Source organism: Dama dama, chromosome 1 (assembly GCF_033118175.1).
Source record: "Dama dama isolate Ldn47 chromosome 1, ASM3311817v1, whole genome shotgun sequence".
Taxonomy (NCBI): domain Eukaryota; kingdom Metazoa; phylum Chordata; class Mammalia; order Artiodactyla; family Cervidae; genus Dama; species Dama dama.
In genome coordinates, this window is record NC_083681.1 from 29,452,163 (window position 1) to 29,524,050 (window position 71,888).

The 71,888-nt window shown below is 45.7% G+C and overlaps 2 protein-coding genes and 1 non-coding gene across 3 annotated transcripts; 2 read left to right on the plus strand and 1 right to left on the minus strand.

Annotated features, from left to right (window-relative positions):
* Nucleotides 1-2,813: 2,813 nt before the first annotated feature.
* On the plus strand, nucleotides 2,814-16,277 carry IL10RA (interleukin 10 receptor subunit alpha). Its single transcript, XM_061145115.1, has 7 exons — nucleotides 2,814-2,976; nucleotides 5,477-5,591; nucleotides 6,191-6,381; nucleotides 7,274-7,443; nucleotides 8,328-8,475; nucleotides 10,583-10,704; nucleotides 13,522-16,277. Exons 1-7 carry the CDS (start codon nucleotides 2,910-2,912, stop codon nucleotides 14,449-14,451), a joined length of 1,743 nt encoding a protein of 580 aa, XP_061001098.1. The 5' UTR covers nucleotides 2,814-2,909; the 3' UTR covers nucleotides 14,452-16,277.
* Nucleotides 16,278-24,176: 7,899 nt separating this feature from the next.
* On the minus strand, nucleotides 24,177-57,017 carry SMIM35 (small integral membrane protein 35; the record flags this gene model as incomplete). Its single annotated transcript, XM_061123203.1, has 5 exons — nucleotides 24,177-30,557; nucleotides 31,414-31,549; nucleotides 32,250-32,283; nucleotides 33,550-33,666; nucleotides 56,990-57,017. Coding segments are annotated over 4 exons (279 nt in total), but the record flags the coding sequence as incomplete, so codon positions are not given.
* On the plus strand, nucleotides 49,719-49,846 carry LOC133064933 (small nucleolar RNA SNORA40). Its single transcript, XR_009694776.1, has one exon. It is a non-coding gene; the product is annotated as a small nucleolar RNA SNORA40 (small nucleolar RNA).
* Nucleotides 57,018-71,888: the final 14,871 nt, after the last annotated feature.

A 71,888-nucleotide genomic window follows, 5' to 3' on the forward strand; every position in this document is an offset into this window, starting at 1 on the left:
GAATAGCAAAGACAGAGTGAAGAAGCCAGGCCAGGAAATAGTTCCCATCAATTCAACTCTACATTAGTTAAACCGCAGTCACATGTTCCACCTAATTGCAAGGCAAGCTAGGGGATTTAGTTGTCATGTGTATCCAGGAAGAGGAAATGGGATTGCTAACCATCTAGCCAGTCTCGGATACATTAAGTATTTAGCAGAAGGACTGATACACAGTAAGACCTCAGTACATAAAAGATACAATTATAATTACTTTCTATTGGTACTGATATGAATACTAGAAATCACTGAACCTCAGCTGGACTTTTCACAACATTGAGATTGAAAACTGAATACAAACCAGAATAAACACTGAATTTCTTAAAAGAAAACGATATGGCAATCATACATCTGACACAATTCCTGTTCTAGGTGCTTTCTTTGAGGCACCAGGATACACTGGAATAGTCTACATTCAACTGCTGACTCTGCCCCAAGCAAAACATTAAATTATGTCAGTTATGGTGGTTTCCTTTTTTTAAATTAAGGATGCTAATTTACCCACTTTACAGGATGCTTTTTAAAAATGCCACATTCCCTCTTACCTAAGCAAATACTTCCCTCTGTCTGAAAACTCTGTCTCTTCTTCACCCAGCCACCTCCTACTGATTCCTCAGGTCTCAATGTAGATGTCACCTCCTCCAAGAAGCCTTCCTTATCCTCAATCACAGTCGTGGTAGAGTGTCTGTTTCCTGTGTCCCCATGTGAGCTGTACTTCCCTTCCCAGAACACTTACCACAGCATGTTAAAAATCTCTGTTTACTTTCTGTCTCTAGCTGAGTGTTCATTTCTTGGGGGAAGGGACCTTGTTTTCATCACCATTTTATCCTCAGCCTCAACAATGTGCACGCACATAATATCCCCAGGCACATAATGATTTGCAGTAAATGTATGTTATAAGAATGCATTAAGAAAAAAAAGAATGAATTAAGAATCCTGATCCTTCTTAAACTGGTGAGGGGAGTATAGACTTGGAAACTCTTATAACTCAACACAAAACTAAAAGTAAAGACAAGTTTAGAAAGACACTGTATAGCATATGCCTCCTTATAAATGTCAATGGGAACTAATACGTCGTTTCAGACAGTAGCCACACCCTTGGGTCATGCCTTGGTACTTGTGAGCAACTGGCCATCTTTCAATATCTCAGTTGAGCAGCAGAGGATGCAAAAAATATCCTCATGCATTAAAAACTCTGGGACTCTTATCCTCTGTGCTGATGTGAAAGTGTGACAAGAGCTGTCCACTTAAGGTGACCTTGACTGACCATATGTCCTACTGGGCTTGCATATATCACTCTCCACTATCTATGTGGCTGGTGCATCCCTGACCTTCAATGACCACTATAAAAAAATGATGTCTTTCTAGTCCCAAGGTAGACCCTTAGATGCAGGACTGTACTTCCATGCTCCCCCCCTCACACACACACACACACACACACACACACACACACACACACAGTCTGAACCACAGAGGTGAAGCAGACAGTTTGTCCCCCATACTCTGATTATCTTCTATGCACCTGGAGCAAAGTCTCAGATGAGCCAATTGACAGAGATATGAGTGACTGACAATGTTTACCCAGTTCTCCCAGAGCACTGTTGTTCAGTCACCAAGTCGTGTCCGACTCTTTGTGACCCCATGGACTGTAGCATGCTAGGCTTCCCTGTCTATATCTCCTGGAATTTGCTCAAATTCATGCCCATTAAGTCAGTTATGCTACCAAATCAGGTTCTCATCCTCTGCTGCCCCCTTCTCCTTTGGCCTTCAATCTTTCCCAGCATCAGGGTCTTTTCCAATGAATCAGCTCTTCATATCAGGTGGCCAAAGGATCAGAGCTTCAGCTTCAGCATATTCAGGGTTGATTTCCTTTAGGATTGACTGGTTTGATCTCCTTGCTGTCCAAGAGACTCTCAAGTCTTCTTCAGCACCAAAGTTTGAAAGCATCAATTCTTCCACGCTTGGCCTTCTTTATGATCCAACTCTCACATCTGCACATGACTACTGGAAAAACCATAGCTTTGAGTATACAGACCTTTGTTAGCAAAATGATGTCTCTGCTTTTTAAAACAGTCTAGGTGTGTCATAGCTTTCCTTCCAAGGAGCAAGCATCTTTTAACTTCATGGCTGCAGTCACCGTCTGCAGTGATTTTGGAGTGTGTGGGGGTGGGGTGGGGGTGGTACATTGAGATTTCAGGCAGGTGAGGGAAACCAAAAAAGTCTGGAAGACGTCATGAGCACCCCTTCGAAAACATTAAGCAGGTAGGAGACTGCCTATTTTACTGTAAGTTTAGCTCAGAGCCCTACACCAAGGTACTTGGCAATGCCAAGGCTCACACACACCTGTCCTCTCACACATTCCCTGAGCACAATCTCCTTCCGCAACTCGTACCTCCGTAGAATTTGCTCTGACACCCTCACCCCACCCTCCGCGCCCACGGGCCAAGGCTGTCCCTCGCCTTGCCCCTGTGGGCAATCTACCCCCTTGCCCGAACCTGTGCCCCAAAACACACACCCCTCCATGCTACCCAGATTGCTTTCACTCGATTGCACTAGAGGCCCCGGAAGGTGAGGAAGGTGAGAGTTGACCAAACCCGGTCCCGGCCGGGAACAGCAAGACCCCGCCCTGGCGCTCCCCAGCTTCCTCTCCACGAGCTCGGGCAGTCGGCGCACTGGGCGGCAGGCTCGACTCCTTGACGCAGCGGCGTGTGGGCGGGGCGTCTAGAGGCCCCGCCCTTCTGACGTCAGCCTCTCGGGGCGTGAGCGGACTCGCCAGGCTGAGGTTTCAGTCGCAGCCGAGTAGAGCCGCTGCCGGAGGTGAGCTTCCCGGCTCCGGCTTTGGCCCCGGCACGGGAGAATGCGGTGCGCCCAGGATGCTGCCGCGCCAGATAGTGAAGCTGGCGGCGCTCCTCAGCCTGCTCCTCGGCTTCCGCGCGCACGGTAAGGATCTGGGTCTAGCCTCGCCTTCCGCGCCCATCCCGCTCCCTCTCCCACCGGTTGTCAACTGTGCATTAAAGTTCTGCCTCCCACGGAGAACCCCATCTGACTGACCGGCCCTCTGTGGAGAGAGCCGCCCATTATCTCCCCACCCTCCCCGAATCTCCTGCTTTCTGGCAAGCCTGAGTCTCAAGCTCACACGTTGTAGACGTCTAACAGGCTGAGATTGAGTGGGGTAGTGGGGAAGTGTGGATAGAGAAGTTAAATGACCACCCCCCACCCCCCCCCCCCGCTTCAACTCACTGCCCACCCACGTACCGGTGAGTCATAAATTCAGCCCTGACTCTTTTGTTGTTCTAGTTCAAATTATGGGACTGGTGGTCCCTCTGGGAAATTACTTTGATCTCAGTCTAACTACTTTCCCTTAGTTCTCCGATTAACCTGTTTCTTCCCCTGGGCCATGTCACCCCTCAACTCTTTTCCTCCACCATCACCTGTCACCCCCATCGTATCATCCGTTCTCCTCCTTTAGCCCCCAAAGCATTCCCACTGCCACCTGCCTTTTCCTCCCTTCTGTTACCCTTTAGCTCTCCTAACCCAGCCAGATGTCCTGGAAAGTTTCTGCAATTGAAAAGGCTAAATCCTGAAGGGAGAGAATGAAAGGGCGGGGAGTCCCAGGAACAGAGGCAGAGAGAGCAGGGAGACAGCCAGAATATGAAGTAAAACATGAGGTCACTGGTCACGTGATCGAGAGCTGAGCTGGGGATGTGCAGCCCAAACACCACAGAGACCCACTGTACTTTTCACTTTCCATATACTGTTCTGAAATTGAGAAACAGACTTGAGGATTGAAGACAGTATAAGAAAGCAAGCAAGATGTGCTTTCTAAGTGAGAACGACAGTCAGGAAAAAAAAAAAAAAAAAAGAAGCATTATTAGAGAGATGATGAGAAGTTGGAGAACCAGGGCAGCCTGGGAGTCGCTGTCAGATGCAGAGACATTAAGGGATTGGGGAGAGAAGAGGAACTGGGTGTTGGCATTGGCCTTGACATGCTTCATTGCACTTAAAGGGCAAATCTTCATTGCAAGACTCTTAAAGTAGTTGTATTTATCGCATTCTTACAAATGAGAAGATTTCTGCTAGGTTAAATGATTTGCCCAAGTCACACTAGCAAGTGCTGGTTTGCAGCTCTTGAAGTTAATTTTCTTTGATGAATGATGTGTGGAGGAGGGAGGGGAAGACAGGAGGTGGAGAGAGGCTTTGGTATTTAGTATCTTCCCTGGTGGCTCAGGTGGTAAAGAATCTGCCTGCAATGCAGGAGATGAGGGTTCAATCCGTGGGTCAGGAAGATCCCTTGGAGGAGGAAATGGCAACCCACTCCAGTATTCTTGCCTGGAGAATTCCATGGACAGAGGAACCTGGCAAGCTACAGTCCATGGGGTCTCAAAAAGTCTGACACAGCTGAGCAACTAACACACACATCTCACCTTGGAGCCAAGGGTGCCAGTTCTTTGTGGAAACGTCCTCAGCCCAGTCTAGGATCAGGACTGTTTGTTGTACTCAGGCTGAGCCTGGATATCTGGCTGCAGTAAAGCTCTCCTGGAAGCTGGGGAATGGGGCAACCACTCAACTTGGGCTTCTGTGAAGAGAAACAGGTAGATGCCAATGAGGAGGATATCTGTGTACCAAAGAACTCCAGAGAGGGGGGCCTTGGGTTAAGACCAGAACTGGGGCCAGAGTGGGAACCTGATGTGGGGATGGGAAGCAGACCTTGGGATGGGGCTGAAGCAGGCACAGGGATTGGGCACAGCCAGGGACCAGCTCATCTGAGAGCTCCTTGTGGGCAGAGATTAACCCTCTGCCCCTGCCTTCTTGCCTGGAATGCATCACACCCAGCTTGTCTCGTCTCACTTCTGCTTTTGATCCCAGATAGCACAGGATGGTGATTTAAGGACACATTAGCTCTGGGATAAGATCCATCTGGATTCAAGGGCCCATTCTACCCCTTACTATCCCCACTGACCTTGGGCAAGTCACTTAAAATCTCTGAACCTTCATTGCTTCTCTAGTAAACTTGGGATAATAGATGCCTACCTTGTATGACTACTGTGGTTATTAAATGAGACACAGTATATGTAAAGTACTTAGCTGAGTGCTCAATAAATGGGAGGTGTTAGAATGCTTAGGCTTCCCTGGGGGCTCAGTGGTAAAGAATCTGCCTGCAATGCAGGAGACTTAAGAGACATGAGTTCAATCCCTGGGTTGGGAAGATCCCCTGGAGGAGGGCATAGCAACCCACTCCAGTATTCTTGCCTAGAGAATCCCATGGACAAAGGAGCCTGGCAGGATACAGCCCATAGAGTCCCAAAGAGTCGGACACAACTGAAGCGACTTCGCAGGCAGGCAGAATGCTTGCAGCCATCTGCAGCAGCATCTCTTCCCCGGGGTGGGTCGGGGGAGGCTCTGCTACCTCTAGTACTGACACTCTCCTCTCTTTGGACAGAACTGCCCAGACCTCCTTCTGTGTGGTTTGAAGCAGAGTTTTTCCACCATGTCCTCTACTGGACACCCATCCCAAATCCGTCTGAAAGTACCTATTATGAAGTGGAGCTCCTGAGGTAAGCAAAAAGGAGGCTGGAGAAAGGAGTTAGATGAGTGAGGAAGTGGAAGACTGCATCCCCTTCCACCCCCCTAGCATAGGAAGATACCTGCCTTGTTACTGAAATGACACCAGGAGGGACCCTGGCACATATCCATCAGTTGACAAGTACTGATCAAGTCTCATGTGTGCCGAGCAGTATACTGGGAGCTTGGGATGAGAAAGCCAAGCCTTTACCCTCAAGACTTTTCCATCTTGTTGGAAAAACAGGAAAAGCATCCATAAGACAGTTGGAGAACAAGGAAGCCCCAAGGACTGCAGATGAAATTGAGAGAAGGAAGGAAGTGGGCTGTGTTGCAGAGAGTAGTAGCAAGTCTTCCTGAAGGAGTTGGCATTTGAGCTACTCATATTCCAATCTGAGAGTCTTCTGGACCACAGAGAAACTGACTCAGCCCCAGAACCAAGGGAGATCCCCTTGCAACTGGATGCCCAATACTAGAGGGAATACCCTGAGGGCTGTATTGTCATTCGAGCTCTCCCCTGGCCCTTGCTTCCCTCCTAAAGGAGGTAGGTTGAAGCACAAGTTCCTCTCCCCATGCCTACCCTGCTCTCTCGCAGGTATGGAGTAGAGCCCACCTCCTGGAAGCGCATCCTGAGCTGTGGCCAGATGCTAGTGATGTCCTGTGATGTCACCATGGAGACCCTGGACCTGTACCGCAGCAACGGTTACCGAGCCAGAGTCCGGACAGTGGACGGAAGCCAGCATTCCAACTGGACCTTTCCTGAAACCCGCTTCTCCGTGGATGAAGGTGCTTCTCCTCCCCTGGGCCTGGAGCATGGCTTTCAGGCTCCTTTCCAGCCAGAAACTCTAGTCTAGACCTTTGCTGTCTGTTCCCGTAGCTTGCCACATCCACCTGGCTTTCTAGTGAGGGATTTAGTTGCTCAAAGAAACCTGAGTCAGGGTTTGGAGAAAGTTTAGATGAAAATAGACAAGTTGTTCAAGATTTAAAAGGGAACTGAAGTTGTTTATCCTACAGAAGAGAAGTCTTGGGGTGAGTTGGAACACCTGAATCATGAAGGCCAGATTGGTATACTTGTAGGGTTCTGGGAGAAGAAGTGAATCCATAAGCACTCAGCATTGGGCCACAAGCAATAGGCAGAATTTGAATCTGGTCCTGCTGCCTTTAGGGAAGAACTCCCTGAGATCAGGGTGTGGGGCTTTGAAGCAGTGAAGTGCTACTAAAACCAAGTTGGGAGTTTCTCTCTGCAGAGAGTAGCGAAAAGGATAATAAGCCCCAAATGTGATAGGATTCTTTCATTCTGCAGATTGGGACTGACTATGCTCTTATGTGTATGGCAAGCCTGCTCTGCAGAAGTCAGAATGATGCTCTAGGAGGTCATTGTCTCCCAAATGCCTGTTCACAGGGCAGTACTTCACTAGCTGCAGAAACATGACTAAGGAGTGTGTTTAAAATAGATGTTGCCAGGGCCCCGCTTCCAAAATTCAGATGCACTGTCTTGAGTGGGTCCAGGCATCTGTTTTTAGCACTCTACCCCAGAAATTCCTTATGTGCTGCCAGGTTGGGAGACCTGTAATACAGGTTTTAGAGTGGGAAGAGCTTGACCTTGGAGGCCAGGGATGGATGGCATGCCCAGGCCCTCCCCGGCCCAGCGGCCTCATGGTTCTGTCTCCCCACCCAGTGACTCTGACGGTTGCCAGTGTGAAGCTGGAGATGCAAAACGGTAACATTGTTGGGGCCATCCAGCTCCCCAGGCCCAAGGTGGCCCCTGAAGGTGACACATATGAAAACATCTTCCACAACTTCCGGGAGTACCAGATTGAGGTTCGCAAGGTACCAGGACACTATGAGGTATGAGATTCTCCATGGTCAGGCTCCCCTGTCACCTGGGGCCCGAAGTGCCTTTTGTCCTCCCCTTGGGAACTTTACCTGCAGAGTCGAGGGAGGTTGAGTGGCAGAGGTGGGTGGGGAGGGAGGGTTGAGATGGCCTCAGTCCTCAAGTATGTGCTTCTGCCAGGTCGCAGGGAAGACAGTGCCTGCTAGGTGTCTGTGGGACATTGTATGACTACAGGGGTTGGGGGGGGGGGGCATTATATAGCTATGGTTTCCAAACCTCTTGTAGGTGGAGACTTTATTTTCTTTTATAGCTAGGGAAATGAGGCTCCAGGAGGCCCTCTAAGCACACTCCCATAAGGGAGAGACCTGGAACCACAAAATCCATCTTCTTACCTATCCACCACGGGCTTCCCAGGTGGTGCCCAGTCATAAATAACCCTCCTGCAGGAGATGTAGGAGACGCATGTTCGATCCCTGGTTGGGGAAGATCCCCTGGAGGAGGGCACCGCAAACCACTCCAATATTCTTGCCTGGAGAATCCCATGGATAGAGAAGCCTGGTGGCCTATAGTCCATGGGGTCACAAAGAGTCGGACATGACTAAATCAACTTAGAATGCATGCATGCATGCATCCGTTTCCATCACGGTTGACTCCAGCCCCTTCTGGGAAAGTCCTCAGTATCTATAAAACACTTCCTTTTCTCTTTTAGTGCAAAATAAATCATGGTAATCACAGAGATCTTGGGCTGCATTGATAAAGCAGGGTTTGTCAGCTTAGAAAAAGAACACTGAAGGAGGTTGACTTCCAGTGCTTTAGAGTATCTCTAAAGGCCCCTCTGGCTCTCATGTGCCATGGAACAAGGATATCATGTTTATTGCTCTGGTTGTTTTCATTTCAGTCCCATGGCAAGGTCAAAAATGAAAGCTTCAAACTCCCAGTGCCGAGAGGGGTGGGAGAGTTCTGTGTCAGGGTGAAACCGTCTGTCGGCTCCCGAGTGAACAAGGAGGTCTGGTCCAAGGAAGAGTGCATCTTGCTCACCTCGCAGTGTGAGTTGGCTGGGGCTGCTGTCCTGGGAGGAGGGAGGCAGGAGGGAAGGAGGCAAGGCTGCCGCCGAGGGGCACTGTGCTGGCCCTCACCCGCCAACACAGCCCTCCATCCTCACCCAGCCCCAGTGAAAGAGCTCCTGTTGTCCCGATTTTAGAGATACGGGAACTGAGGCTCAGTACCTGTAAGCGACTTCCAGGCTGTGGTCACTGTGCCAGGTCTCCTGGCTGTGCGGCTGCTTCCACTGGAGCCCAGCTAAGCTCCCAGGAGCCCTTCCCAGCCCCGCTCAGTCAGCTGTGATGGTTCCTGTTTGTCACAGTCCTCAGCTGAATGGAGCCGGGGACCCCAAGGGCTTCTCAGAACTTTCCCTGCCCTCCCCCCCCACCCCACCCCCCCCGACCCCAGAGGAAGCAGAACTGAGCTGGCTCTTCTCTGCAGTTACAAAAGTCAGCAGACACTGTTCCAGGCTCCCAACCAAGTGCTGGGTGGGGTGGGTGCGGGGGTGGCAGGCAAGGGAGTATGGGGTGTGAAGGTCATGGTTTTGCCTGCAACGATCTTACAGTCTGCCTAGGAAGACAGGGCCTGGCAAGAGGACGTTGCACCTAGCTACTTAGGACAGTGTATGTCGAGTGCCTAGTGGGTGATGTCACAGTCAGTGGGCTGGGAGAGTGCCTGGTCCAGTGGGGGCAGCATCCAACAATGACCACAGGGACTCCTTGCTTTTCTACAGCACATTTCAGTTTATGGCAGACACTTACAAGCTGGTTGTTATTTAAGCCTCACTCTCACTGAAGCAGAGCAAGGCACCATCTCTGTGCCAGGTGGCCTTACACACTTTTTCAGCATCTGCTCACTAATACAGAAATAGTTTTGTGTACAGGTCTGGGTTCAAATCTCAGCCTCACCACTTATGCAATATATCACCTTGGGCAACTTACTTAACCTCTCTGGGCCTCAGGGTGCTAGTCTATAAAAATAAGGACGGTAATAGTATTTACCTCTTAAGGTAAGACTAAGAATCAGATTACATAAGTATTGTAGTCCCCCCTTATTCCCAGGGCATATGTTCCAAGACCCCCAGTGGCGGCCCTGAAATCATGGATATATACCATTTTTTCTTGTACATACATACATATGACAGAGTTTAGCTTATCAATTAAATTAAAGAAAATTTTAAGTTAAGAGAATGTCCAAATTGCTAGTATCATTACTCTTGCACTTTGGGGTCATGATTGAGTAAGAAAAGGGTAACTTGGACAAAAACACTGAATACCACAACCGCCCATCTGAGGCAGCCCCTAAGTGACTTACAGGCAGGATCTCCTGGACAAAGGGAGGATTCGTGTCCCAGGTGGGACAGTGATAGAGTGGGACAGCATGAGATTTCAAGTTACTCAGAATGGCACATGATTCAACTTACCAATTATTGATTTCTGGAAATCGCCCATGTAATGTTTTTGGACCACAGGTAACTGAAACTGCAGATTGGGGCGGGGGGCTGTTTTAAAGGGCTTGGTAGATGATAAATGCTGTGTACTTCACAGCCACCTGTGAGGTAGGCACTATTATTGTGCCCATTTTGTAGATGGTAAAACTAAGGCTCAGAAAGACTGAGTAATTTGTCCACAGCCTCACAGCTAGTAAGTGGTAGACCTGGGATTAGAACCCAGGTCTGGCTGCTCCCAAAGCCGCCCTTCTTACCTGCTGTGCCAGCCTGCCAGAGCTGTGTCTGCTGTCATGTGAGTTCTGTGCAAAGACTGGCAGCAGAGCCCATGTATCTAGTGAGGGATCCTTCAGGGTGGAGGTTGGAAAGTCAGGCCGGGATTCCCAAGAATCCAGGGACTTCCCTAGTGGTACAGGGGTTTAGACTCCTCACTCCCAGTGCAGGGGAACTAGGTTCAATCCGTGGTCAGGAAACTAGGCTCTGCATGCCACAATTGAAAACAAAAATAAGAATGTAGTGGTGGCCTCCAGAGTTGTGGCCTTGAGGTAGCCTAAGTGGTTGAGAGGTGGTTACTTGGCCACTCACTGAGAGGCTCCTGAGAAGGGCTGTGGGGACCACCCCTCCACATCCCATGGCCTACAAGCCCATCTCTCTGGATCCTGCAGATTTCACAGTGACCAACCTCAGCATCTTTTTCACCTTCGTCCTGCTACTCTATGGAGCCTTGACCTTCTGTCTGACCTTCCAACTATATCTGCGGCGCCGGGGGAAGCTGCCTGCTGTCTTGGTGAGTCTTGCACAGAGGCCACCGCCCCATCCTTCCTTCCCAGCCCCACCTTCCCAGCTTCCCTAGGAGTCCTCCCAGGACTCCTAGAGGCAGGGCACACCCTCCCAGGCAGTCCATACCCTCAGCCCTGATGTTATCAGAGGCACCTTCATCAAGCACCATGGGGTCGGAGGGAGAACTTGAAAATGCCAAGCCCAGTACAGAGAATGTTGCCTTGTAGTGGCCCAGAAAACACAAAGTAATCCCAACCCGCCTCACGCCATTTTGTTACTATTTGCTAATAACTGGCCGCAGACCAGCCCCTGGGCATTAGTACCTCGGAGACAGGCAGTTACAAGACTCACTTAACAACAGAGGGAACTGAGGCAGAAAGAGATCATTACGTGCAAAGAGCCCCACAGCCAGCAAGAGTCAAGGCCAGAGGCCAGCCTTGCCCATCCCTACAGGCTGTGCTGAGTCCTCTGGAAGAGGAAGACAAGGGGCTGTGGTCAGGGTGGAGAGAGCGGCGTGGAGAGGATGCTGAGAGGAGGGCTTCCTGGAGGAAGCAGCATCTCCAGCCCTTCCTGGGAGGGGTGGGGGCGGGGGCGGGTCTCCTCTGACTGCACAGTGCTGACAGATGCTGATTTGTAGTCAGTCAGCCTCTGAAATTCAACTTGTCCCATTGAGCAGCGTCTCCAGACCTCAGTCCATCTCTGGCCTGGGATTCAGAGTGGACCAAAGGTGGTCCCCACAACTGACATTATTGGGATGGTCAAGGACTCAGCTAGAAGGGTGGGCTCTGTCAGGGAGACAGGAGCCCAGGGAAGCTCACAGATGGAAGGTAACCTTCCACAGGGTTCCCAGGATCTCTAGGGAAAATAAAGCAAGTGGCAAAGGCCCTCTGAAATGATCTTGAGTAAGAATTCCGGGATGGGCATGGAGCGGGGAGAAGTGGGGTGAAGCTGCCTGGTGAGCACACCATGGGGCCTGCCCTCAGGGATGGGTGACTGGAAAGCAGAGCAGTGGGAGAGGACCACTGGATAGAAGTGTCTTAGTTGAGCTTGAGGAGACATCTAGTAAGAGAGTGGGCAACGGAACTACAGTTACCAAGCATCTACAACACGCAAAGTGTTGTACGGAAAGCAACTGAGTAAGTGGGCCCAAGAGGCTTGATTAGGTCTGGAGGGACAGTCAGTGAATCAACTATTAACTTTAATGGAAACCAGTGAAATAGACATAGATGTAGATGCAAAAATGCCAAAGGAGATGACAAGCAGTCTGTAGTTTTTTTGTTCCTTCTGAACATTTGGATCAGAGAATTAAATCAACTATTAACTTTAATACAAACCTTGGCCTAGATGACACAGCTGATAAGAGGCAAAGCTGGAATCTGAACCCGGAAAGTCTGGCTCAGAATGTACATCCTTAGTAACCAAGCTATATGATATTAATAGGGATCCAACCAGTAAGAGTTGCATTAGAGTCATCATGTACAAAGGGGTCTGGATGTGCATCAGTGAGTCAATAAGTTAGTCTGTAAACCTTAGGAGTGCCTGCTGTGTGCCAGCTCAGTTTAAGCAGCTCTGGGAATAGAGTGGCCAATAAGGACAGATAACTCCCACCCTCAGGAGCTTGTGAATATTTTGTTGGGTGTAGGGAGTGAGCATATCTGTGTGTATACATGTGGGAGCACAGAAAACAAAAAATAACTCCAGAAACTAAGTGCTAGGAATGAATAAACAAGGTTGATAAGAAGAGGGGAGATCAGGAAAGCCTCTCTGAGGAGATGACATCTGAGCCAAGACCTGAATGATAAGAAGGATACAGTCATACAGAATGTTTGGGGAAGAGGATTCCAAGCAGGAGTAGCCTGTCCAAAGGCCTTGAGGCAGCACTGTCTGGAGCAGAAGGAACTCCAGTGCAACTGGGGCAGAAGAGCTAGGGGGAGAAGGGTTAAGTGACTTCCTGGGACTATTAGCAATTAATGGGGACTAAGCGACTTCACTTTCACTTTTCACTTTCATGCATTGGATAGGGAAATGGCAACCCACTCCAGTGTTCCTGCCTGGAGAATCCCGGGGACGGGGGAGCCTGGTGGGCTGCTGTCTATGGGGTCGCACAGAGTCGGACACGACTGAAGTGACTTAGCAGCAGCAGCAGGGCCTCCTCAACTGGTAGTTCTGTGCTTGTTCACTGACCCACACTGAAGCCAGGCTGTGTTTATGAGAGTCACACTCAGGGAGTGGAGAAATGATCTTGGTATCTCACCTCCAGCATTTTAAAAGATGAAATAAATAGCGTGGAATAGGATGGGACAGAATACAATAGATCACGATGCACAGGCAGTAACAATAAGTATTATTTTGTGAAATTGATTTCAGTATATGAATAATATATTTGTGCGCTATTTATATCTTATGTAACATTATTATGTAACATATTTCTTACTCAAGGTCCTACTGGGCGGGGGGAGGAGTCTGAAACACATTTCTAGATCTCAGTGGGTCCAGCCAGCTCTCAGGTTTGAAAAGCACTGCTGATGAAGCTGCCTGAGAATGTTCACCTTTTCTTGCAGCCTCCCATTCTGTCTGTCATTCTGTCTGAGCTCTGAAAACACAGGCTTCTTAGGTAGCTGGCCTGAGTCAAACTGAGATCTGCATGAGGAGGAAAACTCGATTCTGAAACAAAGCCAAAAGGACAGCAACCTGTCCTGCAGGCTCTGCCGCACCCCATCTGTTGGAGCAGTGTCTCCTGAACCCCTCGCCTCTCCTGGCTGCACTGGGGTGGGTTCCTGCCGGTGACCCTCCCGCCCCTCTCACTCTGTGCTCTCCTCTCCAGGTCTTCAAGAAGCCCAGTCCCTTCAGCCTCATCAGCCAGTTTTCCCACCCAGAGACCCAAGACACCATCCACACCCTGGACGAGGAGGCCTTCCCCAAGGTGACTCCGGAGCTGAGGAACTCAGACGTGCACGGCAGCACTGACAGTGGCTTCGACAGTGCCAAGCCGTCACTGCAGACTGATGAGCCCCAGTTCCTCCTCCCTGCCTCCGACCCCCAGGCCGGGGGGCCTCTGGAAAAGGGGATGCCCCAGGAGCTGGAGAACAGCTGCAGTAGTGGAGGCAGCAGCAACAGTGCAGACAGTGGGATCTGCTTGCCAGATCCCTGCCTATGTCCTGGTGCGGAGCCCAGCTGGGAGCTGCAGGTGGGGAGCGACAGCCGGGACCGGGAGGACAGTGGCATTGGCCTGGTGCAGAACTCTAGGGGACAGCCTGAGCATGCTCAGGGTAACTCAGCTTCGGGCCATGTGAGTCCCCTGGGACCTGAGGAGCCTTCGGAAGAAGACCCAGGGGCAGGGGCCTTCCAGGGCTACCTGAAACAGACGCAGTGTCCAGAGGAGAAGGCAGCCCAGGCAGGCGGCCTGGAAGAAGAGTCTTCCTCAACAGAGTGCCTTGACCCCCAGTTCAGGACGTGCCTGGATACTGAGGCGGGCTGGCCTCTACCAGCCCTAGCCAAGGGCTATGTGCAACAGGACCCCCCTGAAATGACTCTTGCTCCTTCACAGACCTCTGCAGGACAGTGGGACCGACCAACTGAGGACTGGTCACTCCTGGGCTTGACCAGCTGTGGCAACCTCGGCACATCTGACTGGAGCTTTGCCCATGATCTTGCACCTCTGGATTGTGTGCCGGCCCCAGGCGGTCTCCTGGGCAGTTTTGACTCAGACCTGGTCACCCTGCCACTGATCACCAGCCTGCAGTCAAATGAGTGAGGCAGGCTAAGGGCTTGCTTTTGATTTCAGCTGCACGCTGCCTGGACTCAGAGGATCCAGGGGCCAGAAGTGAAGCACAATTGCTGCAAGCCCAGCAGGCCCAGTAGGTGTCCAGGGCAGGAGGAAGCTAGACTAACACAGGATACATAGGTGGCATTGGCCTGCTCTGCAGACAGGGCCCCGCAGACTCTGGCAGAGCTGAGAAGAGCAGGGCAGAGACCTCCCCTCTCCTTGGAACACATCCTGTGCTTTAAAGGACTCTTTGCTCAGGGGGATCATGAGGCCACCAGGCTGAAGTCAGCTTAGTGAGCCAGGCCTCCCCGCTTAGGCCATCCATGTGTCAGGAGAGCCTCCAGCAGGATGGAGGGCTGGGAGGATGGAGGCATCAGGGCCACCAATGCAGGGGCCACTTCTAGGGGAGGAGGGAGGAAACAGGAGCCAAAGGGAGCTGAGATCCAAAAGGGGGCTTCTGACTCAGAACCCAGGGGATGTCTTGTATCCATCTGCAGACAGTACCCTCTTTCGAGCAAATAGAGCAGCAGCCCCCTGGGGCACTTGGAGTGGCCAGGTCACACACTGCCCTCATCCTGCTGCTCCCACCACCTTGCTGACAGAACCAGAGAAACCATGGGTGTTTGTCCTGGTCCAAACACAGCCCTTCAGTCACTCTCTGGGCTTGAACACCACCTTATCTGCCCAGGAAGGTCAGAGTTAGGACCTCCCCTTGTGTTGCTGCTGATGTCCAGCTACAGGACAGGGCACTGAGCTGGGACCTCTGTCCTCCCAGTGATCAGATGTGGTGAGCTTAGACCAGCCACTTCTCAGAATTGGACATCGCTCAGTCGTATCCGACTCTGTGCAACCCCATGGAGACTATAACCTGCCAGGCTCCTCTGTCCATGGGATTCTCCAAGCAAGAATATTAGACAGAGTAGTCATTCCCTTCTCCAGGGGATCTTCCCGACCCAGGGATCGAATCTGTGTCTCCTGCATGACAGGCAGATTCTTTACCATCTGAGCCACTTATCAAAGGGCCATGGTTATTCCATTTGTGAAATAAAGACTCAGTCTCATGCTGGGATGTTGGCCAACCTGGCTTCTGGGGTGACACCTCCAACCCCATGTGATGCTGGGCTGGGAGGAAGCAGTGTCCACACAGAGCTGAGGGCTGAGGGACAGCCCCACGCTGAGGGCTCATCCGTGTAACAGGAGTGGATGGCATTGTGCTGAGACAGTGACCAGACCCTGGGCCCAGGGAGGGGGCAGGTGTGGGCCCTGCTTCCTCACAGTCAGTTTGGGATCTGTCTGCACCTGTGAGGAGGGAAGCTGTATGCCCCCCAGGTCATCCTTGGCCCTGCCTTCTCCGTGGCACTCTTGGAATAAACATCAGGCCCAATGAATCCAGCCAGAACTCCTCCACTCTGCCAGGAAGCTCATAGATGCCAGTCCAATAATAATTCCCTCTAGAAATAGGTCTGAGGGAGGGTTTCTCAGCATTTCCTTGGAAGGTTTATTTATTTAGTTTATTTATTGAAAAGGCAGAGTGGTACAGGGAAAGAGTTCTGGGCATTTCGAGAGCCTAGGAGTTCTCATTCTGACTTCACTGTTCCTAGCCTTGTGACCTTGGAAAGTCACCTTTCCTCATCTATGAAACCAGAAAATGTTGCCTGACTTGTTTTGTTTATAAGGTTCCGCTGAGAACATGAGTGCGAATGTGGCTTGAAACACAAGGCCCTGTTAATGAGTTGATGTATGTTTTTTCTTCCAATAAATTGTTGGGATCACAGGAATCTCGGGAAACCAGTCAGATTTCTGATGACACAGTGGCTGGTAGAGGCGTGAAGTTATTGATGATCAAGGATGATAATGAATAGGATGTGTGACGTCAGTCAGATTTCGATGACACAGTGGCTGGTAGAAGTGTCAAGTTATTGATGATCAAGGATGAAAATGAATAAGATGTGTGATGCTCCTTTAAGGCAGCAAGACTGAGGACTCACACTCAAATCAGGTCTAATTCCTCATGTTACCATTTATTGCCTGTGACCTTGGGCAAATTCCTTACTAAGTCGCTGTTTCCTCATCTATAAAATGGGAATAATAATTCCTCATGGGGATGTTGGGAGGTTTAAATGAGATCATACATAAAGAGTTTAACCTGTACCAGGTGTGTGGTATTCCAGGCATAGGTAGCTGTCATTGACTTTGTTTTTATTTTTTTTAATTTTTAATTGGAGGATAATTGCTTTATGATGATGTGTTGGTTTCTGCTGTAGGTCATTGACTTTTAAAACTGTAAAAGGAAATGAACAGTTTTTCTTGGAAACTGGTGAAAATGACAGAGATTTTTAAAAATGTATATTAAATTATGACAAAATTGTTGAAAGAGAATGTAAGCAAAGATAATGAAGGAATTCCCTGGCAGTCCAGTGGTTAGGACCCTGAGCTTTCAGTGACAAGGGCCCAAGTTTGATCCCTGGTCAGGGAACCAAGATCCCATAAGTCACAGGGTGCCACCAAAAAAAAGAAAAAAGAATGGTAATATAGTATAATGTAAAGATTATGTAATATAATGAGAGATAATGAAAATGGATGTAAATGAAAGAGTATGCAGAGGTTCTTTGTTGTTGTAATTGTCCAGTCACTAAGTCATGTCCAACTCTTTGTGACCCGATGAACTGCAGCACGCCAGGCTTCCCTATCCTTCACTCTCTCCCAGAGTTTGCTCAAACTCAAGTCCATTGAGTTGGTGATGCCATCCAACCATCTCATACTCTGTCACCCCCTTCTCCTCCTACCCTCAATCTTTCCCAGCATCAGGGTCTTTTCCAGTGAGTCGGTTCTTTAGGAAGACTGAAAAGGAAACCGTGGGGACAGAGAACACTGTTTTGGATGTGAATTCTGACAACTTGAAAGGAGACCCCGATGGCCCCTCCCTTCCAAGAAGAGAGCAAACCCGGTGTCCCTGGAACCCTCCAAGTGCTCCCCCCAGCCTGGAAGTGTGTCCCAGAGGTACTTCTCATAAGTGCGGAAGCCATCTGCATTCAATTCTAAAAGCAGCCTCCTCCTTCCCCGAAAAGCCACATGTGGGTTTGAGGCTCTCCCCAAGCTCAGCCCAGCGGGTGGAGCAGACCCAGGGCTCGAGGCCTGAGTCTGGGTATGCTTTGCCCTTTGTCACATCCTGGATCCTCCAGGAGGTGGCCAGGGATACCGCGTCTCTGCTCCACTGTGTCGTCTCCAACCACACCTCTCCCCCTTTAATCTGAGAAACTAACCAGTTCTGGGGAAGCACTGATCCTATCGCCTTCACAGAACTTGACTTATCTCACACTGTTTGGGACCTGCTCAGACTTTTGCCCCAAAGATCTTCTTGTCAGATTGGTAAGAAGTGTGAGATTGGTCACTTTCTCCTGGAACTGAGTGTTGGAAATGGAAAGGCCCCTGGGGCAGGTTGGATGAGGGCTGGCCGAGACGTTGAATATGAAGATTCAGGAGAGAGGTGGTCTGAGGATGTGGAATGAGTGGGAATTTGGGCTGGATCTCCTCCCCTTTTCAGCTCAGACCACCCAGCACAGCCAGGGCCATGGGAGAATCTGACAGAGTTCCTCCAAACAGTGGTGAGATGCTGCCAGACTTCTCAGGAATTTGGAATAAAGTCCCCAAGAGACAGCCTGGTCTGTTCTGACACTGAGAAACCTCCTGTGAGGGCTTTTCCAAGCTGAGGAATGGGAGATTCTGCGTGTCTATGAGCTAATGGAACTTCCTCTTAGTAAGGAGAGGGGAAATGGGTCAACTCTACTGAAGAGGAAATTCTATTGAACTGTGCTTTCCTGAGTTTGTAAATAGCTATGGTCAAAGGGTCTCCCTTGTCTTCCCCAAAGATTTCCATTTCTCTCCACCCCATTCCCAATGCACACAGGGTCACAGAGCACACACGACTCCTGAGATAGTCCCACCCATTTCACCGAATGGAGCCCCCAGGGCAGCATGGGTTGCAGGGGAGGGGGGTGTGTCTCTGAGCCCCACCTGCGAACAGCAGAGAAGGGGGCGCTAACATGGTGCCCACCTGGGACAGTACGCTGGTAACCAAGCGAGGTAGTTCTAGCAGTTAGGGCTGATTTTATCAAGCCCCAATCTAGAGGACACTAGATACTTGGAACACATGACTCATCATTTCCTGTGGTGCTTATGGGCTTGGGGTTTCTTTTAAAGCAAATCCACAATTTAAACATTTGTATTAATCACTTATGATCATTTTTATTACTGATCCACCACATCTTTCCTCACTATCAGCTTGATCTTAACTCTGTTATCACTCCTATAAACATTCAGAAAGCGTGCTGGTAAACGCTGACAGGGTCCAGTAAACACTGACAAAAGAAGGGTTTGGTGCAGTGAAATTTGTGTTTCAGAAAGATAACCCTGGTCAGCCCCCAAGGCGTGAGTCAGAAGGGACGAGGAAGAAAGCTGAGAGAACTGGTTGGAGGCATTCTTTACCAGCATTTCATTTCTTCAAGAAGTATATTAGTAACCTCTTACTATGTGCCCAATGTGGTACTCAGCCCTGGGTCAAGAGTGGTGAACAAAAGATGCACAGCTTCATGGAGGGCACCTTCTGGTTATGAAGGTAATCACCAAGCTACTCAACAAGAAGTATATATTACTATAATCACTGAGAAGCGTCATGAAAAACACTACTATCCACACAGCAGATGAAGGCAAGAGGCAGAGAAACGGAACGGGAGATGTATTGGCTCAAGCTGCTACAACAAAATACTGTAGGCTGGGTGGCTTCAACAACACAAAATTATTTTCCATTGTGCTGGAGGCTGGGACATCCAAGACCAAGCTGTTGGCAGATTCAGTTCTTAGTGAAGGCTCTCTTCCTGACTTGCAGAGGAGGCTAAAGGTTCATGATGGGTGCTTCTCCTTCTCCTTACTGAGTGGGATGGGATGGAGGAGGGGTGGCGGAGAGCTCTGGTTTCTCTTCCTCTTCTTACAAGGACCCTTTTTTCCATTGTGAGGTCTCCATTCTCACAACCTCATCTAACCCTAAGCACATCCCAAAGGTTCTGCCTCCTAATACCAGCACTTCAGGGGTTAGGGCATCAACAGATGAATGGCAGGACCACAAACATTCATTCCACACCAGAGGCTTAAATCATAATCCAATCGAATGAGCAGGGACCGTGGGAATGGAAAAGAAGTGACAGATTTTAAAGACATTTTTGAAGGGAGAAATGGCAAGACTTGATGATTGGCTGGGGTGAGAGAAACAGGAACCAGAGGTATTGATACTAATCATACTTCAGCGTGGGCTTCCCTGGTGGCTCAGATGGTAAAGAATCCGCCTGCAATGCCGGAGACCTGGGTTTGATCCCTGGATTGGGAAGATCCCCTGGAGGAGAGCATGGCAACCCACTCCAGTATTCTTGCCTGGAGGCTCCCCATGGACAGAGGAGCCTGGAGGGCTACAGTCCTTGAGGTCGCAGAGTCGGACACGACTGTGTGACTAAGCACACATACTTCAATGTGGATGGTAAGAAAAGTGAAATGTGGCCATGGAAGGGAGATATGTGGGCAGGCAATAGAGGGGAGATGGTGAGTTCTGGAGTCGATATGACAAGTCAGCCAAGGGAAAGTTCCTCCAGCCGTTGGCAAGGAAGACCTGACACTGGATGAGGGCTCGGAGCTGAGGATTCGGATGTGAAAACTTTAGTGCTATGATATGCTTCGCTTGCGTCCATATCCAAAGGTGTGGAGAAGCCCATCAAGCCCCCCTGCAGTTAGAATACTCATCTGATGATCACTCACCTTGAGAAAACTGGGCTGCCTCCCTCCACTCTTAGTGACACCTGCACTCGGCACCTGACTTGCAGATCCCAGTGTCAGTGGTGCCATGTTGTTCCTTGGACCATGACAGCCCATCACAAGGGTGAAGTCAAGGGCTTTTAGTAAGTCAGCTGCTCTGTAGGGCTGGTTAGTTCTGGGGTAGACAGGAGGAGGGGCCTCATAAAGACTGGTACATGACTGCCAGAGGTCCGGGTGTGAGTGCCGCACTATATACCTCTACCTGTACAAAGAAGGAGGGGCTGATGGAGGGTAAGGCTTCATGATGGCCCTGGAGAGAACAGAAACGTTCTTTAGAATCCTGCTACCTAGTCACCCCAATGCTGCTGCTGCTGCTGCTGCTGCTGCTGCTGCTAAGTCGCTTCACTTGTGTCTGACTCTGTGTGACCCCATAGACGGCAGCCCACCAGGCTCCCCCGTCCCTGGGATTCTCCAGGCAAGAACACTGGAGTGGGTTGACATTTCCTTCTCCAATGCATGAAAGTGAAAAGTGAAAGTAGAGTGGCTCAGTTTTGTCCGACTCATAGCGACCCCATGGACTGCAGCCTACCAGGCTCCTTTATCCATGGGATTTTCCAGGCAAGAGTACTGGAGTGGGGTGCCATTGCCTTCTCCACACCCCAGTGCTAGCAGTATTCTTTGTCCTCCGCTTCCCATCCTCTACCTATCCCTCAGAACAGTTTCTCAAAGTATAACCTATATTTGAACCACCTGGGGCTACTTGTCTTCCTAAGCTTCTCTCCAAGGCTCCAATTTTCTAAGGCTAGTTCCCAGGGACCTGCTTAGATAGTAAGTTACAATAATCAAGTTTCAGGTGATTCACATACACACCAAAGTCTGAGAGTCACTCCTTTGGAGAACAGCTTGATGACTTGCTGCTTGTTCTATTAAACTCAACCCTTCTCTCCTCACTACTCCTAGAGGCTATCTCCCAGTCCATAAATTTAAATGCTATCTGGATGCTGATAACTTCCAAATGTCTGAGCAGGACTTCTTAATTCTACTGCCCCCTGAGCAGCTCCATTTAGATATCTAGCACGCATCTCAAAACTATGCCTAAAACAGGATTCACACACTCATTCCTCCCCAAGTCTTCCCCTCCAAATGGCACCATCATTTACCTCGTTGTTCATAACAAAAAATCAAGAGTCATTCCTTCACAACCTTCATCTGATCCACCAGGTAGATCCTAATCAGTTCTACCTTCCAAATAGGTGAATCCAACCGCTTATCACCACCCCACAGGATTATCCTGGTCAAATCCATTGTCTTGTCTCACCTGGACCACTGTTCATCCCTTCCTGCCCCTCTGTTTCCACTCCTGCTCCCTTAGTCTAATCCAGTGTAATTTGTACAGTATACTTAATCTAGTACAGTAACCTACATGATCTTCATAACATATGACTCAGGTCATGTTATTCCTCTGCTGGAAGCCCTCTCCTTTGATCTTGCCCCAAATGAGAGGTAAAGTCCAGATGAGCTGGTTTCTGCCCACTCTCCCGACATACCTCCTGCAGTCTCCCCCGCCCACTCTGCTTCAATCTAATGTCTGTCTCAGGTCATTTGCCTTTGTTCCTCCCAGGTCTTCTCCTGAATGCCCTCCTCATTTTATTCAAGTGTCTCCTCAGGTGGAGCCTCCTTGGAGAAGTCTTCACTGACCACCCTATCCAAGTATCCTCCCCAACTCTGTTCTATCCCTCCATCTCCAGCTTTTTGCCTTCAGAGCACTTATCATTATCTAAAACGATATGATCTATTTATATGTTTATTTGCTCATAGCCTGTCACTCCCAAGAATATATAAGATATGTGAAAGCAGGGACTTTATCTCTTTCATTTACTCCTACATTCCCAAACCTAGAATGTAGACACTCAGTTTGTATTTGGGGATGGAATGAATGAGCGAGCAAGTATATAAATGAATACAGACAGGTTTACAATATAAGGAGGTCATTGCTGGCAGCCTAGACTTCTCCATTCAGAAGTAGAGCCTGATTCAAGGACTTGTGGGCAGGTAGTTTACTTAGAAGTTGAGCGCAGGGAACAAGAGCAAGGGACCAGGAGAAGAAAAAGCCCAAACAAGAATATTTTATCAAGCTGGTCATGCTGGGAGCAATTGGACCTTGATCCCACCGGAATGTTAATTGGAGCATATAGAGAGTCCGCTTCCAACGATCCCCTGAGAACTGACAGAAGTCCTGATCCATCAGCTCCTGAATTCCCCTGCTTGAGGTTCCCGCAGAGGTGTTGACTCCTCTGCATTCTCAGGCTCCTGTGCAAGGTGCTGTGTGGGTTTCGCCGGAACAGAAGGAGCCAGTGCGGGAAGCAAGTGATGTGCAGTGGGCACTGGAGAAGAGACTTATCAGCACAAAGTCAGTTGGAGCCCATTCAGAACTGGCCAGAATTAGGGGTGGAGCCAAGAAGATGTACGGGGTCATAAGAGGCATCAGCTGAACCTGCTGTGATGGAGATATGTATGGGGGTCATGGCAGGGGCATTCGGTCCAGCTAGAGTGTTCAATGCACATTTGTTGGACTGAATTGAAAGGAGTAAAATACACAGTTTATTAGATGATACTAAGTGAGGTTGGGAGACTCTCCCAAAACTTGAAATATTGTAAGATCTGAGCCCACAATTCAAACGGGGGACAAAGAGACCACACATGTAGCAGAACAAGTGCTGCAGCATGATGTAACAGAGTGAAGAAAGCAAGACACTCATATGGCATAAGTGTCCATCTGTCCCCTCAGGCTGCATGGACAGGCTTCCAAGGCAAGGTGGTTGGTCTAGAGATGCCCCAAGGGTAAAAGGGAAGAGGCAATAACCCAGGGAGTGTAAAGAGTGCTTAGGAGTGGAATGGATTCAGGAGACCTGGGTTCTACCCTCACCTGAACCTGAAAGTGAAGTCATTCAGTCACATTCGACTCTTTGCGACCCCATGGACTGCAGCCTTCCAGGCTTCTCCATCCATGGGATTTTCCAGGCAAGAATACTGGAGTGGGTTTCCTTCTCCAGGGGATCTTCCTGACCCAGGAATCGAAGCTGGGTCTCCCACACTGCAGGCAGACTCTTTACCGTCTGAGCCACCAGGGAAGCCCTAGCTTAATCTTGTCTTGTTAACTCTGGGCCCCAGTCTTCTCATCTGCGAAATGGAGAGAATATTCTTCAATCTGACTCCTCTCATGTATGCACTGGGCACACTGCTCTCATTGTGCATACAACATTCAGTCCTCATTTCAGCATGAGCTCTTGGAGACAGAGACTCCTCTTGGTTTATCTTTGTATCCTTCATGCTAAACCAGTGGCTAATATATAGCCTAGGTGTTCAACATATTTTTGATGAATAACTGAACACCTGAACAAATGATTTCTTCACAGAGAAACGCATGTGAAAGATGTCAAAGAAATATTATATCCAAACATGAGATAGTAATGGTGGTAACAGTAGCCTGGGGCTGAATGGATACTTGGCAGACGCTAGACAGCACCAAAAAGAAAGCAGGCAGTACATAAATTTGATTTTATTTTCAGGCTTATCATCTTCTTGTTTTAGTCACATTATACCATGATTATTCCCTTCCCTGCTATTTTCACCCTATAGCTCTTAGGTATTGAAGGTACTCAGGTCTACAGACTAAACAGGAAGCCTAGAGCAAGGGGATGTGGTCAGGAAGCAAGGTAGGGGACTGTGAAAACATTGAGCAGGCAGCCATTCACCCCTTCAGCAAACATTCATTGAGCACTAGTCATGGGCAGGCTTTCTGGGAATACAGCAGGCAACAAGACATGATCCCTCTCTTCCTTGGCTCACCTCTGCAGCACACACACGCAAGCACACATATATAACACATTCAGGTGTCTCTGCCTACCTCCTCCCCTGCCCCCCTCCCCCAGCCCCATGGAACTAAAGTCACCCACACTCTGAAACAGCCTTGCAGCTGGAGGGGACCTCAGAATCCTCAAGTCCAGCGGCAACCTTGTTACAAACAAGGCACCTGGGGCCTCCCAGCTACTGGGGCCAGACCCGAAGATGAGGCTTCTTACATTTTCCACTCCTCTCCCTCCCCATGGCCCCCTGCCTGTGTATGAGAAACCTCCTCCTGGGCTTTGGAGAAGGGGAGGCAGCCCCCAAGGCTCTGCAGGGACAACCCAGGAGACAGGGAGTCTGGCGGGGCCTCCAGTGCCACCACACCTGTTGTTTTGTTGACCTGCTGTTGCTCTGGGCAGGCAGAATATTTTCACTTCTGGTCCCTAAGTGTGAGAATTCACCAGGCCACTGGCTTCCTGTTTTGTACTAGAGCTGCTTAAATATCACTGCTTCTAGATGGTTTTTTGCTCACTAAGCACTTTTAAAAATACAGTAATGAGAGACCCATCTGCTCCTACTTCGAGGTTCTCAGAACCCTGGGCCAGAGAGAGGAGCACCAGAGACACCAGCATGGAGCAAGTCTTTATAACTGAAAAGGAAGCTACAGGAGTTCACAGCCCCCTCCTCACCTGCCCAGCTTCTTCATGGGTTTGGCCATCCCTTAGTTTAACCCTCAAATAGAAAAACTTAAGTAGAAGATCTACACTTTCTCCAGATCTGTGTCGGTAGATGATCAAAGGGTTGAGGTTGGGAAGACAAAAGCAAAAGTTCTGGCTTTTCAGAGCATCCAGGATTGGACCAGGGATGAAGCAACAACCAAGATTCCCTGAGGAGACTGAAGAGTCCTTCAACATAATTTCCTGAGGAGTCACTGGCTATGGCCAGAGCTGTATAAGACACCATAAAGAACTCAGAAAAGGTATAAGATCTGAATTTTGCTGGCAAGAAATACCCATCAAATAGGGGACAGTGAGGTTAATCTCAAGAGGGAATGTATTCCCTCATGGTGCCTAGCACAGTTCTTGACCTGTTATAGAAGTTGCAAGAATAAATGAATACAAAGGAATGATCAATAATTAGGTTACAGGAGAGTATCTGGAATTAAGAACTAAAAGACAAGGAGATCCATAGGTCTTGAGGGAGTTTCTCTGGAGAAGTGAAAATTGAGCTGACATAAAAAATGGGCAGAATTGGGCTTCGGTGGTGGCTCAGTGGTAAAGATTCCGCCTGCCAATGCAGGAGACATGGGTTCCATTCCTGGTCCAGGAAGATCCCACATGGCATGGAGCAGCTAAGCCCATGAGCCACAACTATTAAGCCTGTGCTCTAGAATTCATGAGCTGCAATTACTGTAGCCCGCACGCCCCAGAGCTTGTGCTCCACTGAGAAGCCCACACACCACAACTATGGAGTAGCCTCCTCTCCCTGAAACTAGAGAAAAGCCCGCACAGCAGCAAACAGCGAAGAATAAATAAATAAAATAAAATTATATTTTTAAAAAATTTTGCTTTAAGTTAAAAAAAAAAACTGAGCAGAATTTGATGATTTGGAGGTGACAGGGGGTATAAAAAATGAAAGAAAGATTGAGGAATGGGCCGATGAGAAGCTCAGAGCTGAGGACAGGGTCTGGAGAGCCCCGGGTTCTGAGAAGCCCTTCTCAGCACACCAGGGGGCTGGAAAAGAAATGAGAGACCAGAAGGAGGGGCCTGCTTCCTTGGGGGTCAGGGATCTCAGAGAGCTGCTAGCTTGGGCAGAGGCTAAAAGTGAGGAAGAGTTACAGAGAAAATACAGTCTTGCCTGGTCTTAAGCAAATCATTTCACCAGACCCGGAGCCTCTGTTCCCTCACGTGAGCGACGGGGAGGATGAAATGAGACAGTGCATTGAAATCCCTGTCTTGCCCTGTTCAAGGCACATGTTAGTGTTTCACCTTCCTGCTCAAGAAGGGATAGGTTGGAAATGGTCCAGTCTTCAGCGCTCTTCGGTCTTAGCCAGGGTCAAAGGAAAGACAGAGTAATATTTAGGATCCTAAACTACCAGGGTCAAAGGGAACTGCAGCCATCACCTTTCAGCTGCCACCTCCTGAGTTAGAGAGTCATCACTACACTTTGTATGTGCCTCTTTGTGTATGAAATGCACTAAACTGTGATGGTTTAGTTGTTAGGTCGTATTCAACTCTTTATGACCCCATGGACTGTAGCTCGCCAGGCTTCTCTGTCCTTGGGATTCTCCAGGCAAGAATACTGGAGTGTGTGGCCATTTCCTACTCCAGGGGATCTTCCTGACTCACATCTCCTGCATTGCAGGTGGGTTCTTCTACCATTGAGCCACCAGAGAAGAAGGAACATAATTTTCCTTGACTCTGCACATGCTATAAAAGGACACATTCATTTAGTTGGAAGCACAGTTTATGGTAATGCCAATGATTTTCCATCTTTTTCCTTTTTCAAAGTTCACAATGGATCCGGATGCCTGAACACCTGAGTAAGCTCTTGTTGGCGAGAAGCTGCATGTGAAATGAGCCTGCAGGGCATTTTCGGTCAGTGGTCATGAGATATAGTACTGCCCAGGCTCTTCAGATACAGGAAGTCAGAACCCGCTAAGGAGAGTGTAAAAGCTCACCTCTGGAGAATCCAGCCTGGATGGGAGTGGCCAGCCACGAGGGCCACACGCAACTGGCTCTTCCTGGCAGAAGGCTCCAAAAGATAAGCAACGCTCACTGCAGCCCTCAGCCAATCACAGAGGAGCTGGGATTAAACTGGGAAAGCAGTGCTGTCACTCCCAGAGAAGACAATGGAGAGCCCCAGGGAGTTTTCTCTTCTCTTTTCTGCTACAGGCAGCTGCTCAGATTATGGTGTGCCCACTAAGTACCAGCTCCTGTGGCACTAAACATAGAGTCGTCATTCAGTCGCCCAGTCACGTCTGACTCTTCATGACCCCATGGACTGCAGCACGCCAGGCTTTCCTGTCCCTCACCATCTCCCAGAGCTTGCCCAAGTTCATGTCCATTGCATCAGTGATGCCATCCAGCCCTCTCATCCTCTGTTGCTCCCTTCTCCTCCTGCCCTCAGTCATTCCAAGCCTCAGGGTCTTTTCCAATGAGTCGCTCTTCGCATCAGGTGGCCAAAGTATTGGAGCTTCACCTTCAGCATCAGTCCTTCCAATGGATATTCAGGGTTTCCTTTAAAGATTGACTGGTATGATCTCCTTGCTGTCCAAGGAACTCTCAAGAGTCTTCTTCAGCACCACAGTTTAAAGGCATCAATTCTTCGGCATTCTGCCTTCTTCACGGCCCAGTTCTCAGAGAGCCCAGAGATTTGAAAAAAAAAAAAAAAGAAAGGACTCTTTCTGCTTCAAGTAAAAGAGAGGAGTCTTGAAGTAATCCCTCAAATGCCAGATGCTGAAATTTAATCCCAGGATGGTGAAGTGACAGCCCATGACCACACAGCGTGGCAGGACAGGTTCTACACCAGACCCTGTTCTACAGCGTTCCTCCCCCTAAGCCCTGAGGTCGGGCTTTATCCGTGATGCCTTGACTCTGTCAGTTGCTGGCTGTGCAGCCTTAGGCAAAGAATACCAACTCTCTGAGCATCAATCTCTCTGTTTGTAAAATGGGACCAATAATCATCTCCATGTCACAAGATTGCCACCAGGCTCAAGACACAGTAGCGTGTGTGGAAGTGCACTGGACTCTGCAGACTCTGCACTGTATAAGCAGTTTCTTCTCTTCCTCATGTCGCCTGGGCATCTTTATCTAGCACCAGACAGGCTTCTGTGGCCACAGTGGGTGTTTCCTTCCACTCAGCTGGCATTTATAAGCACCTCCTATTGACTCTACTTTTAACGGTTACTAAAAACCTGTGGGACATAACCTTGCCTGCTTGGGTGGCATCAAGTCTAGAGTCCAAGGGAAGCTATAGGAAAGATGAGACTTGAGCCAACCATGGAGACTGGATGTGGCTGGGGGTGGGGGTCTGGGGGAGAAGGCATTCTAGGCAGGAGAACAGCCTTGGCAAAGACTCCAAAGAGGAACAGGGTGGCAGTCAGTGGCCTGGGAATGGCCAGTCCATGGAACTGCAGGCTCTCCATGACTGCCTCCTGGCTCCTGGGGCCAGGGAGGTGAAGAATAGTTACGAGGGAGGGGAGGGCCTGGGTGGCGGGGGTGGTGCTGGCATCGCCATGGGTCAGGTGCCCAGCAAATAACCAGACTTGGAGCCAGATTTCTAGACATCAGCTCCCTCGCCATTTCTGAATGGGCCAGAATCTGCCCCCAATAGAAACATGTAGAGTCCAGGGTAAAGAAAGCTGCACTAGCCAGTCAGACAGCAGAAGTCAGGAAAACGAGGGGGAGGCAGAGAGGACAGGGAACACGTCAGAGGGCCCAAAAAGAGGAAGTGGCCCAATCTCAGTTCCGCTCCCCAGGATAGGAAATACCCTCCATTCTCCCAGCCTTTGGCAGCTGTCGCTGTCTCCCTACCTGAAGCCTTCAAACCTGGGGCCAAGACCACCTGGGCCCTGGACCCTAGCCTTTGAGGTTTCCCCAGGTTGCTGAGCTCTGGGCACTTTCAGGGGTTAGGGAGGCCCTGCCAGGGCTGCAGACCCAGGATCCACACTGAGCAGGGCACAGCTGAGCGTTTGTTGAGACTGGACACCCCCTTGGGTTAAGCAATGCGGCTCAGCCCTCAGAACTGAAATGCAAGGAGGAAGGACACCATGTCAGCCCATAGCCCCTCCCCCACCTCTCCCAATGGGCCTTCAAGGAAGGGAGGGATCCAGAGTCTAGGGGGCCCCTCCCCACCTCCACCTACCCAGGAATAGAGGAGTTGGGGCCCAGCCGAAGACCTCCAAAGGCAGAGACTTGGCTTATTAAGTCACAGTCTGGCTCTGTCGGGAGAATGGCCCCCAGGCCCTGGCAAGTCAATCTGTTAGAATCCAAAGCAAGAAAGAAACCAGGCTTCAGAAAAGAGAGAACAGGAGGACAAATGTGACTTTTCTCCTCACCTATTACGGTCCTGGGCCTCTGTATATTGTTAGCCTTGTTCTGGGACATCGTCAGGGAGACCAGTGGCTGGTAGCTCTAACTGCTGTTTTCAGCAGTGGCAGGGCCCCCATTAGACCCTGCTCCATCCACAGTTGCCCCAGGAATTCAGTCCCTCTGGACTGAACAATGCTGCATAAAGTACCTACTAAATTGACATCCCAGGGCTTCCCAGGTGGTGCCAGTGGTAAAGAACCCATCTGCCAATGCAGAAGACACAGGTTTGATCCCTGGGTTGGGAAGATCCCCTGGAGAAGGAAACAGCAACCCACTCCAGTATTCTTGCCTGGAAAATCCCATGGACAGGAGCCTGGCAGGCTACAGTCCATGGATCACACAGAGTCAGACACAACTGAAGCAGCTTAGCATGCAAGCTGACATCCTAGTTTGGGCCCCACCTCAGGTCCAGTAGGGTATAGACTGGAGGAAGGAGTAATGATTCATGAACAAACTGTTCTCCTGTCCACTAAGCTATACTTGGTTGTTGATTTCCCATGTGCATTATCTGGTTTATTTCAGGCTAATCTAGGTTCCTCTTCCCCCATTCTCACCATTTCTAGTCCACTTTCCACATTACCAGGCAGGCCTTGCACAGGAAATGGAGTACATGGGAGAGACAGCTATCTACACCAGGCCGTCCCCATCACAGGAACCAAAAAATAAGAACGTGTTTCTAGACTGTTCTCAGCACTGCCCTCAGCACAGAGGCTGGTCAGTAGCAAGGGAAACAGACACAGGTGGTGGACAGATGAGTGGGAGGGCATGAGGGGTTGTGGAGTGAGGTGGGGGGACTTGCGGAAAGTGCCAGAACAAAGGGCAGAGTGGGGCAGGGCAGAGTCAAGGCCTAAGCTCAGTATACAGCTCTCAGGGGAAGCTGGCTTCTGGTAGGAAGGTTTAAAAGCATCTGGAATGACCCTTCCTCCCACATGACTTCCATAGAGGATATGACAGGTTTTCTGACCCTGGTGTCAGTCCCCCTGGGGAAGTGACTGGGGATGCCCAATGGAGAGCTCCCCTCTGGAATCTCCAAGCCCCACCCACGCTGCCCAGCTGGGAGAGCTCTGCTCTCCAGGGCACCTGGAACCTGTGGGCACAGACTCAGGGGGACCCCAGGAACCAGCCCCTCCTCCTCAGGAAATGGCCATCTCTTGGTTTCTGTGAGAAAGCCGCTGTGACTTCACAGACTCTGTTCCCAGAGGTCTGACTCTCCCGGGGACTCTCATGCTGCAGGCTGGGGTGTCCCAAGAGAAGGCTCCTCAGCATTCACAAGAGGGGCCAGGCCAGGCCTTGAAGATCCAGGGGTTGAAGGCAGGGGAGCCCAAGAGGGGCAGATTCTGAGCCAGGAACCTCCTCCTGCAGAAAAAGATAAGGGAACATGACAAAGAAATGAGTCTTGGAAAGGATTCCTCTAAACCAGGGCTCCCTAACTTCCAGGATCTAAAGGCTGATGATCTGAGGTGGAACTGATGTACTAATAATAGAGATAAATTGCACAATAAATGTAATATGCTTGAATCATCTCGAAACCGTCCCCGATGCCCATCTGTGGAAAAATCATCTTCCACTAAACTGGTCCCTGACGTCAAATAGATTGGGGACTGCTGCTCTGAACCATCACATCTGGGCAGAGGGAGAAACATATAGAGAAGCTGAGTGTGGTATCCTATGTGGAGATGAGAGAGAAACCAAACTGAGGGTCCATGAGGGACGGCTGGAAGGAGAAAGTGTTTAGACGGGAGAAAGCAACTGTGATGCAAAGAGGGATGGGCTTGAAGGCAGGCGAGGAAAGGTGTGATCATGGGGTTCACCAGCCAGGAAGCCGGGACAGCTCCTGGGCTTAGAAAGTTCAGCAAGTTCAGAAGTTCTACAGTGATGCTTCTTGGAGAGGGTGGCCATCTGAAGGCTTCATCTCAGAGCAAAGGGTTGAGATAGAAAGCTCCATTCTAAAAACTTCCATCTGATTAGAAAGGAAAGAAAGGCATAGATCAGGTGGACAAGAGTAAAAGGAGCAAGAGGCAGGGACAGCATGATCCTGCGTCTTTGCTCCCAAGATCATCTCCTACAGCACTCACTCCCCAGAGGATGAACCAAATCATCTGTGGGTTCCAAGCCATCTTTGGTGCTAGGCTTGGGTGCCTGGACCACCGGAGGAACACAGTGGGACATCAGACTCGCTGGGACATCAGGAGCTCACCAATGTTCCACTCACCTCTCTGGGGGCTCCAGAAAGTTGACACTCCCCTCATCAGACCAGCCTGTCTGAGAACTTCATGTAGCCTCCATCTGAACTGCTAATGTGGCCACTGATGGTGAAGGGAGGACCCATCTCCAGATCCTTCAGGTTCCTAAGAAAGACCATCCAATCAAGTTACTGGGGCTGAGAACCTGACCTCTCTCTGGGACCAGAGCATGGGAAGAACTTCTGGCAGTGACTCACTGACTCGCTGACTTATTTTCCAGAATGAGAGTTACCCAACCCTCGGGCCAGATGAGAAGCGGGCCTGCTGTGTGGCAGAGACCCGATGAGATAACTTATCACAGGAAGACTTTCTGAAACTTCTTGCAATAACTCAGGACACTCCCTTAATCCCTGATTGTCTTCATTTGCTCCTCTCTTTGGACAGCATGTTATGTCTGAGATTATATCTGTAACCAGGCAGGTGTCCACCACGGACAGCTTAAAGACAGATACTATGCCCAGTTATCTTTGTACCCTTAGAAACTAATGCCACAATACCTACTGCAATAGAATCTTTACTGAATAAATGGTGGGTGAGTGAATAAATGAATGGCTGATGCCCGCCCAGGGGTGAATGCTAAGTAGATCACTATCATTAGTATCTTCCATGTCCTGTCTGTGTTCAAGTTTTCCGTCATGGAAATTTCTACACTGACCCTGCTCCATCATTTTCTCTTGCTTGCTCAGAGACATGGGGAGGAGACAGGGAAGGGAAGTAATAAGTTTGAGCTCCATCTTTGATTCTTTCTCAAGCATACATAGCCCCCAACCCCCATCCCACCCTGATCTGTCCTGAATCTACTCACCGGATTTGGTACAAGTTGAAGACAAAATTAGGCCCTAGAAAGACAATCAGAAAAGAAAGGGTTGGTACCTCCAGGGAGAGTGACCCACCACTCTCCTGGGAGCATGTGTTCCTCCCTCACACCTGTCTGGGAGGTGTGGGGTGGCTAGGCTTGGCCTCAGGATGTCATGGAAGGTTCCCAGGCTCCTTCAGTGTCTTCTTCCTGCTCTAAACTCATGGGTACATTCCCTTATTTCTAGACAGAAACACCAGCTCTTTGAGGATAGATCCTGGCACTGGGGATCTCTCCATCAAGGGCACTAATGACTCTGGGAAGGAGGCTGGAATCCAGACTCCACCACTTCCCAACTCTGTGGCTCTAACCTCACATCTTCTGCTAAAAAAAAAAACAAAAAACAAAAAACACAGAGACTAAGAATTTCATCTTCACATAGAATTTTTTTAAAAAATCATATTAAGCACAAGTACGTTGGCACATAGTAAGTGCTCAACAAACATCCGTGGAAGCCGTTGAATTTAATTGCAGATCCAGGAAATGTTCTCTGCTTCTTGGGACTCTAGTGCGTGCTAAGTCACTTCAACCGTGTCTGACTCTTTGCAACCCTATGGACTGTAGCCCACCAGGCTCCTCTGTCCACAGGATTCTCCAGGCAAGAACACTGGAAATGGTCACTGTGCCGTCCTCCAGGGATCTTCCTGACCCAGGGATAGAACCCATGTTTCTTATGTCTCCTGCATTGACAGGCAGGTTCTTTATCACCAGCACCACCTGGTAAGCCCCCAGGACTCTAGTATGCCCTCCCAGCTCTCCTGGGTCCTATGGGAAGTGCAGATGTGAATCAGAGTTGGGGGCACCCCCAGCAAATTCCAGATGTCCAGTGGGCTGAAGCATCTGCAAGCTTAGGAGAAGGCCCTGAGACACACAGGCAGGGGAAGAGAGGACAGGGAGCCAGGGGTAGAAAAGACACCTGGAGCTTGGCCGGTCTAGCCCATCGCCCTTGGCCTTGGGGCCCACACAGGCCTGGGAGATAGACTCCTGTGAGTTCTGAGGGAGGAGGAAGCTGACTGCTTGCTGGGTGTGGGAAGAGCCCCCCCATTCAATAAAGGCCCCAGTACCCTACCCTCGCCGTCTCAAGGGCTCAGCCACCCCACCCAAGTCTTCAACCACTGCCACCACCACAGGAAATATTTTTTGCATGACACCATTCTAAAGAGTTTGCTGCCCCATCTGGCCTGGCCAAATGCCACAGAAGAGGAGGGGCTGGGCTGAGCTGGGGCAGCAAGGTCCGGCGCTCACTCACCCTCCCAGCAGTACCCGCGCTGGTACCACTTGGCCAGGCTGTAGCCCAGGATGGACACGAGCAGCAGCGACAGCCCCACGCAGAGGATCAGGCCCAAGGTGCTGATGGAGTCGTCACCTGCAGAGACACACAGCCTCACCCAGCTGCCCAGAGCCCTCTCGCAGCCCTGGACTCAACTAATTGCACCCTGTTCCAAGTTTCCTCTTCTCCCACCTCACTGCCATCAAAATGACCGTCCCCTAAGAATCTGGATCTTGGGGACTTCCCTGGCAGTCCAGTGGCTAGAACATTGTCTTCCAACGCAGGGGTGCGGGTTCGATTCCTGGTCAGGGAGCTAAGATTCCCACATGCCTCATGGCCAGAAAACAAGAACATAAACAAATGAAGTAATACTCTAACAATTTCAATAAAGACGGTAAAAATGGTCTACATCCAAAAAATCTTCAAAAAAGGGGAAAAAACAGCGCTGCTTTGCACATTGAGGTGCTTGTATCTTTAAAAAAAAAAAAAAAAAAAAAGATTCTGGATCTGGGCTAGCTGGTTCAGCTCAGCTATACCAAGATGTCAGTGGCTGATATTTGTTTTTTTGTTTGTTTTTTTTTAGAGTTAGCTTGTTGTTCCAAAGTAGCAGTCCTCTGACAGTAGAGATAATTTGGAGCTGGGACACCTTCCCGAAGCTGCAGCTTTCTACCTGTTGATAAAGACACTGCTCTTTGGGGAGGAGCCCAGGACATCTCTGCAGGAAGCAGGAAAGGCAGCCTGAATGCCCCTGAGAGCAGAGACACACAGATCCTCGGTCCTCTCCCCACAAAAGCTTCATGTGTGGTAGCAGGGTGTTAACCCCCTGGGTTCTGTTTGCTGCTTATACTTATCACTTCTTCCCTTTTTGTGGTATGAGCTCTCAGCTAAATTTATATTTTATTTGTAAAGCCACACAGAGAAAAAGACACAAAGAGAAGGAAGAAGAGAGAGAGATTGGAAACCTACTGAAGCAGAAGCAGAGTAGGAAGCCAGATTTGCAGGGAGAGGCTGACCATGGGGGCAAACGGGGATGATTCAGCCCTTCCCAGGGCACGGCAGGAAGAGGAAGGACAGCCCACTCTTGCTGGGCAGGGGCTAGGAGTGTGGAAAAATGGACGAATTCCCCATCTACAGGGCCTGGTGTCCTCAGGCTCTATGAAGCCAGGAGGTACAGCCTTTGGTGTACACCAGGCTTGTGTCCGAAGCCCACGCCCGTCATTTGTAAAATGTGGGACCTGAATCAATCCCTCGCCCTCACTAGACTGCAATGTGCTCTGATGAAAAACTACCATAATCATAAGTCCACATGGAGTTGTGGTGGTGATTAATGGAGATGCTGCATGCAGAGCACTTGGGAGAGGCCCTGACATGCAGGAATTGCTCAGTAAATGTTGCGTGTGTGCTCAGTCGTGTCTGACTCCTTGTGACCCCCTGAACTGTAGCCCACCAGACTCCTCTGTCCAAGGAATTTTCCAGGCAAGAATACTGGAGTGGGTTGCCAAATCCTTCTCCAGGGGATCTTCCTGACACAGGGATCGAACTTGTGTCTCTTATGTCTTCTGCATTGACAGGCGGATTCTTTACCACTAGCGCCACCATCATTATTGTTGTTGTCATTACTATCAAGTGATGAGGCTGTTTTTGTTTTCTCTTCTTTTTTAAAATTTTATTTATTTATTTTTTTAACGCCAAAACATTTTGTATTGGGGTACAGCCGATTAACAATGTCGTGATAGTTTCACGTAAAGAGTGAAGGGACTCAGTCGCGCATATAATGTGTTCGTTCTCCCCCAAACACCCTTCCCATCGAGGCTGGCACACAACATTGAGCAGAGTGCTATACAATAGGTGTCTGTTGGTTATCCATTTTAAATACAGCCGTGTGTACATGATCTTCCCAAAGTCCTTAACTATATCCCTTCCCCCTCGCCCGGCAACCATGAATTCATTTTCTAAGTCTGTGAGTCGCTTTCTGTTTTCTAAGTAAGTTCATTTCTTTTTAGATTCCACATATAAGGGATGTCATATAATATTTCTCCTTCTCTGACTTACTTCACTCAGTATGACATTCTCCAGGTCCATCCATGTGGCTGCAAATAGCCTTATTTCATTCTTTTAATGGCTGAGTAATATTCCACTGTGTATATATACCACATCTTCTATAAGTATTTCACAATTTCCCCCACCCAAGCCTTTCCCTCTCTCTTTCCCTCTCCCATGGCCCTGACCCTTCTTCCGTTACAGCATTCAAGTTATCCTCTGAGAGAGTTTGGCAGCCAAATGCAGTTAGATAGTGTCTCTCCTCCTATTTTTAGATTCCAAAAGCCCAGGCCCTTAGAAAAATGGGAAGGATTCACCACACAGATGAGAGATGAACAGAAGCAAGATTAGCATTCTTGTTATACTAAGGAAAAATTTCCAGCCTGGGGGAAGGGAAGAGAGAAAGTGAAGTAAGGTGAGAGATGGGGCAGAGGGGTGGGGGCAGAGCATTGAAAAGGTGTCGGCGGACTCCACAGAGAAAGTCCTTATTCCCTGATCTGAAGTGGAGCCCCAGGGAGGCAACAGAATTCTTAACAGTTGTGGGATCTGAGAGCTGGGCCGAGTCCCAGAAAGACAGCAAGAGCCCAGTAAGGAGAGTGCCAGCAAGCTCCTGGGCAGACGGAGCCTTGGACAGCCTTGAAGAGTTGCTGTGCCCTCTTATGCTTTTGTTACTGTTGTTCATTCACTCGATCGTGTCCGACTCTGCAACCCCGTGGCCCACAGCAACCAGGCTTCTCTGTCCTCCATTATCTCTCAGAGTTTTCTCAAATTCATGTCCGCTGGGTCAGTGATGCTATCTAACCATCTCATCCTCTGCCACCTCCTTCTTTTGCCTTCATGCATGGAAGCAATCAAATGATTTCTTCCCTGGTGACTCAGACGGTAAAGTGTATGCCTGCAATATGGGAGACCCGGGTTCGATCCCTGGGTTGGGAAGATCCTCTGGAGAAGGAAATGGCAACCCACGCCAGTATCCTTGCCTGGAAAACCCCATGGACAGAGGAGACTGGTAGGCTACAGTCCATGGGGTCGCAAAGAGTCAGATGTGACTGAGCAACAAGAGGCGGGAAAGTCACAGAGGGGCTCTCCAGACCTGAAGGAGTTAAGCATCTGGGACCTAGGGACACCTCTGTGGCACCCTGCCTAGCTGACGCTCAAAGCCCAGTGCAAGGGACTGCCATCACATGGGTGCCAGGTGAACGGCTGGTACAACGGGCTATACACCTCTCCCTCACTCCTTAAGTCTCTGAGTAAAGGAGGAAACGGAGATCCCCAAACTACTGATGGCATGTTCTCTGTGCCAGGCACTTGTTCCAGGTGTTTGTATTACAGCAATAAATAAAACAAAAAAATCCATGTCTTCATGAAGATTATATTCCAGTGGAGGAAGACAGTCAATAAAAAAAATTAAGAAATACATTTTATAGTATATTGGAAGACCACATATACTAGGGAGAAAGAGATAAGCAGAGGAAGAAATGGAATGCCTCATGAAAATGAGAGTAGCTTTAAATAAAGGGATCAGAAAGACCTATAAAATGTGACAATTAAGAAAAACCACACTTTTGGTAAGAGAAAGAACAAGCCAGGTAGATAATCAGGTAAAAACTTTCTAAGAGGGAGCAGCAGGTGGAATTGAGGCAGGAGCACAACAAGCAGGTGCTAAACACATCGGGGAGTCCCGAGTGATGCGTAGGGACAGGGATGGGGGAGAGCAGCAAGAGATGGGGTGGAAGGAGACAGATTACTGCAGTGCTTTGAAGGCAATAGGGGAGTTTGGTTTTTCCTCTGAGCAAGACAGAGTATTTTGAGCAGAGAAGTGACATGATCCGAGGTTTTCAGAGGACCACTCCATCAGCTACCATGTTAAGGGCAGATGCAGCAGGGGACAATGATGAAGAGAGACAAGTCAGGAGGCTATTGGAAAGATTCAAGCAAGAGCAAGAGATGACCACTGAAGAGAAGTAGCACCAAGACTGAGTGACTTCACTTTCAGTTTTCACTTTCATGCATTGGAGAAGGAAATGGCAACCCACTCCAGTGTTCTTGCCTGGAGAATCCCAGGGACGGGGGAGCCTGGTGGGCTGCCGTCTATTGGGTCACACAGAGTTGGACATGACTGAAGTGACTTAGCAGCAGCAGCACCACCACCATCACCAAGATACTGAGAGGCCAAGGTCAGAGAGAGATCATCTATGTGGATAAGAGAGAGCATGACAGTGACCCAAGAGCTCAAGTCCAGAGGCAGGTGGACAGATAACTCAACAAGGCACAGTGGTAACATTGTAGGTGTTTATGGAAGCTGGGGTTTTGAAGGGTTCCATCAAAGAGAAATATCAATAACCTCAGATACGCAGATGACACCACCCTTATGGCAGAAAGTGAAGAAGAACTAAAGAGCCTCTTGATGAAAGTGAAAGAGGAGAGTGAAAAAGTTGGCTTAAAACTCAACATTCAGAAAACTAAGATCATGGCATCCGGTCCCATCACTTCATGGCAAATAGATGGGGAAAAGTGGAAACAGTGAGAGACTTTATTTTCTTGGTCTCCAAAATCATGGCAGATGGTGACTGCATCCATGAAATTAAAAGACACTTGCTCCTTGGAAGAAAAATTATGACCAACCTAGACAGCATATTAAAAAGCAGAGACATTACTTTGCCAACAAAGTCAAAGCTATGGCTTTTCCAGTAGTCATATATGGATGTGAGAGTTGGACTATGAAAAAACCTGAGTGCTGAAGAATTGATGCTTTTGAACTGTGGTGTTGGAGAAGGCTCTTGAGAGTCTCTAGGACTGCAAGGAGATCCAACCAGTCTATCCTAAAGAAAATCAGTCCTGAATAACCATCAGAAGGACTGATGCTGTAGCTGAAACTCCAATATTTTGGCCACCTGATGCAAAGAACTGACTCATTGGAAAGGACCCTGATGCTGGGAAAGATTGAAGGCAGGAGGAGAAGGAGACAACAGAGGATAAGATGGTTGGATTGTATCACCAACACGATGAACGTGAGTTTGAGTAGGCTCTGGGAGTTGGTGATGGACAGCGAAGCCTGGTGTGCTGCAGTCCATGGGGTCGCAAAGAGTTGGACATGACTGAGCAACTGAACTGAACTGATCAAAGAATTCTGCCCAGGAGTAGAAAGTACCCATAGGAAGGCACCAGTAGGTAAATCACAGCCTGCCGAGACCTGGCTGGTGAGAGAAGATGTATTATTTCTGTTTGCTACCATTTGGTCCCCACCCTCAACAGTGCCATCTGGCTTAGAAGTGGCTTACAGACACATTTAATTACTATCCTATTTTACCTCTTTATCTCTCTAGAATACTCCTTTAACTAATACTCTTTACTTATTCTCCCTCTTGCATACCTTTAAATTTTTATTATAAAATGTTTCATGCACCCAAGAAGTATATAGAAAAATATGGTGAATATCCCTGTGCCTGCTACTAATCTTCAAAGAATTCTAAAATTTTGCCATTCTTGCTCATTATCTCAATTTCAGGGTAGTTTTCTCCTACCTTTCCCCCTAAGTAACTTTTCTCCCAAATTTGGTGTTCAGCTTTCCTATGCATGGTTTTTATACTATTAGTTCATTTTCCCCAAGCTATGTCTATATAAATACATATTTATTTATATAAAGAAAGGGGGGATATATATGTGGCATTGTTTTGCATGTTTTCAAACTTTATAAAAATGACAGATTACTTCTACTTTCAGCTGCCATGGAATAAAGGAGACCAGATTTACTCTCTGATCTTAAATAACTAGAAACCCAGACAAATATGTAAAATAGCAGAGAAAGGTAGTGTAGTACAAGATAGTGATGTCTGAAAGAAGGAAATGAAATGAGGTGCGATCCATGATTGTTGAGCTTATTGCATGCAGTGGGTTTCCAACTCACAGTACAGAGGGTTGTGACCCAAAGAGAGTCTTGGGTCCTGCCAAGGGAGATAATAAAGACCATAAAGAAGACAGAGCACCAAGAATTGATGCTTTCGGACTGTGCTGCTGGAGAAGACTCTTGATAGTCCCTTGGACTGCAAGGAGATCAAACCCTGAATATTCACTGGAGAGACTGATGCTGAAGCTGAAGCTCCAACTTTGGCCATCTGATGCTCAGAAAGACTGAAGGCAGAAGAAGGAGATGACAGAGGATGAGCTGGTTGGATGGTATTACTAATTCAATGGACATGAGTTTGAGGAAACTCTGGGAGATGGTGAAAGACAGGGAAACTTGGCATGCTACTGTCCATGGGGTCACAAAGAGCTGGACACGACTGAGCGACTGAACAACAACAACATTTAATGCTCTAATTGATTTCTAAATACCACGTTAGCTTCATTCTGTCAGATTTGATATGTAACATTTTTACCTGTGTCTAATTCAGATGTTCTGTCATTTCAACTGGAATTTTTCTCTTTAATCCATGAATTCTTTGGCAGTGCCTTTTTAGTTTCTAAATATATGGAATGAGGTCTTTGTCTTTTCACTGTTTATTTTGATAGATGTTGGTTATAGCATTATGGCTGATATTCTGTAAGAAATTAATTTAATTTAAGTTAATTAAAGTTAAATTAATTTCAATAATGGCTCAATATTTCCATCTAATTCATGAAGTCAAAGTAAAGCTTTTAGAAGTTCATTTTGTATAAGGTAAAATGCCTGAGAATATTGTGAATGTTATTGAAAATTTGGTTTAAGAGTTTAATGTTAATGATAAAGTTGTTTTTGCATTTTTCATATTTTTTTCATTCTGTGCTTCAGTCTTGGCTATTTTTTCTCACCTATTTCGTACTTGACTAATTCTCTCTTAAGCTGTGTCTAACTGGCTCTTAAACCAGCCTTTGTGTTCCTAATTTCAGTTATTTTACTTTTCATCTCCAAAATTTGACTTATTTTTATAATTTTTAATTATTTGTCAATTTTTCCGTCAAGTCATTTATTTGCTATACCACTTTCATTTATTTTATATTGGTTGTCCCAAGGCTTATAACTGATCACAGTCACATATAAGGTAAAAGTAAATGATAAAGATATATCATGCAAAAAATAATCAAAAGAAAGCTGAATAAGGATAAAAGAAGACATTTCATAATAATACAAAGACTGACTAATCAAAATGGAATCCCAAATGTGCATGCATCTTTATTATACAGCTTTAAAACAAGAGAAAAAAAATGGATAACTAAAAGAAAAACTAGACAAATTCTTAATTGTCGTTAAAGAATCCAACTCTCCTCTCTCAGTAATTAATGGAACATGAAATCAGTAAGCATATTGAAGACACAAACAACACTATCAACCAACTTGATTCAGTAGACATTTATAGAACACAACATCCAAAATCTGTTAGAATATATTTTTTTCAAGTATACATGAAACATTCATCAAAATAGATCATGTACTAAACTATACACAATTTTAATAAACTCTAAAAGATTAAAATCATATGGAGTATATTCACTGACCATAGAATTTTGTGGAAATGAAAGTCTAAAAAAACCTGGAAAGTTCCTCAATATTTGGAAATTAAACAACACACATCTACATATCTCATGGGTAAAAGAAGATATCACAAGAGAAAACCGAAAATACTTAGAACTAAATAGGAGTGAAAACACAACATATCAAAAATTGTGGATTGAGGAGACAGTCTAGGAAGATCAAGACAGTGGAGTTCACAGGATGAAGGTAAGTGCTACACAAAGAGGACCCCAGGGATGCTCAGAGGATCCGCCTAAAGTATTCACTAAGGCATGGATCAATCATGTGTGTGAACAAACTACCTGAAGCTGGAGAGACAGTCATCTAAAAAGAATAGCAGGAACAGTATTCAGCATTCAGATGGGGCTGATATCAACAGCTGTGTCTGTTCCCATAACCTAGACTGGCAAAACTCATAATTCACAGGGCATTGACTAGAGAACTCAGGAAGGTCTTACCTCAGTAATGGGAAATAATTAGCCCCATACTGAGCGCTGTTCTGGACTCACCTAACACATCACCACAGCAAGACCAGAAGGGACCAAACTTTTTCCAAGAAACTTAACTACTTCCCAGAATATTTATAGAAAAACAAAACTATCTGCACTCAGCAGGGTAAAATTTACAATGTCTGGAACCCAATCAAGGATTACCAGACTTACAGAGGAGCAGAAAAACCTGACTTATAATGAAGAAGGTAAGTAATCAATTGAAACCCACCCAGAACTGACAAGGATGTTAGAATTGGCAAACAGAGACGTTACAATTATATTTCACTTGTTCAAAATATAGGCAGAGTCATTCAAGATATAAAAACACCAAAGATATTTGGTATGTAAATATGAAATCTGATTAACAGCAGATCAGTTATTAGAAAGGAAAAAATAATGCTTTTGAAGACATAGCAACAGAAACTATGCAAAATGAAGCACAGGGGATAAAAAGAATTAAAAAAATGAAAACAGCACCAGTGAGATGTAGGACAACTTTGAGCAACCTCATGCATGTGTAATTAGAGTCCTCAAAGGCAAAAAGGAGAACTGAAAAAATATTTGAAGAGATATGACCAAAAATTTTCCAAGCTTGAAAAGCCCTTCAAATTATTTATTCAAATGATATACTTTCTTCCCTAAAAGGAGTTATAGTACCCAAGGTTGATATCATAATCAATTTTCTTTTTCATTATATTAAGGAAAGCTTAAACTATGCTAAAGCCTAAACTATGCTGTGTCTAAGGGTCTTCTGCAGAGGTACAGGTCAGCAGTGAACTGCTTCAGGAGCAGGGGCTCTGGGTGCAGTAGACCTGGGTATGGCGTAAGACCTCCTGGAGGAGTCACATTTAACCCCACCGTAGAGACACCAGAACTTACACAGGACTGAGGAAACAGACTCTTGGAGGGCACAAACAAAAGCTTATGCACACCAGACCCAAGAGAAAGGAGCAGTGACCCCACAAGGGAATGACCCAGACTTGCCCATGAGTGTCCAGGAGTCTCGGCGGAGGCATGGGTCAGTGGTGGCCTGCTGCAGGTTTGGGGGCACTGAGTGCAATACATGCATGGGACCCTTTGAAGGAGGTCACCATTGTCTTCATTACCTCCACCATAGTTCGGCCTCAGGTCAAACAACATGGAGGGGACACAGCCCAGCAACAGAAAATTGGATTAAAGATTTACTGAGCATGGCCCTGCCCATCAGAACAAGACTCAGTTTCCCCCTCAGTCTCTCCCATTAGGAAGCTTCCATAAACCTCTTATCCTTCTCCATCAGAGGGCAGACAGAATGAAAACCACAATCACATAAAACTAACCAATCTGATTACATAGACCACAGCCTTGTCTAACTCAATGAAACTATGAGCCATGTCGTGTAGGGCCACTCAAGACAGACGGGTCATGGTGGAGAGTTCTGACAAAACATGGTCCACTGGAGAAGGGAAATGCAAACCATTTCGGTGTTCTTGCCTTGAGAACCCCATAAACAGTATGAAAAGGTGAAAAGATAGGACACTGAAAGATGAACTCCCCAGGTCGGTAGGTGCCCAATAGGCTACTGGAGATCACTGGAGAAATAACTTCAGAAAGAATGAAGAGACAGAGCTAAAGCAAAAACAACACCCAGTTGTGTATGTGACTGGTGATGGAAATAAAGCCCAATGCTGTAAAGAGCAATATTGCATAGGAACCTGGAATGTTAGGTCCATGAATTCAAAGTAGTCAAACAGAAGATGGCAAGAGTGAACATCGACATTTTAGGAATCAGTGAACTAAAATGGACTGGAATGGGTGAATTTAATTCAATGACCATACTATCTACTACTGTGGGAAAAACTCCCTTAGAAGAAATGGAGTAGCCATCATAGTCAACAAAAGAGTCCAAAATGCAGTACTTGGATGCAATCTCAAAAATGACAGAATCATCTCTGTTCATTTCCAAGGTGGAACTATTCAATATCACAGTAATCCAAGTCTATGCCCTGAGCAGTAATGCTGAAGAAGCTGAAGTTGAATGGTTCTATGAAGACCTACAAGACCTTCTAGAACTAACACCCCCAAAAGATGTCCTTTTTGTTATAGGGGACTGGAATGCAAAAGTAGGAAGTGAAGAGATACCTGGAGTAATAGGCAAATTTGGCCTTGGAGTACAAAATGAAGCAGGGCAAAGGCTAACAAGTTTTGCCAAGAGAAGGCACTGGTCATAGCAAACACCCTCTTCCAACACAAGAGACGACTCTACACATGGACATCACCAGACGGTCAATACTGAAATCACATTGATTATATTCTTTGCAGCCAAAGATGGAGAAGCTCTATACAGTCAGCAAAAACAAGACCGGGAGCTGACTGTGGCTCAGATCATGAACTCCTTATTGCCAAACTCAGGCTTAAATTGGAGAAAATAGGGAAAACCACTAGACCATTCAGGTATGACCTAAATCAAATCCCTTATGATTACACAGTTCACTTCAGTTCAGTCACTCAGTCATGTCCGACTCTTTTCGACCCCATGGATGGCAGCATGCCAGGCCTCCCTGTCCATCACCATCTCCCAGAGTTTATTCAAACTCATGTCCACTGAGTTGGTGCTGCCATCCTACCATCTCATCCCCTGCCATCCCCTTCTCTTCTTGCCTTCAATCTTTCCCAGAATCAGGGTCTTTTCAATTAAGTCAGTTCTTCACATCAGGTAGCCAAAGTATTGGAGTTTCAGCTTCAGCATCAGTCCTTCTAATGAATATTCAGGACTGATTTCTTTTAGGATGGACTGGCTGGATCTCCTTACTGTCCAAGGGGCTCTCAAGAGTCTTCTCCAACACCACAGTTCAAAAGCATCAATTCTTCGGCGCTCAGCTTTCTTTATAGTCCAACTCTCACACCCATACATACTCCTGGAAAAACCATAGCTTTGACTAGACAGACCTTTGCTGGCAAAGTAATGTCTCTGCTTTTTAATATGCTGTCTAGGTTGGTCATAATTTTTCTTCCAAGGAGTAAGCATCTTTTAATTTCAAGGCTGCAGTCACCATCTGCAGTGATTTTGGAGCCCCCCAAAATAAAGTCTGTCACTGTTTTCACTGTTTCCCCATCTATTTGCCATGAAGTAATGGGACTGGATGCCATGATCTTAGTTTTCTGAATGTTGAGTTTTAAGCCAACTTTTTCACTCTCCTCTTTCACTTTCATCAAGAGGCTCTTTAGTTCTTCTTCACTTTCTGCCATAAGGATGGTGTCATCTGCATATCTGAGGTTATTGATATTTCTCCCAGCAATCTTGATTCCAGCTTGTGCTTCATCCAGCCCAGCATTTCTCATGATGTACTCTGCATAGAATTTAAATAAGCAGGGTGACAATATACAGCCTTGACATACTCCTTGCCCTATTTGGAACCAGTCTGTTGTTCCATGTCCAGTTCTAACTGTTGCTTCCTGACCTGCATACAGATTTCTCAAGAGGCAGGTCAGGTGGTCTGGTATTCCCATCCTTTTAAGAATTTTCCACAGTTTGTGGTGATCCACACAGTCAAGGGCTTTGGCATAGCCAATAAAGCAGAAATAGATGTTTTTCTGGATGATTATACAGTGGAAGTGACAAATAGATTCAAGGGATTAGATCTGATAGACAGAGTGCCTGAAGAACCGTGAACAGAGGTTTGTGACATTGTACAGGAGGCAGTGATGAAGACCATTCTCAAGAAAAAGAAATGCAGAAAGGCAAAATTGTTGTCTACGGAGACCTTACAAATAGCTGAGAAAAGAAGAGAAGCTAAAGGCAAAGGAGAAAAGGAAAGATATACCCATTTGAATGCAGAGTTCCAAAGAATAGCAAGAAGAGATAAGAAAGCCTTCTTTAGGGATCCATGCAAAGAAATAGAGGAGAACAATAGAATGGGAAAGATTAGAGATCTCTTCCAGAAAATTAGAGATACCACGGGAACATTTCATGCAAAGATGGGCACAATAAAGGACAGAAACAGTAGGGACCTAACAGAAGCAGAAGATATTAAGAAGAGGGGGAACCCTCTTACACTGTTGGTGGGAATGCAAACTAGTACAGCCGCTATGGAAAACAGTGTGGAGATTTCTTAAAAAACTGGAAATAGAACTGCCATATGACCCAGCAATCCCACTTCTGGGCATACACACTGAGGAAACCAGATCTGAAAGAGACACGTGCACCCCAATGTTCATCGCAGCACTGTTTATAATAGCCAGGACATGGAAGCAACCTAGATGCCCATCAGCAGATGAATGGATAAGGAAGCTGTGGTACATATACACCATGGAATATTACTCAGCCGTTAAAAAGAATTCATTTGAACCAGTCCTAATGAGATGGATGAAACTGGAGCCCCTTATACAGAGTGAAGTAAGCCAGAAAGATAAAGAACATTACAGCATACTAACACATATATATGGAATTTAGAAAGATGGTAACGATAACCCTATATGCAAAACAGAAAAAGAGACACAGAAATACAGAACAGACTTTTGAACTCTGGGAGAATGTGAGGGTGGGATATTTCAAAAGAACAGCATGTATACTATCTATGGTGAAACAGATCACCAGCCCATGTTGGATGCATGAGACAAGTGCTCGGGCCTGGTGCACTGGGAAGGCCCAGAGGAATCGGGTGGAGAGGGAGGTGGGAGGGGGGATCGGGATGGGGAATACGTGTAAATCTATGGCTGATTCATATCAATATATGACAAAACCCACTGAAATGTTGTGAAGTAATTAGCCTCCAACTAATAAAAAAAAATAAAATAAAATAAAAAAATAAAAAATAAAAAAGAAGAGGTGGCAAGAATACACAGAAGAACTACACAAAAAAGATCTGCTTCTAAGTTTAAGTTATTATTTCGAAACTGAATAAATGTAGATGACATCTCCAAAACTATATCACCTTGGAAATAGTTTATATTAAGTTTCTTTATATCAGTAGTTAAACAGAAAACACCCATTAGCATCAGCTTGCAAGAGGACTCATACCTCCATTATCTACAGCAGGGAGGTATGCATCCACATCCAAAAGCAGTTTCAGATCACGAGGATGTTTGTTTAAAACGAGATTATTCAAAATGGGAGTCCTGGTTTGTACTCCTCATAGTCATTATTTGTTCAGGGGTGGAGATGCTTACTCCTTGGAAGGAAAGTTATGACCAACCTAGATAGCATATTAAAAAGCAGAGACATTACTTTGCCAGCAAAGGTCCATCTAGTCAAGGCTATGGTTTTTCCAGTGGTCATGTATGGATGTGAGAGTTGGACTGTGAAGAAAGCTGAGCGCCAAAAAATTGATGCTTTTGAACTGTGGTGTTGGAGAAGACTCTTGAGAGTCCCTTGGACTGCAAGGGGATCCAACCAGTCCATCCTAAAGGAGATCAGTCCTGGGTGTTCATTAGAAGGACTGATGCTGAAGCTGAAACTCCAATACTTTGGCCACCTGATGCGAAGAGTTGACTCATTGGAAAAGACCCTGATGCTGGAAGGGATTGGGGGCAGGAGGAGGAGGGGACGACAGAGGATGAGATGGCTGGATGGCATCACCGACTCAATGGATATGAGTTTGGATAAACTCCGGGAGTTGGTGATGGACAGGGAGGCCTGGTGTGCTGTGGTTCATGGGGTCGCAAAGAGTCAGACATGACTGAGCAACTGAACTGAACTGAACTGGGGCATATCTCTTAACCTCCACTGTTACTGTTGAGATGGAAATCTAATTAGAAGTCAGTAGCCATGTAGTCAAAGGCTAAAATAAGAGTCAGTACAATTGTGATCCTTTATGAGCTCTGGTCCCACAAAGGACCATCAGGCTCTAGGAGAAGAGACACATTCAAGACAACCCTTCCCTCCCCTTTCCCTTCCTGCTTTAGCAGCATCCCTGAGCCATGCTGATTGGCCCAAGCTCTATAGCCCACTAGTGACTCATAGTTGTGACACTTTCTATTCCGCTTCCTCCCTCTAGACACTTGGAGGGGTGGGCATCCAGTCTAGCCATCATGCTTTTCTCATTCATGCCCAGGTACTCTCATTATGACAGTTTCCCGCCCTTTCATGCCAGAGCTGGTAAGTTTCAGCATTTGGATTGGGACTAAGAAGGAGAAAAAAAATGCCCCAAGGGTCTTCAGCCTTGGTCTTTGGTTCAGTCAAGTTTGCAAGATGTGTCTGTGTGAATTTGAGGCACAAGATCTCTGTTATAATGTTACTTCATTTTTAACATTGGATTGTCTCTTGTTTCTGTATGTCTGTATCTAGATGGATGGATAGATAGATAATCTCCCCCAGAGATTTTCTGTAGGATTTCAGCATTGCTGGAGACAACCAAAATATCATCTTAATTCCATCAGTACCCCTTTTTTAAAAAAAAACCTGTACATACTGATTTTACAAAGAACACTTAGCTTGTCCTTATATAAAATACTGAGGAAACTCAGGTTTGTAGTTTGTAAAGAAGAAATTGGCATAAAGTTTACTTAGTATAATGAAGAAGAAAAGACGATATGATGAAAAAGGAAAAAAAGACTGGGAACAAAGTAGGGCAAAAAGGTAAAACTAGGCGGTGGGGAAAGAGAAGGAAGAGGAGGGAATTGAGAAGAAAAACTAATTAGTGAACATGTAGTTTGGGGTGAAAATAGTAATTTCCCTTTTTGAAAATAGAATCAAAATGCAGAAGAATATAGCCAATCAATATGTCAAATAGAATATAAATGGCATAGCAACCACATAACTAAATGGCATAGCAACCAAAGTGCAGCATGAGTATATAAATAAAACCATATGCAAAAGAGAGGCAAAGATCTCTGCCTAGAACAAAGTATTACTCAGAGAATACAAGAAAATTCTTCAAATTCACTTCACTCCCTAGAACCACTTGCTTAAAACATGCATTAAAATAAAGGAAGTTTACAGCAAGAGAAAGATTAAGGACACAAATTGAAGAGCACATAATACCATTATGGAGATAATAGATTCAATAGAAATAGAAAGTAATAGAATAGAGACCATTAAAAACTAAATTAGTAATAGAGGAAAAGCTTGAGAAAAGCACAGAGAATGGGAAGGAAAATACAAAATATTAAAGAAATGAGAGAAAAAGCTAATACCTATGGAAGACCAAGCTAATTCAACTTAAAAAATGTTGATAATCCTGAGGTAGAAAATCCAGCAAATTAAATAGAAAATATTTTCGAAGATATAATGCAAGAGAATTTCCCTGAATAGGGCAGGGTGGGAGAGAGAATGGCATCTGCAGTTTAAGTATAATACACACTGGGTTCTATTAATAGGAAAAGTTAATTCAGAATACTCAAGACCACTGTACATTAGAATTAAAGTTTTGCTCGAGTTATTATTGTTTCTCAACTTCAAGCCCACCCTCTATATCCAGGTTTCTGAAGCTGCAGCTAGGACTCTGTAAACCATATTTCCCCTTTGCCAGCTGGGGGAGGTTCTGCCAATAGCAGATGGTAGCAGGAGACTGAAAGACTCAAGGACAAGAAGGGACTTGCTCTGTTCTGTCTGCTTCCCATTGTCTTCCTACAGGTGTCCTAGTCCTGTCAGTAACACCCTTTGCTTCTTTTTCACCCCGGAAGTTTTTTCTACAAGTAGCTGGGTACAGTTTTCAGTTTTTCCAAGTTCATAAAACCAGTCTCATTATTTCCTACTTTCCACTGCAGAAGTATGAGTGCTCAATTGCTCAGTCATGTCCAACTCTTTGTGACCCCATGGACTGTAGCCTGCCAGATTCTTCTGTCCATGGAATTTTCCAAGCAGGAATACTGAAGCAGGTTGCCATTTCCTACTCAAAGGGATCTTCCCAACCCAGGGATCAAACCCACATCTCTTGTGTCTCCTTCATTGGCAGGTGGATTCTTTACCACTGTACCACCTGGGAAGAAATATGAGTACCAGATGGCCAAAGTCCCCTTCCCCAGAGGTCTGAGGTTCTCTTCCAAGCTCCATATCTTAATACTTCCAGATTCTTTCTTTTGCTTTCCCAGTCCTAGCGGTAGTAGCTCTTCTTGCAATTGCTACTTCCATGATACCCATCTGCCTTTTCAGTTATCTAGTTAGTAATTCTCTATAATAAACTGTCTCTGTTAAAATATCTAGTAATAGCACTTGTGTTTGATTTTGTTAAACTGTGAGCAAAGACTTATAGACAGGTACAAAAATAAACCCTCTTTTGCAACCCAGAACTCATTGTTTAGTATGAGTTTTGATACAGGAACATGATAGCTAAAACAGATTCAAATGATAGGGGTGTATTGATGAACCTAAAGATTGCTTCCAGGACTATAGTTGTTGTTATTCAGTCGCTAAGTGGTGTGTGTCTCTTTTTGACCCCATGGACTGCAGCACGCCAGGCTTCCCTGTCCTTCACCATCTCCCAGAGTTTGCTCAAACTCATGTCCATTGAGTCAGTGATGCCATCTAACCATTTTGTCCTCTGTCATCCCCTTCTCTTCTTGCCTTCAATCCTTCCCAGTATCAAGCTCTTTTCCAGTGAATCAGCTCTTTGCATCATGTGGCCAAAGTATCAGAGCTTCAGCTTCAGCATCAGTCCTTCCAATGAATATTCAGTACTGATTTCCTTTAGGATTGACTGGTTTGATCTTGCAGTCCAAGGGACTCTCAAGAGTCTTCTCCAGCACCCCAGTTTGAAAGCATCACTGGGAGGAGAAGGCTGCAGCACTCAGCCTTCTTTATGGCCCAATTCTCACATCCATACATGACTACTGGAAAAACCATGCAGTTTAGTGCTCAGTTGTGTCTGACTCTTTGTGACCCCATAATCTGTCCATGGAATTCTCTAGGCAAGAATCCTGGAGTGCATTGCCATTCCCTTCTCCAGGGTATCTTCCCAACCTAGGGATCAAATCCCGGTCTCCTGCATTGCAGGCAGATTCTTTAGCATCTACACTAATAGGGAAGCCATAGGAAGCACTATGAAAAACCATAGCTTTGACTATATGGACCTTTGTTGGCAAAGTGATGTCTCTGCTTTTTAATATGCTCTCTAGATTTGTCATAGCTTTTCTTCCAAAAGCGAACATCTTTTAATTTGGGGGCTGCAATCATCATCTGCAGTGATTTTGGAGCTGAAGACAGTAAAATTTCCCACTGTTTCCACTCTTTCCCCATCTATTTGCCGTGAAGTGATGGGACCAGATGCCATGATCTTCATTTTTTGAAAGTTTGTTGAGTTTTAAGACAGCCTTTTCACTCTCTTCTTTTATCCTCAACATGACGCTCTTTAGTTTCTCTTCACTCTCGGCCATTAGAGTGGTATCATCTGCATATCTGAGGTTGTTGATAATTCTCCCAGCAATCTTGATTCCAGCTTGTGATTCATCCAGCCCAGCATTTTGTATGATGTACTCGGCTTATAAGTAAGCAGGGTGACAATATATAGCCTTGATGTACTCCTTTCCCAATTTTGAAACAGTCCATTGTTCCATGTCTGGTTCTAACTGTTGCTTCTTGACCTGCATACAGGTTTCTCAGGAGACAGGTAAGGTGGTCTGGTATTCATTTCTTTAAGAATTTTCCACAGTTTGTGTGATCCACACAGTTAAAGTCTTTAGCATCAGGACAAACACGAATGGTGTGCCTCTTGCCAGTATGCCATATGAAGAACACAGCGTCACTTCCATGACGAGATTGCCAAAGATACAAGACCCGAGTCCAAGCATGAAGAGACATTATACAAACCCAAACTGAGTCCATCTTAGGAAAGAGCTGACCTGCAGTCTTCCAGTGTAAAGGTCAAAAAAAAAAAATCAAAAGAAGATTGAGGAAATGTTCTATACGGAAGCAGGCTAGAAAGACCAGAGAAATAAATGCAACCTGTGATTCTGAACTGGATTCTTTTGCTATAAAAGCTATTATTGGGGCAATTAACAAAACTTGAATAATAAAACAATTAGATAGAAGTAATATATTTCTGATTTTGATCATCACATCATGGCTATGCAGGGAATGTCTTTGTAGGGAACAGACTCTAGAGTATTCAGGTGTAATGGGGTATTAGGTCAAAAACTTACAATTAAATCATTCAGGGAGAGAAAGTTTTGGTTTACTTTTTAAAAATATAGTTCCAACTTTTCTGCAAATTTTTAATCATTTCAAAATAAAATTTGATAATTTTTATATGCAATTGGTGTCTATTTACTGATTTACAAATCTCTAAGACATTTTATAAATGAGAAAGCAAAGTTTAAGTGGATATAGTATAATGTCTTTTGGTATACTTTTCAAATATATATATTTGTATTTCATTATATGTATATATATAATTTTTTTGAAAAATGCAGAGGAAAGATTTTGTGATGATCTGGGAGGGGGTGGTAGTGGGAAGGAGCTTTTATTTTTCATTTTATATCTTCCTGCATGATTTAGATTTTTACTACAGGTACCAGGTACATTACCAGATGCCAGAACTGACTCATTGAAAAAGTCCCTGATGCTAGGAAAGATTGAAAGCATGAGGAGAAAGGGGAGACAGAGCATGAGATGGTTGGATGCCATCACCAGCTCAATGGACATGAGTTTGAGCAAACTCCAGGAGATAGTGAAGGACAGGGAAGCCTGATGTGCTGCAGCCCATGGGGTCACAAAGTGAGTCAGACACAGCTAAGCAACTGAACAACAACAACCAGGTACATGTATTAGTCTACTTTTTTTTTTTAAAAAACAACAACAGGAGTTTGCTGGAAGGTGAGATTATATTCCATTTTTGTTTTTCTTTATATTCTTACAAAATCAAAACTTAATAAATATTATATAAACATTTGGATGTACACACATTATAAATTCTTTTTTGTTTATAATTAGGGTAAAAGGTTAACAAGGATTGGATAGCATCATCAATTAAGCCATTTTGAATAATTTTGGTGGAAGAAAGTCTTTATCTGGAGTTTTATTTAATTAAGCTTTTTAACTTAAAGATCTGTATGAAGAATTGTCCTTGGCTACTGAATAGCAAGGATTGTATCTATTTTTTATTGAAGTATAGTTGATTTACAATGTTGTGTTAGTTTTTGGTGTATAGTAAAGTGATTCAGTTATACAAATATACATATTCTTTTATATTTTTTCCATTGTGGTTTATTATAGAATATTGAATATAGTTTTCTGTGCTATAAGTAGGACCTTGCTTTAACTATTTTTTATATAGTAGTTCCTACCTGCTAACCCCAAACTCCTAATTTGTCTCTCCACCAACCTCTTTCTCCTCTGGTAAACATGAGTTTGTTTTCTATATCTGCGAGTCTATCTCTGTTTCACAAATAAGTTCATTTTTGTTTTATTTTAGATTTCATGCATGTAATGTCATACAGTATTTGTCTTTCTAGTTCTGACTTACTTCAATCAGTATGATGATTGCTAAGTCCATCCATGTTGCTACAAATGGCATAATTTCATTCCTTTTTGTGACTGAATGGTATTCCCTTGTATATATCCCACCATACTTCTTTATCTGCTCACCTGTCAATGGACATTTAGGTTATTTCCATATCTTAGCTATCCAGTTAGCAAGGATTCTAGAACACATAGACTTCAAGGCAGTTATCTCAGAACTATAAGAAAAGCATTTTCTCATTTATTAATTTAGATCCATACCTCCAATTACTTCACTCACCAAAACCTCACTCTGTGGGATATGTTTTAAAATCTACTCTCTTGCTTGACAAGCATACTCCAGTGATTTGGGTGGTAATAAGTTTAAATAGGATTTAGATTTGATAAACTCCTGTGTGTTTTCGTCCATATCCCTCCATGTGCTGCCTTGTTAACACAGTCAAGGGGCTTTTCCCGTTATTGTTATTGTCACTGCTGTTTTGATTTCCTGATAATGTCCATGTAAAATCAAGAAACTCTGGAGCAAGACTCACATTTACTCAAACATGGAATGGTTAAAACAGACTTTAGTTTTTGGTGATCTCTTGATAAGAGATGAAGTGAGAAGCCTGCCTCTCTCAAGGCACTTAAAGATGAAAGTTTTCAAAAGGCACCTCAGAGGAAAGTTTACATGAAGTTTCAGAAGACTGTCAGCTAGAAATCGCTTGCAGAATTCTAGAATCACTTTGTAATATCGAGCAGAGATTAAGAAGAGAAAGAGAAATGCCATATGAAAGCACTTATATGTAGACTCTAAAACATGGACAAATGAACCTATCTACAAAATAGAACCAGACTCACAGATGTAGAGAACAGACTTGTGGTTGACAAGGGGGTCGGGGGAGGGACGGCCTGGGAGTTTGGGGTTAACAGATGCAAACTATTACATTTAGGATGGGTAGACAACAAGATCCTACTGCATAACAGGGAATTATATTCAATATCCTGCAATAAACCATAAGGGAAAAGAATATGAAAAAGAACGTGTGTGTATATATATATATATGTATATATATATATACATATATATATATATATATATATGGCCATTCCCTTCTCCAGGGGATCTCCCCAACCCAGGAATCAAATCCGGGTCTCCTCTATTGCAGACAGATGCTTTACCATCTGAGCCACCAGTATATCTATATATATACTGGAATGGGGTAGCCCACTCCACTAGTCTTACTTAGAGAATCCTATGGACAGAGAAGCCTGGCAGGCTACATACTGTCCATGGGGTTGCAAAGAGTCAGACACAACTGAGCAAGTAGCACCTTCCCTGGGTTGGGGAGATCCCCTGGAGAAGAGAATGACTACCCATTCCAGTATTCTTGCTTGGAGAATTCCATGAAGAGAGAAACCTGGCAGGATACTGTCCATGGGGTCACAGAGAGTCAGATACAACTGAGCAACTAACACTTTCACTACTTTTTTCAGTATATATGAATATATATATCCATTCTTTTTCATACTCTTTTCCCTTATTGTTTATCAGAGAATATTGAATATAGTTCTGTGTGCTACACCGTAGACACCTGTTGTTTAATCTGTTCTAAATGTAATAGTTAACATCTGTTAACACCAAACTCCCAGGCCGTCCCTCCCCCGCCCGACCTTGGCAACCACAAGTCTGTTCTCTACACCTGTGAGTCTGTACTTCAATTTAAAAAACAGAGATCAAGAGTTTGAGCGCTGGTGCCAAAAACACATGAGTTTGAGCCTCAGCTTAACATTTACTTACAGTGTGTCCTTGAGCAAGGAACTTAATCTTTCCAAAACTCAGTTTATTTGTCTAGAAAATGGAAATAGAATTATCTGCTGTATGAAATTATTATAGAATTTTTTGGAAATAATATAATCTACCACAAAGAAAACACTTAATCAGTACTAACAGTAATAAGTATTGTTGTTGCTGTTGATTACTTTTAAAAAATAACTGCTTTCTCAGTCTATATTCTCAATATCATGAGCTCGTATATGGTTAAAACAGACTCTGACCACAGTGTCAAGAGTAAAAGGCCATTTTTCATATGTGCCATGATACTCATCACAAAAATCTTAAGAAGAAAGAGGGGCCAGCCACATTATCACAACATTAGCCCAAGGATAGAGATGTTAGTGAAACTTCCTTTGGAATAAGTGTCCACCAGTCTGCTCATTACTAAGATCAGGTTTTATAAATATAAATATAAGTGGTGAGTTTTCTTTTTAAATTTACAACTTTTCCTCTGTTTCCGTATCAGCTCTATGTGGAACCCCCAGGGACCACCCTCACAACTCTGGCATTCAATGCTCTAAAGAACATTGTTCCCACACTCAACAAGTGTTTGTGGAGTCCCTACTCTGTGTCAGGTCCTATGCTAAACACTGGGTCAAGGCAGATAGAAACCCTGCCTTCATAAGCTAATATGCTATGGGGAAATTGAAGGTCTGACTCTTTGCAACCCCATGGACTGTAGCCACAAGGCTCCTCTGTCCACAGAATTCTCCAGGCAAGAATACTGGAGTGGGTAGCCATTCCCTTCTCCAGGGGACCTACCCAACCCAGGGATTGAACCAGTTCTTCTTCATTGCAGACAGATTATTTACCATCTAAGCCACCAAGGAATCCCGAGGGGTTTTCTAAACAGATAATCATCCTATTAATCAGTTGATCAAAAACACATATTCTGGGGACTTCCCTGGCAGTCCAGTGATTAAGAGCCCACACTTCCACTGCAGGGGGTCTAAGAACTAGATCTCACATGCCACAAGTAAGATCCATTGCAGTCAAATAAGTAAATAAACATTAAAAAAAAAAAACATTCTGTGAAGAAGTAGAAGGTGTCGGGGTGTCATTAGAACAGGAATATCTGAACTATTCTGGGAGATTAGGAAAAGTTTCCTAGAGGAGGTGACATTTAGGTAAGATCTGAATCAGGAAAGAAGAACAGCACGTAAGGCAGAGAACATGTGCAATGGGCCTGAAATAGGAGAGAGTATGTTAAATGCACAATAAAAATTCACAAGACTAGTGTGAGACTAGAGAATATGCTGGTGAAAGGCAGAGGGGTGAGGTGGAACAGGAAGTGGGGCTCAGATTGAATGAGACATGAGAAGAAGTGAAAGAGAAAAATGGGGTCTTGGAGACCATGTTAAGGACTTTTGTACTTTATTGTAAGAACAATGGAAAATCACTCAAGCAGTTAAGTGGTATTATATTATGACAAAATGAGCTCTTTCTAAAAACCACTCGCCCTGACTGCCATGTGCAGAATAAATTAGAGGAGAGCAAAAACAGAAGCCAAGTTGACCGGTTGGGTGGCAAGAGAACTTAGGTAATTATTATCTCAGCCTAGCAACACATAGAATAAGTAATCTAAACATCCAGACATCTGAACAGGTAGCTTTGGTGGAAATAGTATTAGGCTCACAATCAGTTAGTTAAGAAACTAGGTTGGATCAAAGCATGATTTTATTGCCTTAGTCCAGGAGCTACAGGGCAACCTCTTTAGGTTTGCTCAAGAATAACAGAGCCAGAGAGGTAAAATTCTAGCACAAGATCTACTGACCCACACCCATTGAAACTAGTGAAAAATATCTTGAATAAACAATCATTTAAAACTCTCTAAGGTCTTCCCTGGTTGTCCAGTGGTTAAGAATCCGCCTGCCAATGTAGGGGACACAGGTTTGATCCCTGGTCCAGGAAGATCCCACCTGCCGAGGGACAACTAAGCCCGTGACCACAGCTACTGAAGCCCAAGCTCTAAAGCCTGTGATCTGCAAAAAGGAAACCCACCACAATGAGAAGTGTGTGCACTTCTTGCAGAGAAAGCCAATGCACAGCAACGAAGACCCATCACAGCCAAAAATAAAAAGAAGAATAATTTTTAAAAAGAACTCTGTAAGCAGTTCTAAGGGTTCAATTACTGTTTAACATGTGAAGAAACATCCATTCAAGGAAATCTATGAAAATTTGGTAAGAAAAGCAAGAAGTTGTGGTACCTGAACCAAGGCCTTGGCCTCTCTCCTTTCACTCAGCTCAGCAAGACAGAAACTCCACTCCAGGCTGCTGCTTTCATGAACACAGGACTTCCTCTCCCCATGATAACCAATTAGAGGACTTTCTTCCTAGGAGGAACAGGAGTTTGGCATTTCTCGTCCCTTCCCCAGCTACTATTGCTAAGGCTAAGTTGCAGGCAAGTCCAGTTGAGAAGAGGTGGGTCTCCCTCTTCCACCGACTCCCGTCTCATGAGATGGAGGCTCTAGCTTGGGTATGGCATGCTGAGACAATTGGAGCCTTAACTGCCCTTGATTTAATTCATGAAATAGTGGCTTCACATAAGGAGAGGCAAGCCAAGAGGATCTCAGACTGCTTGCCCCCATCTACTGATTATTCAGTTCCTAGAGTATTATTACTCAGAGAGAAATTTGCCGTTGTTTCCATCCCCAGCTGCACAGCTCCAGAGATTTTTCTGAGGGGAAAGCAAATCATAAAACAGATAGCTCATCAGGTCTTCCCAAAAGAACTTATTCTCTTTGCAAAAGAGCATGGAAAAGTTCAAACCTAATGTTTGCTCTCAAGACAGTGGAGGTTATAGAGGAAAGAAAATAGAGAGATTTAATGGATTTAATGAGGATATAACCCAGAATACAGGCTGGATAGTTTGTAGGAGAGAATCAGGAAATAAAACAGCTAAGAGGAACCCACTGAGGTCAGAACAAATCTCAAACACATACTTCAAAAACTATTCCTTCAAAAGAGTCACAGTTTGATTGGATTCATTTATATAGCAGTTTGCGCTGCAGAGCACTATTGAAAACATTAGAGCTATTAACCAGCAGTTTGTGGAATTTAACAGCTGGGTATAGTCAAGATAAGCAAGAAAGTTCTACAAATACCATCATCCAAGGAATTGTGGGCACACTCAAAGCTACATCTCCCCAAGGAACAGCATCAAAGGCCGAATACTGATATAGAAAAATAGACTTCACTAAAATCATCACTTCACTAAAACCAGGTAATTAAAAATCCACCTTCCAATGCAGGGGGTATGGGTTCAATCCCTGGTCAGAGAACTAAGATCCCACATGCTGTAGGGCAACTAAGCCCACATGCCCCAACTACAGAGCCCACTTGCTCTGGGGCCCATGCTCCACAACAGGAAAGGCCCAAGTACCACAATAAATGATCCTGCATGTGCCGAAACCAAGACTTGATGCAGCCAAAAATAAATAAATAAATAAATTTTTTAAAAGAAGGAATGTCCAGATAACTAAGGAAAAGCATGTTAAAGAAGTAAAGAAAGATATAACAATGTCTCGGCAAATGAAGGATATCAATAAACCAATGAAAATTGTTTTTTAAAAAAAACAAATTGAAATTCTGGAGTTGAAAAATACAGTAAGTGAAATAAAAAATTCTTTAGAAGGGTTCAACATATTTTAACTGGTAAAAAAATTAAAGGACTTGAATCACTAGAGCAATAGAGATTGTTATTGTTCAGCTGCCAACCCCATGGACTGCAGCATGCCAGGCTTCCCTGTCCTTCCCTATTTCCTGGAGTTTGCTCAAATTCATGTCCATTGAGTCAGTGATGCCATCCAACCGTTTCATCCTCTGTCATCCCCTTTTCCTCCTGTCCTCAACCTTTCCCAGCATCAGGGTCTTTCCCAGTGAGTAGGCTCTTCACATCGGGTGCCCAAAGTATTGGAACTTCAACTTCAGCATCAGTCCTTCCAGTGAATATTCAGGATTGATCCTTTAGAACTGACTGGTTTGATCTCCTTGCTGTCCAAGGGACTTTCAAGAGTCTTCTCCAGCACCACAGTTTGAGAGCATCAATTCTTCCATGCTCAGCCTTCTTTATGATCCAAATCTCACATCTGCACATGACTACTGGAAAAACCAAAGCTTTGACTAGATGACCCTTTGTAGGCAACGTGATATCTCTGCTTTTCAATACGTTGTCTAGGTTGGTCATAGCTTTTCTTCCAAGGAGCAACTGTCCTTTAATTTCATGGCTGCAGTCACCATCTGCAGTGATTTTGGAGACCAAGAAAATAGTCTCTCACTGTTTCCATTTTTCCCCATCTGTTTGCCATGAAGTGATGGGACTGGATACCATGACCTTAGTTTTTTGAATGTTGAGTTTTAAGAAAGCTTTTTCACTCTCCTCTTTCACTTTCATCAAGAAACTCTTTAGTTCCTCTTTATTTTCTGCCATTAGAATGGTGTGACCTGCATAGCTGAGGTTATCAATATTTCTCCTGGAAATCTTGATTCCAGCTTGCACTTCATCCAGCCGGCATTTGGTATACTGTACTCTGCATTTAAGTTAAATGATCAAGGTGACAATATACGTCTCAATAGATGCAGAAAAAGCATCTGACAAAATCTAACACCCTTTCATGATAAACACACTCAACAAACTAGGAAGAAACTTCCCCAAACTTGATAAAAGGCCTTTATGAGAAACCCACAGTTAATACTAGATGTAATGGTAAAAACACTGGATGATTTCCTCCTGAGATTAAGAATAAAACAAAGATGCCCATTCTTGCCACTTCTATTCAACTTTGTACTGGAGGTTCTAGCCAGGGCAATTAAGGTAGTAAAAAGAAATTAGTGGCATTCACATTGGAAGGGAAGAAATGAAGCTCTTTCTAGCCACAGATTATATCTTATACATAAAAAAACTAAGAAATCCACTAAAAAGCCCACTAGAACTAATAAGCAAGTTCAACAAGATTGCAGGATAGAAGATCAATATACAAGACTGCTGTCATCTCATACACTTGCAATGAAAAATTCAAAAATGAAATTAAGAAAATACTAATTCACAATAACATCAAAAAATAAAATGCTTAGAAATAAATTTAATGAAATAAGTGTAAAACTTATACTCTGAATATTACAAGTCATTGTTGGGAAAAAGATAAAAGATCTAAATAAAAGGGAAACCATCTCTTGTTCATGAATCAGAACACTTAACATTAAGTTGGCAGTATCCCTCAAAGTGACCTACAGACTCAGTGCATCCAAACAGAATCCCAAAGACCTCCTTAAAGAAATCCACAAGCTGACTCTAAAATTTACACAGAATTGCAAGGGACTTGGAATGGTTGAAGCAGACCTGAAAAATAAGAGAAAAGTAGAGGGACTCAACCCTCCCAATTTCAAAACTTACTACAAACCAATGGTAATCAAGACAGTGTAGTCCTACACAGGGATAAACACATAGATCTGTGGAATAGAATTGAGAATCCAGGAATAAACTCATGCATATATAATCAATTGATTCTTTTTTTTTTTTACAAAAATGCCAAAGCTATTCAATGGAGAAAGAATGGTCTTTTCAACAATGATTCCGAGACAACTGGATGGCCACATGAGAAAGAATGAAGCTTAACTCACACCATATACCAAAATTAACTCAAATGGGTCAAAGACCTAAATGTAACAACTAAAACTATAAAACTCTTAGAACAAAATATAGAGGAAAATTTTTATTACCTTGAATTTGGCAAATAATTCTTAGATAAGACACCCAAAGCATAAGCAGTGAAAGAAAAATAGATAAATTGAACTTCATTAAAATTCAAAACTTTGATACTTCAAAAGACAGCATGAATAAAGTGAAAAATGCCCCACATAGAATGGGAAAAAATATTTGCAAACTATGTATCTGATAATAACTCTTATGACTTCATAATAAAAAAAACAACTTTAAAAGGAGCAAAGGATCTGAATAGATGTTTCTATGAGCTTACCAGATGGTATTAGTGGTAAAGAATCTGCCTGCCAATGCAAGAGATGCACAAGACACAGTTTTGATCCCTAGGTCGGGAAGATTCCCTAGAGGAGGAAAATGGAAACCCACTCCAGTATTCTTGCCTGAAAATTTCCAAAGACAGAGGAGCCTTGCAGGCTACTGTCCATGGGGTCATAAATAGTCGGACACAACTGAGCAAATGACCACGTGTACATGCATAAGGAAGATATAGTCGTGGCAATGAGCACACGAAAAGACACTGTCAACATTATTAATCATTAGGGAAATGCAAACAAAAACCACAATGAAATACCATGTCACATCCACTAGAATGGCTAGATTCCGAAAGTCAGATAGTAAGTGTTGATGAGACTGTAGAGAAATCAGAACCCTCATAGAGAGCTGTTGGGAATGTAAGATGGTGCAGCTGATTTGGAAAATATCTGGCCATTTCTCAAACATTGTGTCATCACATGTTCCAGCCATTCCACTCCTGGATATACACCACAAAGAAATGAAAACTGCACCCACACAAAAACTCAGATATGAACGTTTTTAGGAGCATCATTCATCCTAACTGAAAAGTAGGAAAACCTCAATATCAGTCAATAGACAAATGGATAAATGAAATGTGGTATATCCATACAAGAAAATGTTATTTGGTCAAAAAAAAAAGAATAAAGTACTAATACATGCTACAGCTTGGATGAACCTTGAAAACCTTATGCTAAGTGAAAGAAGCCAGTCACATATTATATGATTCCATTCATTTGAAAGTCTTAAGTAGGAAAATCTATAGAAACAGAAAGTAGATTGTTGCCTGCTTTAGGGTGGGAGGTGGAAGGGAAGGGGGTTTATAGCTAAAGCATTTTGGGGGGAGGGGTTCTAAAATCAACTTTATGTTCCAAATTGTGTGATAGTGAGGCAGTTCAGTTCAGTTCAGTCACTCAGTCATGTCTGACTCTTTGCGACCCCATGGACTGCAGCACACCAGCCCTCCCAGTCCATCACCAGCTCCTGGAGCTTACTCAAACTCATGTCCATTGAGTCAGTGATGCCATCCAACCATCTCATTCTCTGTCATCCCCTTCTCCCGCCTTCAATGTTTCTCAGCAACAGGGTCTTTTCCGATGAGTCAGTTCTTCACAACAGGTGGCCAAAGTACTGGAGTTTCAGCTTCAGCATCAGTCCTTCCGATGAATATTCAGGACTGATTTCCTTTAGGATGGACTGGTTGGATCTCCTTGCAATCCAAGGGCCTCTCAAGAGTCTTCTCCAACACCACAGTTTAAAAGCATCAATTCTTCAGTGCTCAGCTTCCTTTATAGTCCAACTATCACATCCATACGTGACCACTGGAAAAACCAGAGCATTTTGGGGGCAGTGAAAATATGCTGTATGACCCTATAATATTGAACCCATGCCATTGATATATCTGTCAAAACCACAAAATGTACAACACCCAAAGTGAGCCCTAATGTAGACTGCAGACCTTGGATGATGCTGATGTGTGGACATAAGTTCATCAGTTACAGGAAGCGTCCCCTTCTGGTGGGTGATGTTGACAGTGAGGGAGGCTATGCATTATGGAGTCAGGGGGAACATAGGAAATTTCTGTACCTTCCCTTCAATTTTGCTGTAAACCTAAACTTCTCTAAAAGTAAATTCTCAATTTAAAATAAACTAGACTGGTTTGCTTACTGCCCTCCCCTCACAAATTTTAACCTCATTTCCCCTGTCTTTCAATCCAATTTCATGAATGACCAGACAGAGAATTTCAGGTAGATCTTCCTAACTCTTCTTGGCCACAAGACTGCTGGCTTTAGTGGTATGGGATCATGGAATGAGACTTGGAGTCGAGCCATCTAGAGGGTGAATTTTTTTTACTTTGGACAAGATCAAGTTTCAATCCTCATCTTTGTCAACATGGAGATAAAAATTTTACCTTTGCATGGTTACTGTGAAGAAAAAGTGAGATGTGTGTGCAAAGACGGGAATAGTACAGTTTCTGACACAGTATACACTCAATGTTACTTTCATTCTCTGAAGATGGATATTTCTAGGACAGCATTAGAGTGTTGGCAGCTTTGCATCTGTTTAACAACTGCCCCCTATCCCCAGGACAGAAATCAGCTGACACCAAGCCACATGATCCACACAGATCATCACCTACTGAATTGCTCAAAAGTCTACTTTTGAACCCTAACACAAGAATGAAGGTGGGCAGAAACAGTCTCCTGAGAGATCACCATCTCCGTCAATACCAAATGGAGCTGAGTGCTGGGCCCCTTTCTCTTTAAGTGATGTGACATGACCAGATATTATTTTTAGATTAGATGGCTGTGTGGTATCTGTTGAGGCACACAGGAAGATAAGCATCACCTTCTGCACCGACGGTAGAGCGTATGAAGAACCAGGAGGTGACCTCGAGAAATTCTAAGTGCTGGTTCCCGCCCATGCAGAAGAGCAGTCTAAAGTCAGGTGGTTCTCTGCCTACGCAGCCCTGAGCCTCAACATGCCCCTGTGTATCTTGGACCTCAGCTGGGGATGGAGCCAAGCTTCCCCCATGATTTAGACAAGTCGAGGCAGGTGCAGAGCAGGTGTTCCCAAATGCTTAAGGATCCACCAAGGATCTTTCAAAGAGTGGAGCTACTCCAGATCTGTCCAGTCCACCTCTGCAGAGACAAAGCCTAGGAATCTGTCATTTTCAGTAAGTTCCCCCAGGGGATTCTCTTGAAGCCAGGCTGCCACCATTTGGGTCTGAAGATCAGGGGACTGGATCTGTCAATGTCTATCATAGGAGACTCAGTATAGGGAGTTTCCCAAAGAAAATAGTTCTGGTTATCTCACATTGAAGAGGAAGAAGGTGAGAGTCATATTGAATATACTTTAGTTTAAACACAAAGGGTTTGGAAATGTATTGTTTTGAGTAAGAGTTTAAGATAAATAAACACTTCAGATTTCTTGGTAGATGCCGGTCCCAAGAACACTTAGTTTTAGTACTTCCTGAGCAAGATAAAGTCAATGAGGGACTTCCCTGGTGGTCCAGTGGCAAAGAGTCCATGCTCCTAATGCGGGAGGCCCAGGTTCGACCCCGCTTATTGAACTAGATCCCACATACCATAACTAAGAGGTCCCATACCACAACTAAAGATCCTGCCTGCCTCAATAAGACCAGGCCACAGCTTAACTAATTAATAATTTTTTCAAAGATACAGTCAATAAGAAAAGTAGAAGTCAGCCTCATTTCTAACAACTGAGCCTTGGGAGTAAATGGACTGCTGAGGTTCAGCCCCCACTCCTAACATGGTGATCAGAGAAAAATGATCCAACAGGTATCTGACAACAGAGAGAAAAAGACATAATGCATCACTTTGGTAACCAACAATACATTTATTAACTCCAAAAAGCGTTATTTCACTAAACTTCCCATGCGACCTTGCAAGCATGAGCTGTAGCAGCAACAGGAAATGGCCCTTCCATGCCGAGCACAGGCCCTGGATATCAGACAGCTGCGGGCAGGAGGGCCCTTCACCCGTCTCAGCAGAGCAGCCACTGCCATGACTCTGGCAGCAACAGGGGGCAATGGCATGATGAGCCAGCGGAGGGGAATAGCTCTGCCAAGAGGTGGCCAAGGGTGCCGGGGTCCAAACAGTGAATCTGCAATGCCGTCAATCTTATATTTATTTTTCATTAGAGTATAATTGCTTTATAATGTTGAGTTAGTTTCTGATGTGCAACAAAGTGAGCAAGCTATAAGGATACATGTATCCCCTCCCGCCAACCTCCCTCCCACCACCCCCATCCCACCCCTCTGGGTCATCACAGAACACTGAGCTGAGCCCTCTGGGCTCTGCAGCAGCTTCCCACTAGCTGTCTATTTCTCACAGGGGAGTGTATATATGTCAGTGCAACTCCCCCAATCTGTCTCACCCTCCCTTTCCCCCAACTCCATGTCTACAAGTCCATTCTCTACGTCTGGAAGCTGTAATTCTCACATGTGTTTTCCCTTTTTTCTTATTTTTAATTTACATTTTATAACATTCATATATACTAGAGTGGGCTTCCCTGGTGGCTCAGTTGGTAAACAATCTACCTGCAATGCAGGAGACCCGGTTTCAATCCCTGGGTCCAGAATATCCCCTAGAGAAGAAAACTGCAGCCCACTCCAGTATTTTTCCCTGGGAAACCCCTTGGGCAGAGGAGCCTGGCAGGCTGCAGTTCATGGGGACACAAGACACAACTTAGTGACTAAACCACCACCATATACCAGAGTATGAGTACAAATACAATTTGTAAAGACATAAATACCCTCGTAAACACTGACAATTGTTTATGGCTAGGAGGCAGGAGTTATGACCAACCTAGACAGCATATTAAAAAGCAGAGACGTTACTTTGCCAACAAAGGTCTGTCTAGTCAAGGCTATGGTTTTTCCAGTAGTCATGTTTGGATGTGAGAGTTGGATCATAAAGAAAGCTGAGCGCCGAAGAACTGATGCTTTTGAACTGTGGTGTCAGAGAAGACCCTTGAGAGTCCCTTGGACTGCAAGGAGATCCAACCAGTCCATCCTAAAGGAGATCAGTCCGGGTGTTCATTGGAAGGACTGATGATGAAGCTGAAACTCCAATACTTTGGCCACCTGATGCGAAGAACTGACTCATTGGAAAAGACCCTGATGCTGGGAAAGATTGAAGGTGGGAGGAAAGGGGGATGACAGAGGATGAGATGGTTGGATGGCATTACTGACTCAATGAACATGAATTTGAGTAAACTCTGGGAGTTGGTGATGGACAGGGAGGCCTGGCCTGCTGCAGTCTATGGGGTCACAAAGAGTCAGACACGACTGAGCGACTGAACTGAAATGAACTGAGGAGGCAGAATCCAAAAGTTTGGCTACTTTATACTCCTACTTTACTCACTAAGTGTTAATTGCTGTCAACACTTCCTCTATGTAAACTGTACCTCCTCCACTAGGTGCGGAGGGAGGAGGTTTGGGGAGTTTTGGGTGTGGGAACCGGTACCACTGAGTTCAAACCAGTTTATGCTGTAGAGGCATCTCTGGGGCCTGGAGGGTTCCCAGGGGCCCAGGCTCCTTGGGAGGAGCAGGAATGGGAAAGGCTTTGTAAAACTGAGAGTCCTGGAAAGACCGCAGGGTTTGCCTTCAGAGAGACCCTCCAGGGAGCAGCCCCAAACCCTAGTACACATCAGTTGTGCCATCTTGGGTGACCACGCTCAACTTTAAGCTTGTCTTCTATGAAATGAAGAACTCATGAGTGGTATGCACCTCACACCATCTATGCAAGGCTCACATGAGGCTTTGGGGAATCACAGAGCATATTCCTTCTCCCGAGGAGTATCCCAGAGGTTCCCAAGCTCCAAAGCCTGTCAGGAAGGGGTGCTACCAGGTCAGCCAGGGGAACTTGTGCCAAGGCCCCTGCCCAAACAAAACCAGGTCTCTGCAGATGAGCCAGAAGTCACACACAGCCCAGGTGACCCAGCACCCAGCCGCCCACACCAACCATCAGCCACCCCTGTTGTCTCCGGGCTCCTGCAGCTGCTGGGAAATTTCAAGGTCAAGTTGGCTGTTACATTTTGAGTCTTCGTGTTGATCTCTGCCAGACCTCTGCAGGGAGGAGAGGAGACAGCTAACATGCGCACAGTGGCAGGAACTCGTTCTGAGCACCCAGGTGTCCTTCTGCCTCAGAGCCCCCTCAAACCCTCTCCCGCTCTGCTTCCTGGTCACAACCACAAGTGGATTCATGCAGGTTGCAGAAAATAGGATAAACCAGAGCTGCTGTGTGTGGTTACAAATACAGAGGCTTTGGGAGTTCTCTGGATCTGGCCTGGAAGCATCTAGAAACATCTGAATACTTGGATGACTCCCACCTCTCTTTTCCTCTTGTCACCCTGATGGGTACTGAACTGAACCCCAGACAAGAGCCTCCCAATCCTTCCTGCACCATTCGGAGGAAATTGTTTCACTGACTCATCCAGTTCATTCCCATTTCCTCTAAATCCCTGCAAAAGCACTTTCCTGGGAGCAGGAACATGCCTTTGACTCATTCCATTCTCCCATTTCTGACTCTTGCCATTTTGGAAAGCAGAAGCTTGGGTTCTGCTACACACTTTGAAGGAGATGCTTGAAGGAGGTGGAAGTTGGCTTATCAATGCCACATCCAGGGCCAAGGGAAAAAAACCAGTTGAGGTCAAGGCACTGCCTCCCACTCCAGCTTAGGGTACAAAAGCAGAGAAAGTATCCATCCCAGTTTTGAACAGACTATGTTCTGCCTTTTATCATTCTCTGCTGAGACCCTGAATTGGACTGTGAGCTTCCCATGCCCAGGTTCACAGCTGCTCATCCATCCCCTTGTCTCCCCGGCCAGCTCAGTACCTGGCACAGGTAGATGCTGAAGGGAGCCATGGGGACAAGGGCATGGCTGATTTGGCTCTATCCTTCTGGGGCTAGCACTGTGTCTAACACAGCGGATGCTCAGCGCAGCTTGATTAAAGCTACTGGAATTAGCAGGCATCTCTCTCCCCTACCTGTCCCGGTTGGGACTTAAACACGGGCTTTGGACCCCTCGGCAAATCAGTGTTCAGTCTCAGAGATCCACGGCCTGGGTGGAGCCTTGAGATCGAGGTTTTACCCAGGTGTGAGCTCTCTCACCAGCCCAGGAAGGGGGTGAAGTGAGAACCCTCTCTCACCACAGTACAGAGAGACAGGGTGAAGGAAAAAAGCTGTCAGCTCCACCCCACCTGTGCCTGCCCTTACCACCCAAACCCATGCAGGAAGGGGCGGGGGACTACCAAAGCCAGCCGAGTCATCTGTGGTTTCACTACGATGGTGAATCAGTTCTCTGTACAGGGGGCCAAGAGGGCAAGCTTGGGTTTAAATATCGTTGAACCAGTAGTGAACGAGAAGCACCGAGGGCAAGTAGGGTGTGAGGTCCCAACTTGCCGGGGGTTCAGCCAGGTGTCCTCAGGCCCAGTCGTGAGCCTTGGTGGAGGGAACCGTTTACCTGCCTCACCAGGATGGGGTGAGAACAACACAAAGATGAAAGCGTTTTGGCCAATGTGAAAAGCCTCCATACCTGTGCAATGTTGTTGTTATTGCTTAGTCACTCAGTCGTGTCCGACTCTTTTGTGACCCCAGGGACCCACCAGGCTCACCCACCAGGCTCTTCTGTCCATGGGATTCTCCAGGCAAGAATACTGAAGCAGGTTGCCATTTCCTTCCCCAAGGGATCTTCCCAACCCAGGGCTCAAACCCAGATCTCTAGCATTGCCAGGCAGATTGTTTACCACTGAGCCACCAAGGAAGCCTCACCTGTGCATTACTTAAAGCATTAACAGGCATCGTGGTCAGATTCAAGGCCACCCCTTGGAACAATTTCAGGGCACTACTTGCATAGACTCAGTATGAAAAGTCACCCCCAGTGACCTCCTCTTTCCCTGACAGAGCAGCTCGGTCTCCAGAGGAGACCAAAGACTCGGGTTTCCTGAATCCAGTGTTGACTAGCTGCTCAGGGGTCCAGGGCTCCCCAGAGGAAGAGAGAAAGGAAAGAGAGCAAAAGCAATTTACTGGCAGGTTTTTACACAAAGCTAATAAGCTTAAATGTCAGGTCCCTCACCTGCAAGGACCTCTCCAAGCCACTCTATCTAATTTTGGATTTATTTCTATATTCTTGCTTTAAGAAAGGCTGCAAAACCATTGAAACTTCAGGCCCCCAGAAAACGTGGGTCTGCTCTGGCTCCCAAATAAGACTCTTCTCTCCTCAGAGACAAGTATCCATCATTCCCCAGCCTGGTAGCCTCCACCAGCCGGCCTCCTCCCCTGGATGTCCACCTGTCTAGCCAACTCCAACAGGCCTCCACGATGTGGCATTCTCCAGCCAGGACTACATTTTCCCTAACATTTCAGCCTGTTGGACTGTTGCTTAGTCCCACAGCAAACACTACCAACAGTAGGAAGCTTTCTCCCAAGTCTCAGGCAAATTCACCCTGCCCTCCTAGGTGTCCCCACTGTCCTCAGTGGGTCCCTCTGTCACAGCACAAATCCATCCCAGGGAGACTTCAGTTTTGAGGGTCCACCTCTCTGCCAGGGTGCAAGCAAGTCTATCTGATTTGGGTCTCCAGAGCCCACCAGCTCAGAAATGGCCCCTCCCAAGTGCTGGGCAAATGTTTCTTGAATAAATGAATTGATGAGTAATGCTAGTGCTGGGGACAATAACAGAGTGATTTTTAAAAGGTCAAGTTCAGTGCTGGGACCCAGCTGCAGTCTTTGCTCTCATGCTCCGTCTACCCCCTCCTGATACCTTATCACTCTCCTCCAGGCAAGCTGAACCAGGAAAAAATCATTCCTGGAGCCTGTTTGCCCCCTGGTGGCTGAATAGAGGCAGCAAGTGAAAGTAGTGAAAGTTAAAAGTTGCTCAGCCATGACTCTTTGCAAACCCAGGGACTATACAGTCCAAGGAATTCTCCAGGCCAGAATACTGGATTGGGTAGCCGTCCCTTCTCCAAGGGATCTTCCAAGCCCAGGGATTGAAGCCAGGTCTCCCACATTGCAGGTGGATTCTTTTCCATCTGAGACATCTGAGCCACCGGGAAGCCCAGGTGGAGCCCAATCCTTGGACGACCTGCATAGATGCTTTACACACCCCACCTCCACCCTCAAGAGCAATACGTTCACCATGGCCTTACTCACGTGGAGGCTCACGTCCTACAATTTCTGTAATTGCTTGGTCTATAAGGGGCTGTAAGGACTCCTCTCACCTGCAGTCCCCCAAGCCCCACCCTGGACCCAGTTCCTTTGAGTCATGGTGGCCTCCATACCTGTCCAGGAGATCTCAGAGCAAGGAAGGCCATCCTGCTTCCTGTGTATCTGGTCTTACATTCTTGCCTGTTCCTTCCAAGGCCCTCCAAGATACCTGGAATGTGTGCTAGAGCCAGGCTGAGCTGTGGGACCCCATCCCACAGAGTCAGCATAGCAAAGTCATGCCCTACTTCCTGGCTTCCAAAGACACTCGCCAGCTACTTTATTCCAACAGGCTTCCTCACTCTGGACCACACAGTCTTGCCACCACTGCAGTGCTGCCACCTGGAAGCAGGGACAGTGGACCACTGTGCCTTGCGCAGCCTGTGCATTGGTGTATTCATATTGGAATGTGATGCCTTTCAATGGGACATGCCTTCTGCTGGTGTCTTCTGCCCTCTGTTAAATACACATACAGATCTTCCTCAACAGTGAGCTTATGTCCTGATAGGCCCATCTTAAGTTGAAAATATCATAAGTCAAAAGTGCATTTACTTAAAAATGCATTTAATACACCTAGCCTACTGTTAATTTCTTTGGACAACATGAGAGATGCAAGTTAAGTTTTATTTGGGGCCAACAAGGAATGCAGCCCAGGAGACAGCATTTCAGATAGTTCTGAGAAACTGCTCTGAGAAGGTAAGGGGAGGAGCTAGAACATTTGTTTTGCAACAAAGGGCAGGTAGTTGGGAACATCAAAAGATTTTTGTTAATTAAAGAAACCAGATATCTCCCGTTAAGGACTTTAGTGCTTTTCTATGCATAGAAAGATGCAAGAGTCTGTGCTTACTAAAATCATTCCTTTGATACGTATCTCAGCTGTGTGGGGACTTTCACATCCTAAGTTCCTCAGGGCTCACTATAGGGAGTGGCTGCAGTCTGATGGCTGCTAAATGGCAGGTATTCTTTTCTTCCTGAGTTCCCTCAGGGCTCACGAGCTCACCATCCATGGTGGCTGCAATAGTTGGTGACTATAGCATCCTTATTTATTGGTATGGCAGGAAATATTCCATTTCTCACTACCAAACGTCACAGCTTAGCCTAATCTATCTAAAACATGCTCACAATGCTTAAATTAGCCTATAGCCAGGCAGAATCATCTAACACAAAGCTTAGCATATGATGAAATGTTGAATATATCATATAACCTACTAAATACTATACTGAAAGGGAAAAATACACTGGTTACCTGGGTACAGAGTGGTTGTAAGTATACTAGTTGTTTACTTCCAGATCACGTGGCTGACTGGGAGCTGTGGTTGCCACCGCTGTCCAACATCATAAGAAAGTATTGTGGTACAGCTCATCACTAGCCAGGAAAAGGTCAAAATTCGAAGCTTCTACTGAATAAGCATTGTTTCTGCACCATCATAAAGTTGAAACATCTTAAGTTGAACCATTGTAAGTTAGGGACCATCTGCCATCATTCCTCCCAGTTTCTCTTAGGTCCTGAAGGATCTAAGTTAGAGACTCCCGCTCTATACAGTTCATTCACAGCCTCCTTTTCACACCATTTCCTGTCTACCTACAAAATGTACTTAAAAATTGCCTCTTCTAGGAAGTCCTCTTTGACTTATCTGTTCAATAATCATGTACCATAGTTTTGACAAACAGTCCAAGCATATGGAAATAAGATTTATAGCCCAAGACCAGGAGGGTAGAGGAGTTGTATTACTAGGAAGTACTTTGGGAGAATATGCCACATGTAATTGCACATGCACAAACACACACACGATACTAAATCTGCTTGACACCAACTTCTCCCCACCTCCTTCCCTCCCAGCAGTCTGAGGGGGTTCTATCATTAAGACGATTAATAATAATAGGAAAAGGTAATGAGCATTCACTGTAGCCAAGCACAGGACAAAGGCTCACACCTGACTTGTACTTGCCCCCGAGCACAGAGACCTGCGGTATCCACATCCTAAAGGCAAGGCCTACGAGAGTAGGAAAATGTCAGTGTGGAAACCATAAGCATGGAAACCAGTGACCCATTGGACAGGTCCACCTGTGGAACATGAGTCAAATAAAAGCAGACCCACGTCATGCCTCTTTTCCTCTTCCCAAGTAATCCCCCATAATGTCTGCTGCATGGTGCGATTTTTGTGGGATTAAACGTGAACAGCTTAAAAATAAATCATTACATTTCCATCTTCAGTTGATCTAAACCTATCATTTGACACCTGGCCACAAAAGCAGAGTAACAACAGGCAGGGGATTAAACTCTATTGACCTTGTGACCTAGCTGGGAGTTGATCATCCCTAATTAGAACAATTTTGTAATTGTTTTACAAAAATATCTCAGGCACCCACA

Excerpts from the sequence above, each read along its gene's own strand:
- IL10RA (XM_061145115.1), top strand. The coding sequence starts at position 2,910 with ATGCTGCCGCGCCAGATAGTGAAGCTGGCGGCGCTCCTCAGCCTGCTC. Across the intron at positions 2,977-5,476 it reads CCTCGGCTTCCGCGCGCACG|AACTGCCCAGACCTCCTTCT; the intron begins GTAAGGATCTGG and ends CTCTTTGGACAG. Across the intron at positions 5,592-6,190 it reads TATGAAGTGGAGCTCCTGAG|GTATGGAGTAGAGCCCACCT; the intron begins GTAAGCAAAAAG and ends GCTCTCTCGCAG.